This window comes from Cyprinus carpio, chromosome A24 (assembly GCF_018340385.1).
Source record: "Cyprinus carpio isolate SPL01 chromosome A24, ASM1834038v1, whole genome shotgun sequence".
Taxonomy (NCBI): Eukaryota; Metazoa; Chordata; class Actinopteri; order Cypriniformes; family Cyprinidae; genus Cyprinus; species Cyprinus carpio.
Genome location: NC_056595.1, coordinates 5,928,098 through 5,989,045, shown reverse-complemented (window position 1 = coordinate 5,989,045; position 60,948 = coordinate 5,928,098). Strand labels below are relative to the sequence as shown.

Below are 60,948 nucleotides of genomic sequence, written 5' to 3'. Positions count from 1 at the left end.
AATGACACCAGGGTTTCTGTGAACTGTGAATATGTGAAATATTATGTATGCCTCAGATATATATATATATATATATATATATACTATCTATCTATCTATCTATCTATCTATATATCTATCTATATCTATCTATCTATCTATCTATCTATCTATATATATATATAATATATATATATATATAGACAATTCTGTGAGAACTGAAATTCATTGATTTTTACTTGCATGTGAAAAAAAGCACAGGTTTTACGATTCAAAGATAATTCAGAATTAATGCTTATTTATTAATATGACAACTGTATTTTATTGAACTTGAAACATTTCCAGAATCATTTAATAATAGGCAAGTGTTATAAACCACATTTGTTAAAGTGTATATGTATTTATGATTTCAAATTGACAAAAAGTCATTTTTTAAGCAGCAAACAACCATGCTGTAGACTAGTTAAAACATTTAGCATGTTAAAATTACAGGCCCACAAGCATAGTTTTTACACCACAAGTCTTGTGGCATGTATGTGCAAAAGGGTTCAAATCCCACCCAACATGACATCATTCTAAACATGTATTTTCAAGAACATACAAACATGAGTAAAGACGGCAGGATGTGGGATCTGTATTCATTAGAGCTTCCAGCTGAACCTGAACTTACAGTACGAGTCCATGGCACAGTTTGTGTGTATTACAGACTGAAGCCCGAAACAGTGAGATGCTGGGCGGTGTTTCTCGCCTCAAAGTACGAAGTGTCAGTCTCATCATCAGGCTGAGGGATGAAGGGCATAGTCTGATGGTGAAGGTTTTCCCAGTCCACACCTTCAAAGAACCGATGACCCTTCAGCTCTACAGAAAGACACAAGAAAACATTAGTGTTGACGTTAGTACACATTTAGTACTGAGAATATTAAGTATTTTGGTCATTAACACTTATTACTTGTAAGAATGCATAAAGTGTTAGAGGCTAGCTCCGTGTGTGTGTGTGTGTGTTCACCTTTTAAGCCAGCCCGTTTGGTTGTATCCATAGTGAGAAGAATCTCTATGACATTTCTTGCATTCTGGGTTAACTCCTCATCTCCATCTGGCCACGGTATATCTGAACATATCATTCATGAAGCACATGTAGATCAGACACTACATTCTTCTCAAACAAACCAAGAAATCCATTAACATTGCATTATTAAAATTTGTATAATTTCACACATATGGTGGAAGCATTCTGAGATCATAAAGAGGAGAAAATAAACAGTTGAGATTAGTTAAGATTGTAAACACAAGAAAATTTCATTATTATATTTGCGATCAAAAAATATCTGATCAAAAAAAAAAAAAAAAAAAGTTTCATCATATGCGCCTTTTTTTTTTTTGCCTTTGACATCTGTATTATTATTGGCCATCTTACAGGTTCGTATTGTTTTGCCATGATAAAAATTTTTATAAATAAAAATTTTTATAAATCTACATTTTTTTGAAATTGAGGAATCATGATTTTGAATAGAAATATTACCAAATGTTTGAATTAGACACTTTGACAATATGCCGGTGATAAGTAAAGAGGAAATAACGATCCAACCGCATGTCAGCGATTAACCGCTCGCGTGTGACGTGCTCTGTGAAGGACCATAAATATAACGCTAGGCGTCATTCACACAGAATGCTCTTTTGTGTTGACAAAGATGAGACGCGGGCAGTACGGCTGAGCGATATATTGCATGCGATTGTCACGCGCATTTCGTCAGTAAAGCCGGTTCCCTGATTAGCGGTAAATCGCCATCACCTGCTTTCAGATGGAGCGGCATTTAATATACAGAGCCGTAGTTCACTGACAAGCTACGCAATATCGTGTTCATTATCGAAGGTAACGCGATATTGCGTAGCTTATCAGTGAACTACGGCTGTGTCTATAAAAATGCCGCTCCATTTGAAAGCAGGTGATGGAGATTTAGCGGTAATCACGGAACCAGATTTACTGACTAGATGCGCATGACCATATCGTTAGATATATCGCCCAGCACTAGCGGGCAGTGGAATAGGTAAAAAAAACAAGAAATAAAATAAATTCAACTAAATCGAACTCATTTTTATAAGAATGGCGTTTCATTCATGAGACACTGCATGTGACGCAAGCACAACAGTCAAACACATCCATGTTTACACAGAAAAAACAATGGAAAAGCAGAGCGATCTAATAAAAAAACCTGTAAAGAACTACTACTGAATGTTTGATATTTCATCTTTGCATCATGGTGACAGACTGAAAGCTGCTTTTAAATAACATTTATAGTTAATAAAAGTCAGTCATTTTGAATTTGAATTACCTTGACTTGAGATTTTCTAAAAGAAGTTTTCCTCGTATTATTTCTGAACACATAATATGTATAAGACAAGTTTGTACAATATGTAGTTGTAGTTTTTGCATATTTTCTGCAAAGATATTTAACAAGTGATTTGTTTAACATTTACATCATGTTGACAACTTCATGTGTGCTGCACTTGGAATAGAATTTTCTTTAACTAGAGGACTGATAAAGAAAAAGTAACTTGAATCATGTTGTAGTTACATTTTCAAGTTGACTAGTTAAAAAGCAAAAAAAAAAAAAAACAATTCAAGAATTGGTCAAACATTCTGGAAAAATCGAGATTCAATTTTTTTTGCTTAAATCACCCAGCACAAAATCGCCCATCTTACCTCTGTTGAGAATGTTTTGGAACACCAGCTGTGGGGTCTCGTCGTTGAACGGCGGGATTCCTGTGAGGAACTCGAACAGACAAACCCCTAACGCCCACCAATCCACCATGAAATCTGTTGGAGAGCAAAAGAAAATTAATAAAAAAACTCAAGAGTTCCACTTCTACAAACATGCACATCAGTACAAAATGTGTTAGAATGTGACCACTATTATAAAGCAGTGACAACAGTGGTCATAAGTTGATCTTGAAGGGAAAAGGAATCAGCACAACACAGTTCACACACACAAAAAAAGTGTTACGTTACAAAAATGACATCTTAGGAGTTATCAGACATAAATATCTTCAAAGCTGACCAACTTGGAGGGGGGGGGAGCCTTCAGCCTACAAAAGGTGAAGTTCTCATGCCAGTAGTGGCAAATGACTAACTGAAAAAAAGAAATCAATTAAAATGAATAACTAGGATGTGCTGGGTGGCTGCCAGGGTGTTGCTATGCAGTTACTAGGGTGTTCTGGGTGGTCAAAAAGACAATCAAGAGTACACCTTTAAGTCTCTAGATTTGGCTCAGTCCCTTCTTCGATGGTAACTGTTTGCTAGAAAAGTAATAACACACATCTTCTCAACAAGCTGCACTAAATGAGGCATTTTTTATTCCTGTAGGACAAACCTGAACTTGTTTAAACTGCTAACCTAAAAGTATACTTCAAACATACTACATTTGACAGCGTGCGCGAAACACAGGCAATCAACACATGCATACTAAAAAGAGTTGTCTTTGTCCAACATTGCTCTATTTCTTTCAAAATTTGCACCACGCACTCTGTACAGATACCCTACCTAGTGTACACATAAAACTTTACTATAATGTGGGTTAGACAAATATATGCAAGGTAGGTTTAAAAATATATCCAATTGTCGATTATTCCCTTGAAACTGTAATTGAGATTATTAATTACGATTATCACAATTTACATTGAATGATGTTTATACCATTGTGTGATGCAACTGCATGCCGTATTTTTATATGAAGAAAAAAAAACAAGCTGAAAACACTCTAACTGAAAATTTTTTAATGCTTTTCTATAGTATTAAGCCTCAAAAGTCATCGGATTGTTTTTTTTTTTCTTTAAATTAAAAAAAAAAGTAAAAATATGAATGGTATTATAATGTTATACTAAAAAAAATCCTTGAGATAACGTAGAAAGAAAGAAAAAACGCATCTTAAGCAAGCAGAATAACACAAGTGGACTTTGAACGATTAATTGCCGCTTTGAACGATTTCGTAATTGTGGCATCCATAATTATAATTGTGATTAGAAATTTGATTAATTGCGCAGCCCTAATCCGAGGTATATGTCAGATTTTATTTGTACACTAGGGTGTGTGAACAGTTTATATGGAGCAATTCTTTATTATTTTTTAGTACCAATAAGTTGGTTCAAGCAAAAGGAACAGATGAGATATAACAATAAATTATGCTACCACAATAAACGCCCGCGTTGAGAGGCACTTGTGTGTGGTCTAAATGAGTATGAAGACTTCAACACTCAGCTTCTGGAGAGAAATTGCACCAGCACTGGACAAAATATGGAACTTTCTAATGTGTCAAGCGCCTGTGTTCGCACACGCTGCAAAATGGAGTATATTACGAAAGGTTAAGCACTTAGCTTTGTATATATGTTAAGTGTTTGTGATCCCCAAACCATCCCACAGTCTTCCAGCCAAACAGGTATTCCCACCCCAAACTCACACCATTGGTTTCATCAGAAGTTGACATTTCATTCCGCTAAAAAAAAAAAAAAAAAGTGTGCAATGTCTGGAAAGCACCATAAAGTTAGCACTCACGTTTTTCAGGAAGTCAAGCCACAAATGACTTTTACTTGATTCCATAAACTAGGACACCAGAAAATATTTTTCCCTGCATTTCATTTATAACATCCCAGAATTCCCAAGAACCATCATAACATCCCAACAGAGTTCAGACAGCATTACTGAAGCATTAAGGATGATAAATCAGAAGCCGCCAATCACAAAAGCTGAAACCCATACTGGAATTAGTCAGCCACGTCCTTCACTAAAGGCCCCGATATACGAAAAAAGAAGAGCGAACAAAATGACAAAATCAGGCCAAAACAAAGTTTGTTTGACATTTGTTTCAGGATTTTAAAGCACCTTCCCAAAACAAACGTCAGCTGACTGCTAAACACCTTCAAACTACCATTGGTTCATGGCCATTACGCAATAGCTAAGTGTGATCTGTGGTTGCACCTTCTTTGAAGTGCAATTCTATTCGAAAGCAAGACTATCACATTTTATGTTTAATACTGTGACGCTGCTTGTTTTAAATCAGTCTATGGTATGAAGTGCTATAACATGACTTGAATACCAAATTGGAGAGCTGGTGCTAACATATCAACATGAAAAAGAACTTTGCTGTGAGTATATCGGGGCCTTACTGCGGTAAAGCTGCCCACACATGCACCAACATCTCCATGGCCTGGAATCTGATCTGAATACTTTTTAGCATACTTACCACAGCGTACAGACCCTGAAACTCAAACATAATATCTGTTAATGAAGGCAAAGTGCTAAATTCAGTCCAGCTTTATATTGAATGCCTTAAAGTGATATTTCACCCAAAAATTTTAATTCTGTCCTCATTCTGTTCTTTCAAACCTGTATGAGTTCCGTTCTTCAGTTGAACAAAAGATAATATTTAGCAGAATGTCTGCAACCAAACAGTTGATTTGACTTCCATATTATGGAAAAACGTAATATGGAAGTTAATGGGGAGCCTCAAACTTTTGGTTGCACATGTCTTTTGTGTTAAGCAGAAGAAAGGAATTTGTGCAGGTTTTAAACAACTACAGGGTGGAGTAAATAATGACAATTTAAATTTTGGGGTAAACCAAGTCTAAAAAATTAACTGTTAGGTTCAATGTACTTATTATGTTCCTTTTGTATTGCAAAACCATTGCTTCTACTGATGGTCACGGGCAGGTTTAATGGTATAGTTAGGTTTAAGGGTGGGTTAAGGTGTAGGGTAGGTATTATATACGTAAATACAATAATTAAATACAACTATAATTACACGCAGGTATGCAGGATTTACAGTACAATATACAATGCATTAAGTACAATGTAAAAACATCTATATACAGAGTAAGTGGACCGTATTAAATAATTTAATTTTATACAAATTTAATCACATTTAAAAACACTTAATATAAAATTAATCACAAAATTCTATAATACTAATAAAAAAAATTGGTCTAACGACCCTGTCTACTTTACTACTGTGTGTAAAGTAATGCTGTCAAATCAATTAATCGTGATTAATCGCATCCAAAATAAAAATTTGTGTTAACATTATATGTGTGTGTGCTGTATTTATTATCTATATACAAATACAAACATACAGTATGTATTAGGAAATTATTTACATGTATATTTATATTCCTATAATTTATATTATATACAGTACAGGTCAAAAGTTTGGAAACATTACTATTTTTAATGTTTTTGAAAGAAGTCTCTTCTGCTCATCAAGCCTGCATTTATTTGATCAAAAATACAGAAAAAACAGTAATATTGTGAAATATTATTACAACTTAAAATAATAGTTTTCTATTTGAATATACTTTAAAAAAATAATTTATTCCTGTGATGCAAAGCTGAATTTTCAGCACCATTACTCCAGCCTTCAGTGTCACATGTAACATCCAGTCTATCACATGATCATTTAGAAATCATTCTAATATTCTGATTTATTATGAGTGTTGGAAACAGTTCTGCTGTCTAATATATTTGATGAATAAAAGGTTAAAAAGAACTGCATTTATTCAAAAAAAAAAAAAAAAAATCTAATAATATATATTCTAATAATATATTTTCTTTACTATCACTTTTTATCAATTTAACACATCCTTGCTGAATAAAAGTATTGATTTTATTTAAAAAAAAGAAAGAAAAAAAAATTAATCACAAAAAACTAACCACCATTAGTATATATTTATAACAAAAAATATATATATTAAAAAAACATATCCTCTTTTTTTTTTTATTTACTTTTTATTCATCAAAGTATCCTAAAAAAGTATCACATGTTCTGAAAAAATATTAAGCAGCAGAACTGTTTCCAACTTTGATAATGAATCATCATATTAGAATGATTTCTAAAGGATCATGTGATAATGATCCTAAAAATTCAGCTTTGCATCACAGAAATAAATGATAATTTAAAGTATAATAAATGTAAAAACAATTATTTTAAATTGTAATAATATATCACAATATTACATTTTTTTTCTGTATTTTTGATCAAATAAATGCAGGCTTGATGAGCAGAAGAAACTTCTTTCAAAAACAAAAAATAGTAATGTTTCCAAACTTTTGACCTGTACTGTACATATAAACATAACATATTTTTCTTAAATATACACATGCAGTTATAAATAAATATAATAAATATATACGGTACTCACACATATATTATGTCGACACAAACTTTTATTTTGGATGCGATTAATCGATTTGACAGCACTAGTGTAAAGTAAAAATTATGCCAATTCAATTTTGATTTTATTTCAGCATTTTTCTGTACATCTTACATGCATTCCATTGTATTATATCATATTTCGGCATTACATGGGCCACTGGACACCCTGTTCTCTCAGCTATAGCAAAACCCATAACGGTTAACTGTTATCATTTCCTAATATTTGAGGCATAAAAGATCAACACGTATTTCTATACACTGACCACTCAAACTCTTACCATGAGGTTTGCCTAACAAAAGTTCTGGAGCCAAGTAATCAGGAGTTCCCAGGATATGAGCCCCTTCTACACGTTCTGGACCTCTACGAACACTTTTTGGTGTCCTATAGGGAGTGTGAGACATAATCATCTGCTGTGGCGTCTAGAAAAGAAAAAGAAAACATTCATTATTTTCCAATTCCAATTTAAGTTTTGTTTGAGTTCCAAAAGACCCTAAGAGGCTCCTCCTCACCTGGTAAAGTGAGCTGCTCAGACTGGGCCTTTTCTTCTGAACTGGAGTCACTGCAGACTGGGCGTTGTGGAAGGAGGCTGACGCAGACATCTCCATGGCATCCAGAGAGGCCAGGCTGAGATGCGACAAACAAGAGCGGTTTATGGAGCTGCAGTAGCTCCTAAATGCAACCACGTTCTTGGGTTTGAGGAAGCCAGGTGATTTGACCATACTGTCAGACAACCTATGAGTATGGTTAAGAAGAGAACGCTCAGATTTAACCCTATGCTGCTTTGCGCTGCTATGCTTTGGTGTAGCCAATGTGGGTCGGGCCGCCGGTGTGACTACGGAAATCTCATTTTCATCCAGCTCCTCAAAAGAGGACAACAAAGCCTCTTGTTTTAAGTCCTTCGATTTTTGTGGTGTGTTAGCAACCACTGAGATATCATGGGCCGAGCCGTCTGAATCTAAACCAAGGCTTCTTCTGATATTTCGGTCATCATCCTCACCTTGATCTTCAAGATCACAGAAGAGATTTTTGGCCACGGCTATGGGACTAGATTGCTTTGGGCCCATTCTCTCGCTCAACTGTTGACACATCGGTGCACTTTTAACATCATCAAGCCCCACAGTGGAGAAAATTCCTGTCAAGCCTGTGTGGGTCCTTGAGTTGTCCTCAGGAATGTGGAAAGACCTCTTGTACACTGCGTTGTTTTTCTTGCAATGGATCTCAGCCTGTTCTGGGCTTTTCTCTACTTCTTCAAAAGCTCTCTTTACTGAGGATTTGGTCTCTGTTGGCAGCTCTGGTTTCAGAAGACCGTTCCCAGCTGACTGATGGGGGTCAGCCTTACCCAGTGGAGTGGCACAGTGGTCGGATGCACTAAACTGAAGCTTCTTTACAGAAATATCTGGTTTAATATTTCTGCTATTGTCCGCTTGGTTACTGAGCGGAGTCAAAACAGTGCTGTGATCTTGAGCTCGTGCTGGAAACATCTTCCTCCTTTCCACATGCGTCAAGGGAAAGTTTCTTGACATTCTATTGCCTACTTCTCTTCCGTTTAACTGTGGGAGGTTCTCGCCATCTTGTAAATTCTAGAAATGCATGACATTTTCAAGTTAGTTTCTTTTATAACATACAGTAACGTTCAAAAAGAGTTTTTTAAATAAATACTTTTATTCAGTATGAGTACATTAAATTGTTAAAAATCAGTAATGATATTTATAATGTTTTAAAAGATTTCTATTTCAAATAAATGTGGTTCTTTTAAACTTTCTATTCATCTGGAACTGTTCAACTATTCAACTGTTTTCTACATCAATAACCATAAATGTTTAGTAAGCACCAAATCAGCAAGAAAAAAAAAACCTTATAGGATTCTTAATAAATGATTATTTGCCCTTTTGTAACATTTTCTCTAATCATAATTGAGAAATAGCATCATCCTTAAATATGTGTGAAAAGTGCTATAAAATTCACTATAAAAATGGAGGAATTTTAAAATACAAAAAAAGTACAGTAATACAATATGTTTGATATATAATATAAAAAGTATTAAGATACAAAAATAAATAATATATTCTAATAATTTAAACATTAAGGATTGTGGTTGATTTCAATGTCCATAACTGTCCAGTTTTGTACTTTTTGTAATAATTGTAATTTTATTTTACATAAGGATGCACAATATATTGAACAATAAATCAAGATTTTGTCATTTATCTGTATTGGTCATTGAATATATATTTGTGCTGCTCACTTCCTCTGTTTACTTTGATTACATTTTACATTATCAACTGATCAAAAAACACTAATTTCATAACATTGTGAAATGTAATCTCAACAGGGCTTAAATTTTGGCGTGGGATTACGCATAATTCTACTGACTCCCGCAGTTTCCACACTTGTAACATGGGAAATTCTTACAAATATTTCAGCGAGAAAGACGCTCGGGACAGAAAATGGAATGTATAATTTGCACATGCTCTTGATTCTTACAATTTTAAACATTCAAGTGCTCAATTAAGAACTTCTGTGAGCTCACACCCAAAGAGCGCGCAACTACAGAATTAAGTTGTGTTGCATCTTATTGTGTGTAAATGGCTAAGTACATACAAAATTATGTCAAAATGCCCATCTTGATGAGTATTCATGTAAACAATCGATTTAATACTAAACATTGTCAATATATAGGCTATTAAGTGAATGTAAACAGTTGAGAAACAAAACTAACAGTTAGATCCGTGCATGAGGTCTTAAAGAGACAGCAACATAAATAAACCTGCTGCTGTCTGTCATTAATGTTTATTTAGACATCAAAGACTAGCCAGTGTTATTTTAAAGTTAAACAGATGATTCAGTTTCTGTGGTATTTCTGTATATAAATATTACTGTTTTACTTAAAAATAATTTTAGTTGTATCTTGTTACTGTATTTGTTTGTGCCATTGCTTGTCATTTAGCAAATTCTTATTTTATTACTGACGGTTTACTTGTCTTTTTTAGTTAAAATAAATTCAATTTAGATTTTGAAATCAAAGTATCTTCATCAAAACATAAACACACTGGGTGACGAAACAATTCGGTTGAATTTAAAAATATGCCTAAAAAAATACCCTAACTCCCCTCTCAAATAAAAAAAAAATAAAAATCTCCCCATAAGAGCCACCTAAAGGAGGAATCCCCCGTTTTCCAAAACAAAATTCAGGCCCTGCTCAAAATCATTTTTCAAACCGTATGTTATAATGTTTTGTTGCTTAAATTCATTTTAAATGATTGATTATAGCTAGTGTTTAGTATGTCTCTTCTTAAGTAGACGAAGCAATATTGCTCAATGCTCTGTATGAACCAGCTCTTTCTAAAACAGTAATGCTGATACAAAACCTGCTCATCTTCCCACATCGGGCTGACACAGTCTTCAGAATCCGTAGTGGATGGTATCAGGCACGAGTGGGCACTCCCAACACTCAGCGTCTCAAATCTCTTCCTTGATTTCATCAGCCTTGGCGTCAGACTCCTAGCCAGCAGGCCCGGACTGAACACACTGTTGGATCCTGGAGGATATGACATGTTACGCTTTACATTGTTCTACTAGAGCAAAAACAATGATAGACTGTCAATGCACATTAGTCTGACGTGTACCTAGAGCTCGAGTTGTGCATACTGGTGAATTCAGGTGATCGGCCCGTCTCTTCAGCAGAGGTGAACACAGAGAGCTATTCCTCTGCTTGACTTTCCCACAGGACATGGGGCTGCCCAACACTGTGCTGCTGTGATGCTTGCCCTCTGTCACTGGAGTATTCTGCCAAATCAAGTCGAAATATGACATTATACAAGCCGTTTCAAACATGTTATGGACATGTTGATTTAATGATATAGCAGGGCTTAACAAAACAGATGATCAACTGTCAGTGTGAGAGTTTCGGGCCAGTTAACAGAGCATCACTTCACATCACTACATCTTATGTGTCGATCAGGTCCGTGCATTTTTATCCCTTGGAAAATTAGACTTTTATTTATTTATCGTGATACACTAATTATTTTCAATTAAATGATTCTGCAAATCCACTCACAAGACCAAGAGAGCTTATCAGCGACAGAACCTGACCAGGTGTTCTGAAATAATCTTTCTCAGGTTTCACCAAAGAAGGGGTGCTTAAAATGTCCATCAGGTTTAGTTCTGGAGGGTGGAGAAGGAAAAGTTTGTTAATATCACAATAAAGACAACGCATTTGAACAATTTTGGTTGTTAAAAAAATTAAATAAAAACACACCCCTGTCAAGTTTAACCTTAGAGAGCCCAAAGTCGGTGAGCTTAATGTGACCCTCGTTTGAGATGAGCATGTTGTCTGGTTTTAAGTCCCTGAATCAAATGACAAAAAAGGATATCAGTTTGACAAAGAAAAGACTACGAATGACTCATAATTCTCCTGTGAATATACCTGTGAATAATGCTGTGTCTGTGAAGGTAATCCAGAGCGAGTGCCACCTCTGAGATGTATTTTAGAGACATGTCCTCATCAAAGTACCCATAAATATGAAGAAGTGATTTTACATCTCCACCAATCAGATACTCCATCACCTTTAAATAAATAAAAAATATATATTATTATATATATATATTATATATATATATATATATATATATATATATATTAAACATGCATGCACCATTTAAAATTTCACATCTAAAAAAAGATAGATACCAAAAAATGAAAATTAGTTGAAAATGTACTCACTCCTTCCAAGATGTAGATGACATTGTTTATTCATCAGAACAGATTTTGATAAAGGTAGCATTAGATCACTTGCTCACCAGTGAAGTGAATGGGTGCCACCAGAATGAGTCCAAACATTTAAAAAAACATCACAATTATCTACAGGTAACTCACATGACTCCAGACCATCAGTTAATGCTTATAAAGTGAACAACTGCATGCCATGTTTGTAATGAAAAAAATCCATCAAGATGTTTTTAACCTTATAATATTGCCTTCACCAATAAAACACAGTTCTAAACTAACACGTCAGCGGGTATTGATGTGATAGGACAATAGGGGATGGACTTTTTACTGAAGGTAGCGTTATTATGATTTATGCTATTTTGGTGGCAGTTAAAAAAATATAAAACCACAATATATATTATTCTAAATTTCACAAAATCTGTTCTGTAACATTGTGATGTTTTTATCAACTGTTTGGACTCTCATTCTGACGGCACCCATTCACCGCAGAGGATCCATTGGTGAGCAAGTGATGTAGTGCTACATTTCTCCAAATCTGTTCTGATAAAGAAACAAACTCATCTACGTGGCCTGAGGGTCAGTACATTTTCATTTTTGGGTGAACAATTCTTTTAAATATTTTCCACCTGAGGTGTTTTTGAAATGTGACCTGTACATGTTTTCATACCAAATAGACTTTAGTTGCAGTTTGAAGAGAGTAAAAGAGGTGCACGATAAAAGGACTTTTACTGAGAGCGAGAGCATCTCTCTCAGCTTTCATCTGATCTGTCATGTTCTTATCCACCATGTCTGCTTTCTTCACCACCTGTCACACACACACACACACACACACACACAACATCATTTCTTTATCAATGCTTATAATTAAAAAATGGTTAAATAGTTATGAAAAACTGATGTCCATGATAAATAACTGTAATAAAATATAGTACGCGTGTTATTAACCTGTTCAAAACATATTTAGGAATCGCTTTAAATAAATACATTAGACACGTTTTCCTTCTGATAAATAATACATAATCGAATAAAAAACTAAATTAGTTTTTATATGAACATAAATATGTTAAATACCATGGCGTGTAGATTTGAAATACAAATACGTAACATTATATACAAAGCAGAACTTAATATCCGTATACCTTGACTGCATAGAGTTTGGAGTTGCATTTCTTTCTGGCGAGGTAAACCTTCCCAAAGGCTCCTCGACTGATGGGTTTGACCAGCACGAAGTCCTCGATGGAGGGAGCTTTCACTGCGCTGCTTGAGCCTTCCGATGATATCCCACGACCTTCCATCGCTGCTGTCTCTTCAAATATTAGTTTATTCCAATTAATTCACTAGATTAGATCACTAGTCGGTCTTCTCACCGTGCAGTCAGGTGATCCTCATTCAGAGCACAAAAACTGTTTATGGTGATTCCTCTTTTGAAAATCAAATACATATCACCACACATGAGTTTACACGCTGCATGTAATCGGTTTGTATTAGTTTAAACGAGGCGTTCAGTCCACCGCGTCCATTCTCGCTGCTGTTGTTGACAGGCGCGACTCGTTTGTTTTGAAATTTGAAATGAGCGGCTTGGGTCCTGACACGCAGTGGTTTAGTCGCCTCCAACGTCTGAAATTAAATAGTCAACTGAAGAAAAAAAAAGTTGTACGTTTACTAAAGATTGTATTAGTGCTTATATTTATTTTATAAGTGATATACTTGTTGTTTTATTCTTACAATAGAAAATTACTGCTCAAATTTCTGCTAAACGAATCAGGCAAAGACGTCGGCTACTTTGCAGGGCTTTAATGGAGAAGAGCGGGGGGGGGGGGGGGGGGGGGGCGCCCTCTGCTGGCCAGTACAGAAAGGAAAAGCTCGAACTCCGCCTATAAACACATCCTCAAAATTATAATAAACAAACAAATTTCTCAAAATACAAATATCCAAACACATTTTTTAAATTATTATTATTTGGGACATTTGATTCTGAGTCCTGGTGGCCATAGACTGCACAAGCGCAATTCCGCCTATGCAAAAATAAATAAATAGATAAATAAATAATAAAAAATTATATATATATATATTGCCTCATAAATTAATAATTAATTCTGATTGGTCCATCCTCAACAGAGCTGAGAAAAATAACAGTTAATAATTTACTAGAACAATGACATTGATTAATATTAAATTACAATTTATGAGCTGTTTTTTTATTTTCAATGGTTTTTTATATTGAATTGTAGCTTTTTAAACGAGATCCTACTATCAATATTATGTCAAAAATATTAAAACCTACTATATTCAGAAGATAATATTAAGTATAAATACTCAGTATATGTTGACCCCACTAAACAACATCCTACTATTAACCTAATATTAAGTGTATTTGCTTGATATTTTATACCCTGATTCTGGTTTAGCTATGTTGTCTCCTCCTTGGAACTTTTTATTTTTCTCTCTTTTCTTTTTTCATTTTTCTGTTTCATCTTTGTAGCCTATGTAGAATGTTCAGTATCTGCATTTGAATGTTTCTGAATATGAATTTAAATGTTTATTCAATTAAAAGGTGAATAGTGGAATATTTTCAAACTTAGGCTACACATTAGGCTACATTTCTTAAATTATAAACCTTGCAACACACATGTATTGCACACCTAAATTATCTGTAAGACTGAATGAAAAATTTTAAGTTTAATCAATTGCGGAAAATTACTGAAAATTACTTATATAAAAAAGAGCCAACACATTTATGAGCAGATTTAAAGATTGATGAACTATTATAAAATCTAACTAGTGATATATTGAAAGATTTGAATAGACAAACGTAATTAAAGTGAATAATAAATTATGTAATTGCACAATTAAAACCACGAGGTGGCGCGTATAGTTAAAGCAAATAATGTATATTGTACAGTGAAATTAAACAAAAAAATATACATAAAAAAAATGAAACAAAATCATTAAAAAAATAGTACACAATTTTTATTTGCTTTTATTTAAAAATTTACTTTTACTTTAACCATATGTAGGCCTACTTGATTTTTATTTTATTTTATTTTTTTTACGGTTATTGTCTTTTTAATTAATAAAGATAAGGTAAATGAACCTGATCGCAGGTTTCAGCTGTCGTGTTGCTCCTCCTACAGAGCAGAACAGACGCTATATTGATCTGCTTCTGATCTGAAACTCTTCAGGACAGACGGAGCCCGATGATATCATTAATGCAGCTGGACGCAGACACGCGCACTGTCTGATCTGAACCACTGTCAGTTCTCACAATGATCTGCGGTGTCCCGATGGCCTGGGCTCTGCTGCTCGCGCTGCATGTGCGAGCTCAGACTCCAGACAGGTAAGTTTCTTCAGTCATGATGCACGCGCACTGAAAGCTCGTGTGTGACTGAGAAGAATGAATGCTGCATGGATGCAGGGGTTTATTTGTATTTCTTTCTCTTGTCTAGACAGACCTTCACTTGTGGTGGGAATATCACAGGAGAGTCGGGTGTTATTGGTAGTCAGGGTTATCCGGGCGTCTATCCGCCGAATTCCAGATGTGTGTGGAGAGTTACAGTAAGAGACACAAACTTATTTATCATGCATTCAGGTAGAACAGCCTAAATGTCGCCTGTAAATTACGTTTTGGGTCTAATAGATAAAACCATATTTAAATTTTCGGAAAGAAAATCAGTGCCTGGTAAAGAACTGTGAATTAGTTTTAGACTTAAATTTAAAAATTGAATACTGCAGCAAGAATAAAACAGGATGTGTTGTTGTCATGTAACACCAATCAGAAATCATCATGGCAGAGTTAACCAATCATCATGCAAATCTAATGACATTATATATGTAAAATTATACAAAAAGAAACATTAAACAATTTTAAAACAACCACAATGAATACAAACAAAAACACATGAGCATGTCATACTAGGTACCAGATTTTTACCAGCTGAATAGAAACTATCAAATCTAACATTTGTGAACATTGATTTGTTTTTATTCCACCATGTGGGTGTACTGTTTCTGTGGGTTGTTATTTAGTGCACTGGTAGAGCTGGGTAGAACTGATTACATGTGATCTGGATTACAATCAGATTCCAAACATGAAGTAATTGTAATTAGATTAAATTCCATTTTAAAATTCTCATAATCAGAACATAGTTACTTTTTTATTGTTTGCATTATTATATATTATTCAGATAATAGCAGTAAATTATTAATAATTCCATCTTTTAAATGTTCTAAAATACAAACCCGATTCCAAAAAAGTTGGGACACTGTACAAATTGTGAGTAAAAAAAAAGGAATGGAATAATTTACAAATCTCATAAACTTATATTTTATTCACAATAGAATATAGATAACATATCAAATGTTGAAAGTGAGAAATTTTGAAATGTCATGCCAAATATTGTCTCATTTTGGATTTCATGAGAGCTACACATTCCAAAAAAGTTGGGACAGGTAGCAATAAGAGGCTTGAAAAGTTAAATGTACATATAAGGAAACAGCTGGAGAACCAATTTGCAACTTATTAGGTCAACTGGCAACATGATTGGGTATAAAAAGAGCCTCTCAGAGTGGCAGTGTCTCGCAGAAGTCAAGATGGGCAGAGGATCACCAATTCCCCAAATGCTGCGGCGAAAAAATAGTGGAGCAATACCAGAAAGAAGTTTATCAGAGAAAAACTGCAAAGAGTTTGAAGTTATCATCATCTACAGTGCATAATATCATCCAAAGATTCAGAGAATCTGGAACAATCTCTGTGCGTACGGGTCAAGGCCGGAAAACCATACTAAATATCACCCAGTATGTTACTGATTTACAAAAATCAGTTCAGGTTTAAGAAGTCTTTCAACAACTGATGAACGCATTCAATTTTGATTTGAATTATCACTGAGTAGGTTACTGAACCATGTATTAGTATGTCTTCGGAAGGCCTTTGTCTTTCAACACACATTAAAATGCAAAATTTCACATTATTTCTAATTTACATGTAATGCAGAAATTCCCAATTATTTATTTTTATTTTTATTTTTTGACATTTGAACCTTATTCACCTAATAAGTACCCCTGAGATTTTAAAATAAATATTTTAATAATTAAGTATCACATTTGCTTTTTCATTGTTCTCTGACATTGGTTCATGATAATATAACATTCAGGTAAAAAAAAAAAAACAAAAAAAAAAATCTCTCTCTCTATCTCTCTCTCTCTCTCTCTCTCCTATATATATATATATATATATATAGATATTAGTATATATATATATCATATTTAGTATTTTACAATTTTATTTTAAAATGATTTATTTAAATTTTTAATTTGTATGGTTTAATTAATCATTAGCTTTTCAATAAAGTCACAAACCCCAGTTTGGTAAACCATGGTCCAAGTCAGGTATGGAAAAAAGAAAGCAGAGTATGGGAAAATATTTGCATTTCCGGACTTTTGCCCCACTTTTTTTTTTTTTTTTTTTTTTTTTTTTTATGATAGAAATTGAATAATTTAATGAAAATAAGTTTATCATACAAGAAGTGGCAGCTGTTTAGTGATTCTATATTCACTTTCAAAAACGACCACTTCACCATTATCAATTTTCACTTTCTTCATAATACATTCTTAGCACCATACTACAATATACTACATATATACCCAATACATATATTCTCAATTACCATAAAAAAAAAAAAAAAAAACCTCACTTTTATGTGCGCACGAGAAACCATTACACTTAGCATGTAGCAATGCATACTGAGCCACCTATTGTGCCATCAGCCCATTTCGCGGTGGGGTTTTTTGGCCGCCACAGAATATGCGTTAAAGAGACCTAAGGCCTTGAAATATGCCATACTGACACAATTTGTCTTTTTTTTTATGGACCCTTGAACTTGGTAAATAGGACAATGCACACAGCCATATTATGCCATCAGCCCATTTCATGTCATGGTTTTTCCGCCGCCGCAGAGGTTAAATTGGACATTAGGCCTTGGTATTAGAGGTACTACTATAAATTTTGAGCAAGTAGATCTCTATCAATTCATTTGCATCCATGTTCTTGCTTTATTTATAGCAAGATGGCAATGATGCACAAAGGAAATGGGTTATATAAAACTAGAAATTGTGTAAGCATGAAATTTAAATTAAAAAAACAAAAAAACAAATAGAACAAAATATATATAACTTGAATTAAGAAACTAAACAAGGTAACTGTGTAGGGCAAGCAAGCTACTGCCAAACCAACAGGGGCAGGTTTATGCAGGAAAGCCCCGCTTTTTCAAATGTGAACATCTAAAATGAATAAATAATAATAATGAATAATATTTTTTCACAGATTCTGTGTTGTGTATTTTCTGGTAATCAAATAAACATGCAGAACATGAGGATTCATATTTAAAATAGTTGTTTGCAGTTTAATATTCACAGACACTAGTCTATATCGCAATTTGATTTAAGTGTAAAAAAAATAAGACAAATTCCATGAAATTCCGCATTATACAGTAAATTCAGTTTTTATGAATGGATTCTGCGATTCCGTCTGCCACATCCACAAAACAAAAATCACAAACCCATACTAAAAACGAGTATGATAAGCTCACTGTGAGAGTAAAAGACGGGGACATTGTTTCATAACTTTATAGCATTGAGTCTTACCAACTAGGTGACAACGTAGTGTTAAATCCCCATTCAACAATCTCAAGCCACCACTGCACTGCCGTTTATTGGACTGCAGAGAGATACTAACTTTTCAATCCGCTACGTTACTGACTGTACTGACAAACTATGCTGACACACCATGTCTACACTGGACACGACAAAGCGACCATTGAAAATCATTTGTACTTTGTGTCAGTATGTCATAAATAGAACGAGGCATCAGTTTACTGTCAGGATTTGTCGTGTCGCATCGTGTCGACAGCATCACTGATTATAATGGGTTCTATTGTATTATGTCGCACCGCTCACGTTCTGTGTAGACACTCAGTTAGGAAATGTGATGTGACCGATGTGATAAGCATGAGTTCTGGGCCACGGCATGGCCAGTATAAACACAAGCACTGACTGAGTGGCCGTGATCAGCTCCGGTGGCCGTTTAGCTGTATGCACTGCAGAAGTGTGGTGTGATACGCAGATCAGCAGTAACGCCAATGAATCTGCTGTTTAAAATGTACCATCCATTCATCATATCATCATGCAAAACTAAGAATTAGAATCATCATAATGTCACGATCAAAAGTAGGTGCGGTGGATGGCGGGGGGATAATTTATTTGAAGTAGCGGACTCGATGTAGTTTGAGCTCATCTGCGCATCTCTACACTGACCTGAGTTGCCAGTAGCAAACAATGGCACTCTGCTGGACAAACTAAGTAATTACACCATTTAGAAGCATTTCATCTGCGTTATGTGTTCTGTAAAAAAAAGAAAAAATCATATTAGCAGCATATTCACCAATACCGGTATATCTCATATCGGCAAAACGATATGTTGGTGGGTCTCTACAAAAATCTACTGAGAGGTTTGGAAATTTGAGTCTGGAAAAGTATGGAATTTTAAAATGGAAAATGTGTAGGAACCCTGTAATTACAATGAATAGAATATATTTTCTTACTCTTTGTATTTTTATATCAGAATGGTACAAGATTGTCCTATTTAAATCAATGTGATAAACAGATTAGGTCAAAAGTAATCTAAAAGTAATCAAAAATAGTCTGATTATATTAGCTAAAATGTGTAATGTAATGGATTACATTTCTAACTACAACTGTCATGTAATTTGGAATTGGTAACAGACTACAATTTGTAACTAATCTACCCAGCACTGTCCACGGGTTGGATCGATAGTGTGAGGGAAAAAACCATAGAAAAAAACGTGATTGGGCTAGTTTTGATAAGCAGTTGAGATGGTTTTGTTTTGTAGACCTGGCAACCCTGAATCCATCAGCAGTACACTCTCGGAAAAAAAGGTACAAAACCTGTCACTGGGGCAGTACCCTTTCAAAAGGTACCAAATGTGTGATTTCAGTACTGATATACATGGTAGTGTCTACCTTTAAGGTACCAATATGTGCCCTTTAGGGGTAAATAAGGTAAAAAGTTTTACCTTTTATAAAAAGGTACTGCATCAATGACAGCTTTTGTACCTTTTTTTTCTTTCTTAAAGTGATATATGTCCAGGAATGTATCCATACACACCTGCATTCATAAATAGCATGCTTTATCTACAGATCTTCTTCACTGAATAAAGTACATACTGCAAAAATTTGTCAATGAAACTTTAATCTTAAAAAGTTTGTAAACAACAAAAACAGATAACACAGGCTGAATTTCTCAGTTGTTAAAGTTTGAATGTGTCTGTATGTCAAGTGTTGAAATGGGTAAAGTAAAATGTATTATTTAAAAACTGTGTGATTCACATGTACTGCAATGATGATGCAATAGAAAGTCATGGCAAGACTCAGTATGTGTGTGCTTTTGTTCTGTGTTTGGTTTGGCTGCTGGCCATTACATCCTTGTGGCAACTCCTGACTCATTCTACCATTTTATTGCATTGCTATCATTGCAAATAAGAACCTCAGTTTGTGACTTGTCTGACTAAGAGGGGTTTTCCACTTTCCACTATTTTAGTAATCTTAATTATGTCGCATAATGTTTTCCATGTTGCCACTGCAAAATATATACTATTATGTATTGGAATAGGAAGTATTTTTCAGTTTTCTTAGCCATGAACTATAAACCATCCAGCTCTGATATGAATCACAACATTGCAAACATAGTAATTTGAAAAATACAAAGAAATTGAAAAAAAAAAAAATTAAAAAAAAAATTGTCATGATTTATGCTGCAGTAACACTAGACATTACATTTTTACAGACATCACAAAGGTCATAATAGGACATCAGACTCTGCTATGTCATTAAAAACATAATTCAACATAATCAAAAATGTAAAAATATGTAGTCTACTCCTCTTGCTACAATCCTACAGATTTAAAAATTCTGTACTGTCATCTAGGTGGTCACACCTTGACATATCTTTATCATTTCCTGTCTCCTGTCTGGGAATTATGTAATCAAAACAGAAATTTCAGAACAATATACAGTAAATGGATGACTATAAAGTCTGCCAGATGTTTGTTAGCAGAAGTGCATTCTGATCTAGTTGTGTCTCAATATGACGTCTGCTTCTTTCAGGTTCCAGAGGGCAAAGTGGTGGTCCTCTCATTTCGTTTACTAGACTTAGAAAGTGACAACCTGTGCCGGTATGATTATGTGGATGTTTATAGCGGCCATGCCAATGGACAGCGTCTCGGCCGCTTCTGTGGGACATTCAGGCCAGGAGACCTTGTTTCTACAAATAACAAAATGCTCATACAGATGGTATCGGATGCCAATACTGCTGGCAGTGGTTTCTTGGCCGTGTACTCTGCTGCCAACCCAAATGAACGAGGTAAGATCATCATAAAAATGGACCATAAAATTGGCAGCTAATATGATTGACTTGCTGTGTTCAACTCTGCAGAGCCAAAAGGAGATTAGTAGATGTTTTAAGATTCAATTTATAAACAGTTTACCATCATACTTCCCTTGTATACTTGCATCCAAAATGATCCATGTTTCCATCCATAAATTCAGATGTTTTTAGGCATGGATTGTTTTTAAGAGGGCAAAGGTCAACTTTAAAGAGCATTTAAGAGCTATCTGACAGTTCCTAAAGAAGTCAGAGGTCAATATACACTCACTGGACACTTTATTAGGTACACCTTGCTAGTACTTTTGCCTTCAGAACTGCCTTAATTCTTCGTGGCATAGATTCAACAAGGTGTTGGAATCATTCCTCAGAGATTTTGGTCCATATTGATGTGATAGCATCACGCAGTTGCTGAAGATTTGTCGGCTGCACATCCATGATGCGAATCTCCTGTTTCACCACATCCTAAAGCTGCTCTATTGGGTTGAGATCTGGTGACTGTGGAGGCTTCTGAGTAAAGTGAACTCATTGTCATGTTCAAGAAAACAGTCTGAGATGATTTGAGCTTTGTGACATGGTGCATTACCCTGCTGGAAGCAGCCATCAGAAGATGGGTACACTGTAGACATAAAGGGATGGACATGGTCAGTAACAGTTGGCTCAATTGGTACTAAGGGGCCCGAAGTCTGCCAAGAAAATATCCCCCACACTATTACACCACCACCAGCAGCCTGAACCTCTGAGACAAGGCATGATGGATCCATGCTTTCATGTTCTTTATGCCAAATTCTGACCCTACCATCTGAATGCCGCAGCAGAAATCGAGACTCATCAGACCAGGCAACATTTTTCCAATCTTCTATTGTCCAGTTTTGGTGAGCCTGTGTGAATTGTAGCCTCCGTTTCCTGTTCTTAGCTGACAGGAGCGTCACCTGGTGTGGTCTTCTGCTGCTGTAGCTCATCTGCTTCAGGGTTCAACGTGTTGTGCATTCAGAAATGGTATTCTGCATACCTTGGTTGTATTTGAGTTACTTTTCCCTTTCTATCATCTCTAACCAGTCTTCCCATTCTCCTCTGACATCAACAAGGCATTTTCGTCCACTCAACTGCCGCTCACTGGAGATTTTTTCTTTTTTGGACCATTCTCTGTAAACCCTAGAGATGGTTGTGCGTGAAGATCCCAGTAGATCAGCAGTTTTTGAAATACTCAGACCAGCCCATCGGGCACCAACAACCATTCCACGTTCAAAGTCACTTAAATCCCCTTTCGTCCCCATTCTGATGCTCGGTTTGAACAAGTCGTCTTCACCACATCTTCACCACTAGATGCCTAAATGCTGCCATGTGATTGGCTGATTAGCAATTTATGTTACCAAGCAACTTAACAGGTGTACCTAATAAAGTGGCCGGTGAGTGTAATGCTTGAGAAGGAAAATGGATCTTTAAGATAAACAGTTTCCGTATAGTAAATCACTAAAAGTTCTTGTCAATTCACACAAAAAGGAAGAATCGGGTTTTAATTTCACTAGTGAAACGTAAAGGGGTTTTGTCTGCAGGGTCTGACAGTTGATTTAGACCACTCTGGAGGAGCTAAACGCTGGAGAACATTACTCTGTATTTCATGGCTTGATGTGGAATTTCTCACAGATAGTTTTCCAGTTATTCAGTGATTGGTCAGACCCCCAGAGGCCATCTTGCTCACTTAGTAACTGTATAAGCAACGAGAGATCTACTTGGCCAGAGCAGGGCAGCTGGAATTGTAATGATTTAGAGTGTGTCTCTGTTTTTTGTCCATCACAAGTTAATGGACAGCTGTTGTGTGTTGGTAACAATGGAAGCTTGCAGTCACAAAATCATGATCACAGATGTTATCAGGTTTTGGTTTTGTGGAAAAGCTGCATCAGTGCTTACTAGTTTGGTTACCCGTTATTATTTTCACATTAATTTCATGACAATTAAAGGATAGTTTGGCGATTTTCAACCAGATTTGCATTGTTAAGAATGTCGCTACTTGGTAGTATGTGTAAATGATGTGTATTCATTCTCTGTGTTCCCTGCATCCAGATATCCCTGTTTATTTGTCAACAAAAATGCATAATTTTGCATCATCAGGTGGACTTTTGACAGCCCCAGGGCTTTTGTTAAAGGGGTCATATGATGAGATTTCAAGTTTTCCTTTCTCTTTGGACTGTTACAAGCTGTTCGTGAATAGACAAGATCCCTAAAGTTGCAAAGATTAAAGTCTGGCGAAGAGATGTTCTTAATAAAAGTTTAGACTCATTCACGGCCTCCTAAAATGCCTCTTTTAAACACGCCCCCACAAGTCTACGTCATGATGTGGGAAGATTTGCATAACGCCGTCCAAATGGTCACAGAAAGAAGGCGTAACTTTGATTCGTGCTGTTGCCGCCAGTGCCATGTTGTGGAGATCCTGTTTCATTGTGAAAGTGAAAATACTTTGTTTGGTCTTTCAAAAGAGGACAAAACTAGAAATCAGTAGTTAAGTTGTATTTACAACACTGTTCCAGAGCAGTTCAACCCAAATATTCAGATGTGTGCTGCGCATTTTATGGAGGACTGTTTCCTGATCCTGGGAGAGAAGACTACAATGCCGGCGCTTCTGACTCACAGTCTATAAGTACGTTTACATATGTAAAGGATTTGCCGCTGATGATTCAAACGTGAGTTTAGAACAGTGTAGAGTAGCGCTTGTTGTTTGTCGTTTCTCCGATCACAAATGCAGACATGGTTTTATGTTTACATGGCACGATGCAACGCAACGTGTAAAAAGACAGTATAAGTCATTATAATCAGTAATTATGTCCCCACTGGATGCAACAAATGCCTAGATTGTAATGGGTTTTATTATATTTGTCTTGTCACGCCAGTGTTCGGGACGCACATCACATGTTAAGGGGCATAGCATTTCCATCACACGCTTGAGGCATTTGGCCAATCGCAATGCTCTGGATAGCTGGCCAATCAGAGCACACTGCGCTTTTCAGACTGATGAGCTTTGCACAAATCAATGCACAGTGCTTTTGAATCCCACATTCAGTGCTAGAAGCAGCATCTGGGAAGAGTCTCAGACGTGTGGAAAGATTAAGGCTGGAACGGTACATGAACTTCCTTCGTACTGCACATTTAAAAGCACCACGCTCATGACAAGACTGTAGGGAAATACGTTTTAAAGCCCAGTGTATATGATTCTGTGCAATTATCTCATGCATTCCTATTAATTAGGGGTAATCAACCTCACGCTGGATGCTCGGTGTATATTTAGTGTTCCTCTTATGGAATTTAAAAGAGGAAACATTTTGTAAACTCCTGTCTGAATGGATGTTTACAGGAGATCAGTACTGTGGTGGGAGATTAATGAAGCGGTCAGGAACCTTCAAGACCCCTAACTGGCCAGAGAAAGACTATCCTGCTGGAGTCACATGTTCTTGGCATATGGTAGCACCGAAGAACCAGGTGGACTCATTTATTCACTCCATATTACAATTTCAATTGTTTTTAGTGGATTATTTATCCTTAACTTGTCTACATAAAGGAATGATACCTCAAAATGTCCTGAGCAATTATTTTTCAAAGCTTTTAACTTGATGTGTGAAGAAGTCCCAGCTTTGCAAATACCGCTGATTTAAAGTGTGATGTGATCATTATTGCAGATATTCCTTCTGTGTGATCTGCATATAGCTAAAATAGTTGTTCTTTTTTACAGATTATAGAGGTGAAGTTTGAGAAGTTTGATGTGGAGAGGGACTACTACTGCCGTTATGATCACGTAGCAATTTTTAATGGTGGAGAAATCAATGATGCTAAAAGAATTGGGAAATACTGTGGTGATAGCCCACCAGCGTATGTATCATATATGTTATATCCATCATATTAATTCAGTCATTTGCTCTATATTCATCAGTAGATAAGCCTGTAGATGTTAGCAGTACTTCTTTAGTTGGATTTTACATTCTGTGTATCTCTCTGCTTTAGACCCGTGTTCTCAGAGGGGAATCAGCTCTTCATTCAGTTCCTCTCAGATCTCAGTTTAACAGCGGATGGCTTTATTGCTCATTACAGATTTAGACCCAAGAAGTTTCCCTCCACAACCGTTCCACCAACCACGACAGCACCACCCACCACCACCACCAGACCTATACGTAAGTACATTCACAAAACCTGCTGCTGAGGGCTATTCTCCCTAATCATACTGTATGTAGTTGGTGAGTTTAATGTTAGCCTACATTACAGGGGTTGCCTTTTGGTTAAAAGTCCATGACTACTCACTCATTAAACATCACTATTGAAAAGGCCAACTTCAACGTCCCCAACTTGAATTTAAATGCTACCATGTTTAATGTAATTTTTCCTTTTTTTCTTCTTTTTTTTTCATGTTTAAATTTTTTTGGATTCCTCTTTTTCTCTTTGAATTGTTATGAATTCTGTTTTTAATGGTTAAATTAAATTTTAGTAATTAAAAAGTGTGTCTAATAAATTTAAATAATGGAACTTACACTACAATTTAACAACGTTTTAAAATCTTAACAGACATTTAATTGTTATAAATTAAATGTTTTATAAAATATATTTATTTATAAAATGTAATGTTTTTTTTCCCTCAAATCCTAATCATTTTCCCCAAATTCTGTTTTGTTTCTTTGTCTTTTTTCCATTTTAATGGTTTATTTAAAGTTTAATAATGAAAAAGCATGTCTAATCAATTAATTTCATAAAACTTTAACTATTTATTCAATTATTAATTATTATTATTATTATTATTATTTTACCATAATTAGGCCCTGTGAAATGTTTTATTGTCCAATCAACCTATTAAAATGACTTAAAAGACTGGAATGAGTATGCTGAAAATAAGAATTAATTACAATTTGAAATATATTGAAATAGAAAACTGTTTTTTAAAACAGTATTACATTTCACAATATTAAAATTTTAATGTACTTTTGATAATATAAATGCAGCCTTGGGGAGCAAAAGAGACGTCTTTCAGAAACATTTAAAAATCTTACAGACCCCACGCTTTGTAAGCTGAATACAGTATATGTTTCCAGAAATTACCACCTGGACAAAATAAAAAATGATTTCTAAATAGTGTTAAATGGAGCTTGAAGTACAACACTGCTACAGTATGAATGGATTTAATTTGACAAATGATTTAATGAGTAAGTTTCTTGCCCATGCATGAAAACCTAAGCAGAGAAGAATTTGGAATATGTACTGGTATTATTAGGTGAGAATTATTTGGTCCATATTATTATTTATTTTTTATCATATAGAGGAATTCCAGCCAATTTTACATCCATTTCTTCTTTGATATCATCTTTATCCAATTTCTGAAGCTTGCATTTAATCCAGACTTTATCACTTTTTGCATGTAACTACTAAAAGACAATCTCTGCTGGCTCAGAGTCAGTAAGCTACAGTAAAACTATTTTTTGAAGGTTATTTATTTTTTATTTTTTTTGCTATCTCTGTTCTCCTCTCCAGCTTTGAAGTATTCTGCTGCGCTGTGTCAACAGAAATGCAAACGGAAGGGAACCCCTGAGAGCCACTACTGTTCCAGCAACTTTGGTAAGAGAAGCACTCTGCGGTTGATACTAACTTTTTTGCTGACACATGAAGACACACACACACACACACACACAAACACAGGTGCAAAGTGAGGTGGGACCTTGTAGGTGGGGGGCATCAGAGTAAATGGAAACAAGCACCAATTGTTCACATTTTGTCTATAATCTAAAAGTGGTATGCTTGCCTGCTAGTTCGTGTCAGTGTGTTTCAAAGATTTCTTGAGCATTTTTGCCATCAGCACAGTGGATCTGTGTGTGGGATACAGTGCTCTAGTGTAAATAGACTGCAGTGGACTGTGGGTAAACGGTTGGTAAATACTTTTGTTCAAATAGTAGACATAAGCCATATTTAACATTTTCCAAATATACTAGTTTGATTCTGCTGCTTCTACTTCTTGGAAGGAGTTTAGTTTAGTCCATTTCCACCACTCAATAAAAAATAAAACAATGTAATTGCGACTTTTTATCTCACAATTCTGACCTTTTTTCTCACATGATATAAACTTGCATTTGTGATTTATAAAGTCAGAAATGCTTTATAGAAACTCACATTCTGAGAAGTAAAGTCGAGATTTAAACTCGCAATGGTAAGGAAAAAAAGTCAAAAATAGGGGGAAAATTACTGACTTTGTAACTCAAAATTCCAAAATTCCCACATTCCCAAAAAAAAAAAAAAAAAAAATTTCAAGGTGTAAACAAGCAATAAATTAGAAATTCTGACTTTATAACTCGCAATTTCAAATTTAAATCTCGCAATTCAGAGAAAAAAAAAAAACTGAATTGTGGGAAAAAAAAGTTGTGTAAAAGTTGCAATTACGTTTTATTTTTTATTCAGTGGCGGAAACAGGCTTCCATAGTTTAGTTTATTTGAAGTAAAAAGTATTGAAATTAAGAAAAGCTCCCTAATAAAGACAAAACTTTTGTCAAAGCCGGAATTTTGGTATAGATCTGAGCAATTCAAGTAATTAAAATTAGTCTCTAAAGCTTTTTTTTTTTTTTTTACCTATTAGTGATCACTGGAACCGTCATCTCCGCTGTAATGCGGGGAGGTAGCATGTACGCCACCATCTCCATAATTAATGTCTACAAGGAAGGTAACCTTGCTATCCAGCAGGCTGGCAAAACCATGAGCACAAAGATTGTCATCCTTTGCAAGAAGTGTCCCTACATCAGACGGGGTGAGTGCCTTCCTCAGCTTTGGTAAATGGTAACACTAACATGGTGGACAGTTTTATCTGCCTCGCAGAGCTGCTGAAGCACATCATTGTAACCTCTCATACTGAATGCATAATTGTGTTCCTGTTAGTAATGCTTGTTTGTTTTTCAGTGTGTAAAAATAAGGAAATATTTCAGGTTATTTTCCACTTCATTTCTGAGAACAGCATCTGTAACATGATGTCAGTTACCACAGACTGAAATAGCTTCCAACAGGTTTTCTGTGAACTCAACTGTGAGCTATGTTTGAGTAAGATTACAAAAACAAATGTTCCACAAATGTTTGCTAAACAAAGATTGCCTTGCTATATTTTGGTTATGAAAAAAACTTACAAAATCTTCCCAATTCAAGCAGCTAGTTGCTCTTAAAGGTGCAATCAGTAGTATGGTGTTAATTTAACTCTTTCCCCCCCTTTGAAGGAATTTTTAGGCTTCCCGTGTTTTCACTGTTATACGGTAGGGGGCGCTATTACACATCTTCTGAAAGGGTACAAAATCTCTGGATCAAAACACAGGTGAATAAGAAGAAGAAGAAACAATTGATTGCATATTTAAGCAGATGCATATGTAAAATAATGTGATCGTCAAACATCAAACAGCATACAAATCAAAAGTGCATAACGTTACTGAACTAAATATCAACCCAGGAAGTGGTGTAAGACTGTACAAGCTTTGGAGGTGTTGATGGAAACTATCTGCTAATGTTCCGATCATCGTTCTGAATCTGATCTGGAGGTAGTTTTTGACAAAAACACAATTTTCTCAGCTTTTTTTGTTCAAAAAATGCTGGTGGGGCTAGCAACTTAAAACAATTAAAATAACACTGCCAGTAAAAGAGTTAAAAAGTTGTACAACATGAGACTGAGTACGGTAAATAATGGTAAAATGTTCATTTTTGGGTCAACGGTTCCATTTAATTTGTTCCATTAGGTTAGTTGTGCATTAAGCAGCCCATTAAATAGTGCTTGGTAACAGTGAAGTTAGCAGCCTGACCCACTGTCAAAGTGTGTTTTTATGAAAAAACCGTGTGTTTATACGGTATATAAACATATGGAGTGGATAGTGCGAGTGAAGCCCCAAGAGCCCTTTCTGAATATCTCTGCCGTTCCGTCACTGCGTTCAGGTTTTTTCTGTGTGGTGTCGCTAGGTTTGAACTACATCTTCATGGGCCAGGCAGATGTTGTTCTGTAAATGGTTTCACAGAGAGGGCCAGGCAGATGAGGAGGGTCGTGGAATGATCGCGCCCCATCATTTCATCATGGCTTTCAAGGCTAAGAACCAGAGGGCCTTCAACATGCTGAAGAACAAACACTGCTGAGCTCTTACAGACAATCTTTGGTCTCAAAATCCACACATGGATTTTCAGATTTTCCCTGCATGTCCCAATTTCCTCCATTGCCCTCTCCGGAGGAGGCAGAGGACTGTTGAAGTACAAGGAACACGCCTGGTTGGGCTGTCTTGGTTGCTACTTCTCTTCTGACTGTTGTGATTAGCATGAAAATGGCAGTAAGAGCAAAAGTAGTAAGACATGACAGGTGAAGAAAGTATATAAAGATCAAGATGATAGTGTTTTGAATGGCACAGTTTACAAGATATTTCTAGATTTATGATCAATTAAAAAGTTAGAGAAGCTTTGTTGCTGATGTCTTAAAGGCAATAAACTAGTAGCACACCTTTGAAATCATGCTGGATATGTTACATTTTGTCTGTAAAATATTTTCACAGAAATGGATTACTAGTGGTGAATGTTTAGTTATAAATGATTTGTTTTATGAAAGAAAAATAAAGGTCATTATCAGTTAAGTCTTCATATTTTATTTGGTATTTGTGTTTTTGGAAATGCATTGCATTTTTGTCTCCAGAATCAAATTTTAGCTGATTACAATGAAGATTTAAAGTAGGTTTTCAGAGTTCAAAATATGCAGGTGGTTCACATGGTCATGTCAGGACATCTGTTTCTAAAATTGCCTAAGGCTCAGAGTGCTTGACTATGAAGGGCACTATTAACATTTAACTCCTTAGTAAACTCTTAAAAGGTCCATATTCTACAATCATTTTCAGGTTTATGTTTTAAGTGTTTCTTTTCAGCATCAAAATACCACAAAAAATCCTATTATTTATTCTCTACATCAGAAGTCTTCAACCTTGCTCCTGGGCTCAGTGGGTCTTTCCTGCAGAACTTAGGTCCAACCCTAATCAAACACACTTAAACCAGTCGATCGAAGTCTTCATGATCACTTGACATGATCAAAATTACAAGCAGGTTAGTAATAAACGTTGCAGGACAGTTGGTCTTCAGGAGCAGGGTTGAAGACTGTTGCTTTACAATACAGCTAATCCCATCTAATCAAGGTCTAACCAGGCACATTTAATACATTAAATGTGAATTAGTCTTAAAATACATATTCAAATACTGCAAGTTACTAAGAACTTATGCAAGTTCAATATAAAACATTTAATCATAAATGTTATTTATTTGAAAAGAATGACACTTTTAGAAAACAAGTAGGATGCAAGAATATTACATATGTTATGGTTCTGCAGGCTTTGGTGTAGAATAAACAGAGCTTAATAACTATTCCAGTAGAGTCCCAGGACTTTTTCATCTTCCAAAGAAAAAGAAGAGCATTGCTGAGCATGCTGGGTCACTTTTATTAAATGCACATGGCTTAGCTTCTGGGGTAAAACATGGCATATTTGGAAGTGCGGAAGCCCAAAAGGTCCCTCATTTCATTGCGAAACTTGGAGAGGTCTTGCCGCAGATCATTGAGGTTCTCTACCGTGGCCTGGTCCGTGCTCTGCATCTTCTGCCTTGTGGAGGTCAGGTAACGGTGAACAAGACAGCACATAATCTTCTGGTAGTTCTCATCTCTTTTCTGCTTCAGGTTTCTCCATTCCTGGAAGCATAGAGTTAGAGGATCACTGGTAAGTTGACAATAAGGCATAATATATCTAGAGCTTGCCTCTTTTTCAATAACAGTTCCGAAGTTACCGCATTTCCACCAAAATGGTAGTGTGGTACCAGACACAGTTCTTGGCCAATGCTCAGGAAAACCGATTGCAAAGTGGCCTGATTTTTTCCACAGAATTGAAAAATGAACTGTAACATAGCTTCACGTTGATTATGCTACTACGCAAACAGCCCAAAAATAACACGGCACCAGAAGTGACCAGTCCTGCTCTTTGAGGGCCAACATCCTGCTCAGTTTAGCTCCAACTGCCTGGAAGTTTTAAGCACTACTAAAGACCTTGACTACCTGTTTCAGTTGAAGTTAAAGCCTACCGAGAGCAGGTTTGGCAACCCTGGCATGTATGCAGTTCTGTGTTATGCTGTTCATAGTACTGAAAGTGAATCTTGCTCCAACTTCAATTAAACACACCGGAATCAGGTAATCAAGTCTATACAGGCATACTAAAAAACTTCCAGGCAGGTGTGCTGAGGCAAGTTGGAGCTAGGGGTGTCCCATCCTGCTGTCCCATCCAGAGTTTAGCTCCAACACATCTACCTGTAAGTTTCTAGTAATCCTGAAGATCTTGATTAGATGGGTCATGTGTGTTTAATTGGGATTGGAGCTAAGCTGTGCAGGAAGGTGGCCCTCCTGGAACAGGAATGGACAACCCTGTCATAAACTCTGTGCTCTATGTTGTTATATTTTTCTTGTCTTTATTTTGCACATGGACAGACGAATGTACGGACTCCCTTTGTTTCTCCAGAGCAGTATGTTTCATCCTCTCACTCTCATAGACAAAGAAAAACTCCCTAGTAACAGACCATGCACCTGCTCTGGCACCATGCTGAAAGGACAGGATGTTTTTAGGAGCAAGAGTTTGTTCTTGATTGTCAAATTGATCAATTATACATGTATAACTAAATGCAAACTATGAATACACAGTGCAGTCGGTAGATTTTCCCAGGTCTAAGTTCAAATACATCTTACATACCTTGAGGCTATTCTGTCTCTTGACCTTGCCTGTAGAAGTGTGGGAACAGATCCATTTGCTCAGGCTGATGACCAGGTAGCACACGGTCTTGGGCGAGGGGAGGATGTTGAAAGGTGGAGGCAGTGTGCACTTATCATCAAAGTAGCTGAGCCACAGCTTGGCCCTGGCAAACTTCCACTCCTTATCTTCGTGGTTCTGCAAGCAGATAAAACCATTAAGATACAACAATGATGTTTGCACATGTAACTACATGTATATGTACTCATACACGTCTTCTTGATATAAAGAGTAATATATCTGAAGATTGCTATCCATTAGTATTCCCATTTATCTTAGTCATGAATGACTGATCACATGGCATTTGATGGCTCAAGTGCTTTTGTCCAGAACTGAGTGTCCATAAGCCAAGATGGCTTCTAGTATATGTGCCAGCTCAAAGGTTGTTGAGATAAACGGGAATACTAATGGATAGACCTCCTCAAAACAACCAATTCGAACACATTAGGGCCTTTCGCACCGCAATACCTTTTCATAGTACCAGAACTAATTGTGGAACTACTCACTTTTGGGGTTTTTAGTACCGGACTGCCTTTTACAAGAACCAAATTAGCTCCTACTCCAGAGCAGGGTCTAACCAGCACAACTGGTACTACCCGTGACATAGGTAGACATTGATTGGGCAAATGTGTTCGAAAACGCCCTCACCCACCATTATTTGAAACGCTGTGTAACATACTGTAAACACTGTCAACATATTTCGCAAATATGACGAACAGCGATAAGTATACGGACGCTGAAGTGCAGGCCCTTATAGCAAATGTAGCACTGCCAGTTATCGTTGGAGACTCTTAGTCTTATACGTCGATATTACATGTCCATTTTGAAACCCATGAGACACAACAAAAACACAGCTTCGATCACAGCGTCCTCCATCCTCTTGTTGTTAATGTTCTTCTTCTTTGTTAACATTGTTGAACGCCATGTACAAATGACATCGCTGTTGACTGGCTTATATCACATCCTAGTACACACTCTCTGTGCGAATGCAACCCTTTAAATGGTACTGGGAAACAGTTCCCACAAAATCGTCCCAGTACTTTAGTACTGTACATTTAGTTCTGGAACTAAAGCGGTGGTGCGAAAGGCCCTATTAACCTTTCTGCTGCACCCATCATGATTGGAGAACCCATAATATTTATGTGATGTTAACACTGGTAAATGTAATCTACTTATCAGAAACACACAATTATGGTATAATCATGTGTCATCTTGAGAAAGCACCTATAGTTTTTGGAATCAAATCATCTCAAGGGTCACTCACAGCAATCTGTCTGAAGCTCTTATGCAGCATGGCCACCAGGAGTTTAGTGAGAACAATGACCACAACAATGTTGTAGGTACCGACGATGAGAGCACCAACAAACGACCGCAGCTCCTCTGTGTAGCTGATCCTTGTAACAAACAGAGCCACATGTGCCAGGGAAAAAATGTACCAGAAGAGGGCGTAACATGTCCCCATAAACCTGGAGAAAGTTGAAAATAAGTGATTAAGGTAAAAGATTTTATCAACAGGTCTTTCATATTTTTTCATAGTTAACGTGGAACCTTGCATCTTTAGAACAATGATTTACGGCCCTGTCCCAAATCACACCATAAACCATCACGGTCTTCCACACACACTTTCATGACGTAATGCTGCTTTGACTGTCAGGCAGAAGGCAGTCCACTCGGTGCGGGCTTAGCAGAAGTGCACATCCAGGATGCACAGCAGCCGCAAAGGGGGCACTCATGAGCACCTTTCTGAAAGCTAAAATGACAATTGGGACACCCTAAGGTCTCATGGACTTAACTGACACGTGCACGCGGTGGCCATTGCAAGTCCACAAGTGCACATGAAGTGAGCCATTTAGGACAGGACCTGTCACAGAAACCTAAAAACTGCTTTTTCTGTCAAATACTTTTCAAATGAGTCATACCATTAGGAAGAACTCAGAACTCAAAACTTCCTCCCTAATCCAAGAAAAAACAAAAAACTCATTTTGAAAGAAAAATGCATGATATGACCCCTTTAACTTTTATTTTTTGCAGCTTTTAGGAAATACAAAATAAAAAAACAACAACAACCTGACTTTAAATTCTCTGATTAGTGTAAATGAGATGAAATACAAAGTACGTGTGAAAGGTGTCGTTGCTCTGCTCTCGACAGAAGATGCCCTCGCAGTTCTTGGTTATATTTTTGGAGCTGGAGAGGTCCTCGTCTTTTCCATACAGTTGTGTCAGGCCAATGGTGAAAGAGATGAGTACGAGCAGGAATAAGCCAAGAAACTTCCCAAACTCTTGTAGCATCTGGCCCATGGAGATCTGCAATGAAAAATACACCAGCCCTTCCAAGTTACATATAGAGATACCATAGAGATCTGTAGAAAGGTTCCTAACAAGAAATATTTCAAGTTAAATACAACTTAAGATCCACTGTCACCATGCTGCATTCTGGTGATTACCACAGAAAATCATTTTGACTCATTCCTGTTTGGAGAAGAGAGAGATTAAAAAAAAGCTGGCAGCACTGAATTTTTATTTTTTTTTTTATTCCACAAGTGTGGGCTGAGGTAAGGGACGAGATGAATTCCTTGAGTCAAGTCTGACCGGTGAACCACAATGTTCTGTAGTGTGTGTTTGCTCTGAAACATTGCCAGGATTTTTTTTTTTTTAAACGCCCATTAATTTAATTTATTTTCTTGTCACTCTTAATCATTTTCCACATCTAATATCTTTCAACCTTTTTTCGAACCATTGTAGTTGCAGTAGCAATTTCAAACTTATGTCTCTGACAAAAACAACCAAAAACAAACACTAAGTTAAATTGCTTACAATTTCTTAGAGAATTCTATTTAAAACCCTATTAAAAACCTTATAATAAATAAAATAATTTAAAGTCAGTTTCAGTTCACATCTGACTGATTTAAGAGTGCTGATATTTTATATAACAGTACTGGAATGTTTCACTGTTTATAAAGTTAATGAATTGGGTTATGTAAGTTTCATCTTTTATAATAAAAATAAAAAAAATAATTATTATACAACAACAAAACATATTTTAAATATATATATATTTTTTTGTTATTATCACATTTAAGTATTGTTTATTTCTGACTGGCATCTTGGCAAATTTAAAAGTCCAGGCTAATGCTAAACATGAATTCAGTAAGATTGTCATTTACGTCGGCACTAATGAAAAAAATAACATTAAAGAAATGTGTGAACTTGCAACTACGTTGTCAGACACTGTAATACTGTATGCTCTGGTCCCCACCCCTGGGGTCATCCCTCCAGGGGTGGTGCCACTCTTCTTTCTAGAGATATGACACATAGTCTTAGAGTTTGTACTTGACTAACTATGGCCCAGGTCAGGAAGCAGACAGACTGGCTAAACCGACCATCTGCTAGCCGCCTCACATCACAGAAGTCCGTTAATTCTCGGGACATAAAAGTTTTTTTCACCTAGATATCATACTATAGAGACTGTATCTGTTCCCCGAATTAGCAAATACAAAAAAAAATGTCCAAACCAATTTAATAACAATTTAATTGATGCTAAAAAACAAACAAACAAACAAACGAAGAAAAAAAAATAAAAAAACGAAAAAGAAGCATTGGGATTTATAGACATTCTCAAGACTATTGGGGTCAGACACCACGTGTCAGGGCCTACTCATCGTTGTATTCATACTTTAGAGTTAATACTGTCACATGGAATTGATGTTAATGGCATTGATATTCTGCAGCAGAGTGATGATATCTCGGATCATTATCTAGTCTTGTGTATACTCCATATATCTAAAGCTGCAAACTCAAGTCCTTGTTAGAAATATGGTAGAAACATCACTTCTATAACAAAAGACTGCTTTGTAAATAAACATGCTGACTTGTCTCAATTTCTCAGCAAATCCAATAGCTCAGAAATACTTAATGTTGGAACAGAAACTATGGACATTGACTCTCTCTTTTCTAGCACTTTAGATACGTTGGCTCCTTTAAGCTTAAAGAAGATTAAGGAAAACAGTCAGACACCGTGGTATAATGAGCACACTTGCGCCCCAAAAGAGAGCAGCCCAGAAAATGGAGCACAGCTGGAAGGAAAAAAAAAAACTAGAGGTATTTTGTATCGCATGGAGGGAAAGAACTTCTACTTATGAAAAGCTCTAAAAACTGCTAGATCTGCTTACTTTCGTCTCTTTTAGAAGGAAACACACAATCCCAGGCATTTATTCAATACAGTTGCTAAATTAACAAAAAATAAAGCATCAACAGGCACAAACATTTCCCAACAGCACAGCAGTAATGACTTTATGAACATCTTTACTTCCTAGATTGATACTATTAGAGATAAAATTATAACCATTCAGCCATCAGCTACAGTATCGCATCAGATGGTGCACTGATCCCCTGAGGAACAATTCCACTCATTCTCTGCTATAGGAGAGGAAGAATTGTATAAACTTGTCAAATATTCGAAATATCATTAGGAAACATGCGGTTAGCTTTCCCTGTTGTGCTGATGATACTCAGCTCTATATTTCTTTGTGGCCCGACAAACATACCAATTCGCAAAACTACCAGAATGCATAGCTTATACTGGGTGACTAGTAATTTCCTGAAAAAAGGTGTAAATTATTGGACCAAAAACCTCTGTATGTAATAATCTAGAACACTGTCTATCACTTGAAGGCTGTGCTGTCAGTTCTTCGTCATTAGTTAGGAACCTAGGTGTGCTATTTGATAGCAATATTTCCTTTCAAAGTCATGTTTCTAGCATTTGTAAAAATTTGTTTTTTTTTAATCTTAAAAATACAGTATATCTAAATTATGACCTTTGATCTCAGTGTCAAATGCAGAAACATTAATTCATGCACTCATGACTTCAAGGTTAGATTACTGAGTTCTTACTAGAACCAGGTAGTATGGCCATATTAGCCCGGTTCTGTCAGCACTGCACTGGCTCTCTATTAAATATTGTATACATTTTAAAATCTTGCTAATTACTTACAACTGGATGATGATAACACTGAATCATCAATGAACTGACTTTATCTGAAAAATTTACTTTGTTATTGTCCTCTTGTATTACTGACAAACTATTTTCCTGTTTGACACTGTAAAGCTGCTTTAACACAACCAGTACTGTATAAAGCGCTATATAAATAAAAGTAACTTGACTGTATTTATCTACACTACCATTTGGGCCTCACCTACATTTATTTGACAAAAAATTCAGTAAACACAGCAATATTGGAAATTGCAATTTAAAATATCCATTTTCTATTTTAATATACATATTATTATTATTATTATTATTATTATTATTATTATTATTATTATTATTATTATTATTCCTGTGATGGCAAAGCTTGAATTTTCATAGCTAGTACAGTACTCCTGTCTTCAGTGTCACTTTCTATTTTAATATACATATTATTATTAAAAAAATCATTAACACAATTAATAATAATAATAACAACAATAATAATAATAAGATAACAGTGATGGTAAAGCTTGAATTTTCGTAGCTAGTACAGTACTCCAGTCTTCAGTGTCACATGATCCTTCAGCAATTATTCTAATATGATTTGCTGCTATGATTTGTGGAAACCATAATACATTATATCACACAGACCCCAAACATTTAAACAGTAGCATACGGTATGTGATCAACTCCAATAGGTAATATCAGCACAGAAAATGGGAAAAACCCACACATTCCATCTGAGCCTGCTAATGACTCCTTTTATGTCCAAGCAAGCAAGACAGGGTTGGGCAAGACACCAGACCATCACATATTGCACAGCAGGCATGTAAATGATAAGGGTTACTCAATAACCCTAATTCAGGCAGTTACTGTAGTTATTCAAAAACCATATTACTCCTTGAATTAAAATGTAAGCATTCAGTTTGACATCTCAACTCCTGCCCTCACAAAGAAAAAAAATATCCTCAGACATTTATCTAGAGGTGAGTAAGTGTTTTCCACTTGCTATCTTTACTTGGGGAGATTTACCAAACACCCTAATATTTGTTCCCAAGCCTCCCAAAAAAATCTTACTACTATTTGTTCCTCTGGCTTCCCAGCAAAAAGTCTGCTGTGTTTCTTGTCATTCTTGTATCTGCACATAATATGTTTGTGTGTTAGGAGGAGTAAAAGAGAAAGCATTAAAGCATGTGGGTCGTTCAAAGCATTTACATAAAAACCTGTAATACAAGGCACTTTCCTCTAAATAACTTAAGTGGGGAGTGTGTTAATGAGTCAATCCCATACAGCTGAGTGCATATGTGTGTGGCATTTGCATCATTCCGACCACGCTTCTTGAGATAATTTATTTTTCCATACTGCAGCACCAGACACTGATGTCAGTCTAAGAGCATGTGCAGGAAAGCAAAGAGCTACACACACATATGCTCAGGACTGACATGGTATTACTCATGCCAAATACTGGAGAAAAGCATGGCTGTATTATGCAACGTCTCTGAAACTACTGCAGAAAGATTCCTGCTAAAGACAGAGAGCTGCTGAAGTCGATTACACAGGATGAATCTCACAAAATTATTTAGATATCATCCTGTAGCTCAACTAGAAGTGCATGGCATTAGCATCGCCAAAGTCACGGGTTCAAACAAGGCAGAGCTATACTGAACATCTGAACAAACAGACAGCTTATTTTTCATCGTTCTTCAAGATACAATAAAATGTTACTTTAATAAGTGTGTGAGTGCTAAATAAAAGAATTAACAAAGGCCAATCCAAGACATGCTTCAGGTCACCCACCACAGTGGCTGGAGGCAAAATTAGGGTTCTTTATTTGCATCTATGCTTCCATGAAGAAACTTCAACATCCACAGGACCTTTCCATTAGAGAAAATATACTTTATGTTGAAAAAGGGATCTTTAGATCATATAACTGTCCTTCACACTGAGAAAAAAAATGGTTCTTTTAAGAACTGATCAACGAAAGGTTATTTGGGGAACCCCAAATGGCCCTTTTTAATAGCATCATTGCGAGAAAAAAAAAGAAGAAAAAAACCTTCTGGAAACTTTATTTTTAAGAGTCTACTAAGAAGAAAGTACCTGCATTTGGCAGGTGGTGGGTGTGACTTTATAAGATTCACTCCCACACTATAAATGGAATATTTCCAGCAAAAAATCCCTATACATGAGAAATAAAACCCCGGTGACAAACATCCAAGAACTGATCCAAAAACACAGAATTGTAAAAGAAAAACAACTTAGAGAAATGAAAACAGACATTTGCAGCACTGATGAGATATAAATGAGAGAACTCTCTGGCATTCAGTGTTATCGGTACGACCGCTGGGCATTGTGCAACAGAAGAAAAAGCTTCAGTGCAAACACTCCATTGGTTATGGCAGTGAATGGATAAGAACGGCAGACAAAGGATGTTGTGATTACCTGTAAAGGCCCCAAGATGGAGCTGGTGGTGTACATGAAGAAGAGACGGAGATAGCTCAAAACATTGGCGAACGCAAAAAGGCCTTCAGCAACCAAGAGTGGATGGAATGCATCCCAGTTTTTCCTTGCCTCTTCCCCAACGTTCTTAAACTGAAGCAGAGGACAAAGGAAATGCTAAATGATGTAATTTCTGCGTACATACATGAACAAGAATTTTCATTCTTGAGTAAACTAGTCCTTTCAAATTACTTGGTAAAGTGCTCAGAATGAAATTCTGGACAGGGGTTATACCTTGCTGTGAGCCACCACTTTTAGGGCAAAAGTGGCCAAATAAAGCGAGTTCATGACAAAACTCAGCTGGTTCCGTGACTCTTCCAGGAAGTCCTCCAATCCTTCATACCATAGACGCTTCACATCAGACCACACCATGCCTGCAGAGAGAGGAATTTGCCATCAGCGCAAAGAATCATTGAAGCAGCAAATCAGAAATTCCTTACCACTGGCAGTTTTCAATCACCTGCAGGAGGAATTTTACTCAAAGAAGCCATGCCTGGCAATACAAATTTATGAATGCTATTTACATTAAGTAGCAAAAAAGAAAAAAAATACTAAGTGGAATTTACAGTAGATGCTATACTAAGTCCAAATAGTGATTCCAGATACCATTTGCACTTAAACATATTTAAGTACATAATAAAACTGCATGCAGTGATAATAGCATATTCAATGTACTGTATATGATTTTATATTTATTAAAATAATAAATAGTTGTTGCATTATTATACCTTACTTGTCCCTATCCCTAAAGCTTAACAATATTGCACCTGCTGATCAGTATACTGTAGGTGTCCTTGACGGTCCAGGAATGGTGTCATGGTTTTGAGCGTGGTAATAATATGACTGTCACAGTCAATATGTCAGTCCTGTATGAACAAAACAAGGACACCACATCCAATGTGACCCTGGACCACAAAAGCAGTCTTAAGTCGCTGGGGTATATTTGTAGCAATAGCCAAAAATACATTGTATGGGGCAAAATTATTGATTTTTCTTTTATGCCAAAAATCATTAAGACATTAAGTAAAGATCATGTTCCATTAAGATATTTTGCAAATTTCCTTCTGTTAATATATAAAAACGTAATTTTTGATAAGTAATATGCATTGCTAAGAACTTCATTTGGACAACTTTAAAGGTGATTTTCTCAATATTATGATTTTTTTTTTTGCACCCTCAGATTCCAGATTTTCAAATAGTTGTATCTCGGCCAAATATTGTCCTATCCTAACAAACCACAGGCAGTTATGACACCAAAACTTTAGATAATAGCAATAAATGAATGAATAAATAAATAAATAAATCACAATCCTTGATTCCAGTTTCTATCCTAAAACTATAGCTTAACCAATATAAATTTAATATACATTTTTAAAGACTAGTAAATAGTTGTAAAATAAACATTAATCAAATTACAAGCAATAGCACAAAATAGCCTACTATACAACAAAGAAACAAATGGAAAGGGTGCATTTCAGGCAGGTAACAGTGATTTTCAGATCACAGAAATGTAATAAATTATGTTAATCAAATAACACTGTGACTATAGTCTTTATAATTTTTTTTTTTTTTTAATTCAAGAGCAGTGAGTTATTGTATTTTTCTTTGTCCTGTTTTCTTTGATTAACATTAAAAACGCAGACAACAGCAGGATTATTGGAATTCTGTGTCCATCACAACATTACCACCGTGTCTACATCGCAGCAGCTTGAAGTTGTCAACACTAGATGCGACAAAGCGGCAGTTGCTTGGACTATTTCAGAAATAGAATGGGGAATCCGTTTACTTTCGGCAATTTGACGTGTCGCACCGCGTACTGTGTAGACTATTATTGATTATAATGGGTTCTATTGTATAGATTTATTTTCATAATTCGTATAGATTTATTTTCATAATTTTCACAATTTACACATGCATGTGATGTCTCCAGTGCAGCAGGCAAGCTTGGAATATGGAAAAGCTTACATTCAGCAGATAGAAATATTGCATTATATTGTTTTTTTTTTCAGGAAAAAAAGATGATCTGAACACTGTTGTTTAAGTTGTGGCTTTACTTTACTCTGGCATTACATCCCACCCACATCCCTCTGATCAGCTTGTGGTACATTGTATTACTATAATTCAAATCTTTTTGGAAAATTAAACAGTTTCTTACAAACTTATGTGATTTGATAAATTACATAATGAAATATAATTGTATATGGGTAATGGAGAAATTACAATTAGCTTCAAGCTACACGTGACAATTAATGAGATTAAAGGGTTAGTTCACCCAAAAATGAAAATTAGCCCATAAATTACTCACCCTCAAGTCATCCTAGGTGTATGTTCATGTTCACTTAAGAACCTACTACTTTGCTAAGATACTCACTGAGATGGGCATTTTTTACATAATTTTGTGCAAATTTGTTCGTTCAATCAAATTTTGTTTAAAATCCCCCACCGCGGCCCAACCCCCAGCACCCCCCCAGATGAAATGTTCCCTGATGAAAAAAAACAACAAAAACTGTGTAGTGTAACTAACAATGTTTTATCCTTTAAATAATTGTGTAAGTAGTAAAACAGCACAAACGGGGCAAAAAATTTGTTTTAAGTTTAGAAACATTTTGAGTCTCCCCCTCCCTTGCCTCACAGTGCTTTGGTCCAAATGCCTGCTTTCCTCTTTGACATCACCTACACACACACACACCCGAGTCCCGTGAGAGAGAACAAAGTTAATAGTTGTGGAACTCCAAGGCTGTCAAGGCTATTTTATTCACTTAAACATCAGATGAAGTGATTATTTTCTCTTTAATACAGATGGTGCCGATGTATTTTTTGATGAGTCGCTATGTTAGCAATAATAACGTTACCTGCTTGACGGAAAGGGTTGCCAGGTTTTTTTTTTACAACAAAACCCTCTCAATTGCTACCCTAAAACTATCCCAAACTAACCGCGTTTCGAGGGTTTCCCTTGGTAAAAATTGCATTCCGGGGGCTAAAATACACATTATTGGGATCGCTTCAACCCGCGGCAACAGTGAAAATTCCACGGGAAAACCGCAGACTTGGCAACACTGTGACGGATACAACGGACACGAGCGCTGTCGTGGCACTACCACAGCAGCTTGAAGTTGTCTACTTTGGCACGGTCTCCCTGCTGCACTAATAGTAGTAAGGCTTTCCTCTGTGTATACATATCCTTTCAAGCACCTACAATTTTAGCTGTATTATTTGTGTCCCCTTTAAATATTGTTCTTGAGAAATTTTATGTTTATTGTCCCCCTCAACTGTTAGACAAAAATTACGCCCCTATGTATATGTAATGTATCAATCCCTTTTAACCACACTTCTGTCAATTTTTTTCCTGCACCTAATTTGGATCGACCAGCAGGTATCCCTAGCGTGCATTCAAAGCCTTGAGAATTGAACAACTTTTCAACACATCTGGCTGGAAAGCATCAAAGCTTCATGAAGCTTCATCTCGCCACCACTACCTGTCACTGTCCGCGCCATTCACGAGAGTACCACGACACATGCGTGAGCATTCCTCTGTTTGTAAACAAGGCGCAGCGCATATGTGTTATACGTCAGCAATCTCGTGAATTGCGGCGAACAGTGACAGGGAAGAGAATAACTGTTGAATAAAGTCATTATTTTTCTTTTCTTTGCACACAAGAAGTATTCCCGTAGCTATTCCCGACTATTTTAACAATGTTATAACTACCTTTCTGGGCCTTGACCTTGGTAGTTCCCTTGCTGTCTATGCAGGGTCAGAAAGCTCTCAGATTTCATCAAAAATATCTTACGGGTCTGGAACAACATGAGGTAGAGTAATTATCAACAGAATTGTCATTTTTGGGTGAACAATCCTTTTAATATAATTGCATCTCCAAGCTGATTTGCAATAGGAATAGGGATAAGAATGGAATTGGAAAAAGGCTTTATCCACTATGCTTACTCTCATTTATATTGTCAGTATCAGAGAGTAAAACTGCTTTACATTCCTTACATTTGAGAGTGATAAAGAACCATGTAATGTACTCAAAAATGAAAATTCTGTCATAATTTCTTTTGAAGATTGTTTGTGTCTAAGCAACAGTTGACCCCACTGACTTTTGCTGCATGAACAAACAACACTTTTTCAAAATATCTTGTTTTGTGTTCATTAGTTTGGGATGACATGAGAGTGAGTAAATGATGAGAGAATTTTAATTTTTGGGTGGAATGGCTTTGAATGGGGATCAATTGTGTATTGTGATTTACAACTGACACCTTCTCATGCACTTGTATATTTTCATGTACTCGCTTCAGAGACACCCGTGACACTTTCACGCACACTCATTAGTCATTGTGCAGGAGGAAGATAAACGTGTGACAATAAACCTGTGACCTGTGGCAGCTGTGACAATAAACCCATCCATGGACATACCACAAAATAACACAGAACTCACAGAACTAGTTTTTAAGACAGAAAAATGATTATGATATATTTTTTTAAAGAAAACTGGAGGGCATGACTGTATTATGGAACATTATGAATATTAACATGAATATTACTTTTATTATAGAATCCTCATTCACATTCTACTCTCATCATTAATGAGGTGACTAGTAAATTCTGGGTGTGTTAGTAAAAGCAGCAAACAACACCATATTAAGCTGGAACGGAAGGTGATGTGATCATAACACACTGGACTTCTAACTAAATATTATTGTAAGTGTTACGAACTGTGATGTATATTCTTAAATTTGTAGTTTAAGAGAATCCTCTTCCTCCCTTTAGTGGTCTTCACACAGTCTTAATTTTCTTCAAACCTGAACATATGACATTCTTATATTTTTGAGACCATAAATCATAATATACATTTCATTTTATTCCTGAAGGTTAAGTCTTTATAGCAGGAATTCTGAGAAAAACAACTGCCATTAGCAACAAACTACGCAGTGGTATCATGCTAATGCACTCTAGAGAGATGCTAACCGCTAGCTGTGTTTATTACTTCCGCATCAAGGAACATTATCTATGTAATTTATCAGTCATACTAATGGTGTTGTAGAATTATGAAGAATAAATAGACAAACTGAATGTTTATACTGCAAGTAAGTCCAAGGCTGGTGGGTCATTTAAGTTATTCAAACATTTACATGTTTAACATTCATATGAATTTATATGAACTTCTGCTTAACAGTCTATGTAGCATTACATCACCAAATTGTGGACTCAGGAGGAGGACCACAAGGCCTTAGGGATGAATTTAGGGCACTTTATGATTAGTTGAAGTAATTGATTTTATCTTTTTCTTCCTGTTGAAACAGCAATCACAGCACAACATTTTTTGTTTGGTTCTTATTTGTCAGATAGAAAGTGCATGCCAAGAAAATAATAGATACAAAGTGTTCATGTACATATACATATGCCATCTATCCTCACCTATGATCCAGAGAATGAGAAGGTAGTCTATCAACTCCAAAGGGGGGCCCATGGTGTTCTTCTTACCCTCATTGTAGACCAGTGAGTAGAGGTTTAGAAGGAGCAGGAAGGTGAAGTAAGAGGCACTATGGATGATGAACTTGACAAAAGGTGTGTGGATGACCTGGCCCACTCGAGAACGGGGGCCCAGCAGGTAACAGATGGACAGCAGAGGCCACATCAGCGTCACACTCAAAACATACAGGATCTTTAAGCATGTGTGCTTGCGGCGGTAGCTTGCCATCTCGCCGAACCACACCGTATTCAGGAACTGCTGACAATTGGACTGGGCAACAAACTGTACAGATTGGAATACGAGAAAGCACATTAGAAAAATTATATATGGGTCAGGTAATTAACTGGTTAAAGGGATAGTTTACACAAAAAGGAAAATTCTGTCTCAAATTATTCCAAACCTGTCTGAGTTTCTTTCTTCTGTTGAGGAGGTATTTTGAAGAATGTTGGAAACCAAACAGTAGCCACTGACTTCCTTTTTTTTATTTTCCATACTATGGAAGTCAGTGGCTACCGTCAACTTTTTGGTTACCAACATTCTCCAAAATATCTTCTTTTGTGCTCAACTAACATTCTTCAGAAGATGAAAGAAACTCATACAGTTTAGAACAACTCGATGGTGACATAATTACATAATTTTCATTTATGGAAAAACTTTATCTTTAAGATTGTTAACCAAGGAGTGCATTTCCCAAAAGCATCTTTGGCAGGTTTTGTTGTTATCAATATAGTTCCATGAGTTGTTGTTACCTAAAACTATTTCCAAATAGCATTGCAAAGTTGTGTGGATGGACCTACAGCTCTCGAAGTACTGTATAGTTTCATGTTTGCATGACATCTGGACTTAAATAGATCTTGCTCTTGAGCAAAATAAGCAAGCTAATGTGCATGCTAACATCTTTCATCCCATATACTGTAAACAAATTTCAGTCTCTCCGTTCAAGAAAATGAAAGCACTGGATGTGCATTTACAGATGTATTCTAGTAACCCTGTAGGTAGTCCATCATAATAGGGAACCTGTGATTATATTAAACATCTGTAAATAAAACAAAATATTAGAACAAAAATAGTGAAGATACAGTGTTTGTTTTGTAATGTTTGCAATAATGACATTAATTCGATCACAAAACGATCAATTAGCATCATTAACAATGGTTCTCTATTGTTGAAGCAACGTGGTTCGAACAACAAATGTGCTGCAATGTTATTACTGTTTCGGGAAACAGACATGACTATTTACTTCATTTTTCCAATGATGCATCGTGCAAGTTATGTCATTGTATGGGAAATGTGCCCCCAGGCTGGTGAGGATACATGCACAGTTTTGTTAAAAATCCTCATATTAACCTCCTTTTGGTTGTATCTTATGGCCAGTTTGAGGCGACTGAGGTTCATGCGTTCCTCCAGCAGGCCTCTCTTGTCTATGTGGTCCTCACTGGACGTGTGGTTCAGTATGACCTCCAGCTCACGAGAGTTGCGGGCCTGAGCCAGAAGGTCCTTGGCAAACATCTTGCACTGCTTGGCAAGTTCTTCATAATCATTCCTATGATATAATGATAATGAGATCCAGAATGAGCAGTAGAAGCTGAACTTTTCTCTCTTCTAGATCTTTCTTTAAAGCAAACCTGAAGTCACATTGTGAAGTTGTTTAAATTTAGCAGCTGATTTGGAATTTAAAAGGCAAATGACCTTGAGCAAATGACCTGGGGCCGGATTCACAAAACATTCTTAAGAAGAAATTTCTTCTTAACTGCCGTTTTCTTCTTATTTTTTAACTTTAGAAAAAAGTTAAGAATATTTTGTATTCCCAAAAATCCATCTTAAGAATATTCTTATCTTTTTTCTTAAGATTGTTCTTAAGACAAAACCAAAGAATAATTCAAATTCTTGAAAAGGATCTTCTTAAAAATCATCGTAAATAACTTCCTAAATTTAGGACAGCCCCAGACTGGTCTTAAATACCGAACAGTAAGAATTATTTAATTATATTATTTCAAATCAAATTAAATGATATAATCAATCACAACAACAACAACTACTAATAATACATAGTAGGACTAGGGATGTGCACGAGTTTTCTGAAGTGATCGATGACCGTTAATGTAAACATGATCGGTCATGATGATTAGCCTCCCTGATAGCACACGTACATCTTGGAGACGTCTATCTAATGTCTGCATTTAAATCTGCAAGACGTATTTTTTAGAGTGTTTGCTCATCTGCAATACGTCTTTAGGACGTTTCCTTTTAGATGTCAAATAGATGTCTATTAGATGTCTTTAAGATGTTTATGATTCAGAATATATGTAAAACTGACATCTGAAAAAACGTCTGTCAGATTTTTGTAGACAGCAGATGCTTTCCAGATCAAGAGATCTTTAACAGACATCTTGTAGAAGTACAGTATGTGTGCTATCTGGGATGTGTGACGCTGCTTTTTGCTGAAAAAAGAAATTTCTTAATTTATTTCTTAAGAAGATTTTCGTGAATCCGGCCCCTGGTTCTTTTGCCAACCTCTGTCCCAAGTAAATTAACTGCTATGTAAATGCATGCATGTAAAATTGTCAAAGCAATGAGGGTATTTGCTCTTTCCATTTAGCAGTGATCCCTATGAGACCTCTTCCTCTAATTACTCTTCCATTACCGAAACTCCACTTCCACCAGGCTCAGCTCTTTCAGATCAGTGCTGAGCTCGAATGCTCTCAGAATGGGGTCTTCTTCAGTAAGCATGATCAAGGATGGGCTGGCGAGGCACCGGTAGATATCTAGACGGAACCTGCAAGTGACACAGATGGAGGATGAAGAAGAAAACTTGTTAACTCGTGCAGTCAAACTTGTTAAACTATTTCTCACATGCTCTTGAATAAAGATCTCACTACGGCCTTGATAAACCTTCAGTGGTAGCCTGGTATTTTTCTTTTATTTAATTAATTATTTTTTTCTTTGAACTTATAATCTGAATTATTATTTTTTTTCCTATACAAAAGTAAAATTGCATAAATAAATGAAATGAATTGAAAAATGTTTGGATTGGGAAAACAGGGAAATTTAAATATATATATATATATATATATATACAAATATATAAATATATAGAAATAATATATATATATATATATATATATATAAAATAAAAATTATATATTCCAGTGAACAGTAAAGATCCCCTAATTGAAGAATCACCCATATGCAATCAATGTCAATAACACTTTCTAGCTGTATAAAATGGATTTTGAGATTTCATTTCATGGTTTGATTAGATAAACATGATTGCCTTGAGTGACGGAGACTGTCCTTCTTGTTCTTGGCATTACAGAGGGTGCACTCGCACCCTACAGCATGGGGTCGGGGCAGAGAGATGTCTTGCTTTAATAGCATTGTCAAAATCTCATAATTTGTTCCGGTGGGGCAGCAGAATGACTGGAGCAACATCCATGGTGGTGGGGAATACCCTCCCTGGGTTTTGAATGCGCTGCATCAATTTCTAAAAAAAAAAAAAAAAAAAAAAAAAAAGATACACAAGGATCTGATCATGCAAAAGTTTTTAGGACAACTAATTAGTTATGATTTTAAATAATGAATATATATGAATATGTTTATTGATAGTAAAATACTAATATTTAGTTAAATATTTCAAAAACATATTATGGATTAAAAAAAGAAATGAATAATCACAAAAGACACTAACCGCAATAGAAGGCTTGGAGGAACGCCTGGGCCGATGGTTTAGCAGGATGTCAACTGCTCCTACCACTTCTGAATCAATAGCCACTAATAATGCATCTGTGGCCTGTGTGCGCGTGCACACACACACACACACACACACACACAAAAAAAAAAAAAAAAAAAAAAAAAAAAACAACACAAAAATAACACACAAATTAACAAACTTATTTAATCATGTTATGTATGATCTGAGAACATGGGTGTGTTCTCACCTGACAGCCATGATCCAAGAGCAACTGCAATATATCTAGATTCTCATTTTCGATTGAAATGGTGACAGCATCTCTCCCAAGTACATCTACACAGTTAATGTTTAATTCACCATGTCGTTTCTCCTCCAGAAGTCTCTTCACCATGTAGTAGTCTCCTAAAATGTAGTTAGGTAACAATAAATTAGTTCAATGGTTTATACAATGGCACCTAAATGTGTTATCAGAAAGAGAGGACAGCAGTTTGTGATGGAAACTAATGTAGCCCTTAAAGGAGAGATATCCATGCTGGAACCATTTTAGGATTTCTTTATATGGTAAAAGAATAGCAACTGACTCTTGTCTGCACAATGTAACCAGAGGAAATTCATTAGTTTTCCAAGCTGTTTCTGGAATGCTTGGAAATAAACTATGCACTTCTGTTAAACAAAACACTAAATAAAACAAACACTACCAAACAATAATATGTCATGTAAAATAAATATGGGAAATTATTATAGTCAGTTATTTTAATTTTAATTCTAAAGCTACTAATGCAATTACTCTTAAACCGGGTATGTTATTTAAATTTTAACCAAAAAAAATTAATTATGTTCCCCAGTATTAATCTAAAAAAACAAAAAAAAGAAACAAACAAAAAAAAACACAAAAAAAAAAATTAGAAATACAATCTCTACTGCTAAACCGTTATTTCACAAAGCTACTAATGCAATTACTCTTAAACCGTTAGAAATACAATCTCTACTGCTAAACCGTTATTTCACTCTCACATCTTCATCTCAGCTCTAAGCAATTTCGAAACATTCTATTTTGGCACATGTTATATTACTGAATCATTAAAATTAAACATTTATTTTTAATATTATTATTATTAAAATTACCTCAATAAATATACAAACAAAAAATATACAAACTGAAAATGTAGCTGTCTATATATCTATAAGTATGTCCCACTACTTGACGCTACACCAAATGTTATGTTGTTGTGAAAGTCAAAACCTTTTTTTCTTCTTAAAAATAATGTCTTCAACAAATAAATTACTGAGCTCTTAATATATGTAAAATATCAAATCTAACGCTACCAATATACAGCAGGCTATACCATTTTATCAGAACAAAACATTTAGTATTGAGCATAATTATTTTTACAACAATAATATAAATTAATGTTATTTAAACCCCAAAACAAAATACATTGTAATATAAAAGCTGCTAAAATATAACCTAATCATCATAATTATTAACACTGTTTATACAATATATTTAAGGAACACGTCCTGTAGAGTGGTAAATGAACTTACCCTTCTCGCAGGCCAGCAGAAAGAGCTTCTCGTCCAGAGTGGTCTCCTCCTTCACCTCTCTGACGTCTTTTAACGCCAGATATTTATCCGGAGAAGACGAGTCCGTGCCCTGATATAGAGCAGCCATTATAACGGAGAGAGAGTACGGCAAAGCACTGATGTGCATCCCACTGAGCAGAACCTTACACCTTTATACACATGAAACCACCCAAATTAAAATAAGAGCCCTGGTCAATCTTGATGTAAACGATGTTACGCGCTCTGATGAGGCCCACACTGAATATGAGAGATTAATTCCTGTCAGAGCTCTTTATATAACATCCGCGTCTCGGCTTATGTGTATGGTACGATGTATAAAAAAATCCACCAGCATGTATAAGGATCATCTAAAGGTTTTCATAACCAAATCTTCCCCAAACGATAGTAAACACAAGAAGAGGCTGGAGCATCGCGATGTTATGTTGCGCTGGTGCTGATGGTGCTGTAAATGCGCATGCGCGCTCAGTCACTGCATTTGGAGCATCAATAGTTACATAAGAGATGAATGTCTGCAAGAACCTTTTGACACTGCGAAAGCTACACTAGGCTATTTATAATTGCGTATGTAACAACATAACATGATTTTTTAATTGCATAAATTGAAATATTTATATCACATTTGTGTATGTGTTTATATGATCATAATCCAATGTAAATTTGACACGCGCTGTGGGCTACCTTTGTCAACCCAGTGTTTCCAGACTTAATGACGACGGTTCATGCTTCAGTAGTAGCCTACTGCAATAAGAACAGATAACAGCAAACGTTGACCGCTTTGTAGCATAACTACGGTGCCCGGGTACGGTGCCCGTAAGGTGACATGTTCGGTTCACTTAGTTTTGTCGTGTCCACGACATAATAACTCGTGGGAACGTGATAATATGTCGTGGCCAAGAGATCTTTTTGTCGAGGTAAAGACATGCCCCCAGATGCTATATTGAGGGAATGACATCCATTTCTCGTGGCCACGACTTCTTATGTTGAGGGAATTATATGTTTTTCTTGTGGCCATGAGTTTAATGCTAAACAAACCTGATTAACATTAAAATTTAATTTAATAATCTTTTATTGTTATTATTATTATTATTATTATTATTATTAAATTAACTTATTAGAGCTATATTTTTATATTTATTGTAATTAACTTATTTATAGCTAAATAACTTTTTATATTTATTGTTATATTGTTATATGCTTATTTCCCCTTTCAATTTGTGTATTGCTTTACCTAGTTCCGTTTTGTATAATTATGCTAGTATGTGCTATCCTACCATATATTTTGCAAATAAAGGCATGACAACTTTCAAAAAAAAAAAAACACTTGTCCCTTTTAGACTTGCACTCTATTCATTTGCTGCTTGTTTTCTTTAAAAAATAGCTTTCTAATCTTTTGCATTCTATCTTTTTTCTTTTCAAATTATTATATAATTAACAATAGCAAAAAGACCTCTAACACTATAGCTTGCTCTATTCTTTTTCTATTCTATCTGTTTTCTTTTTATTTATTATATTTTTTTAAAGCCCTTGCTACATGTACTGGTTAAGCTAACTGAGACTTGTTATAGCACTTATATTTCATTGCTCTTTTGTTGATTTGTTCTGAAGGCACAAATCGAGCACAAATGAATTAGAACGATTTAGACTCACTGTAAAAAAAAAAAAAAACACGGTCTCACTGTTTCAACTTAATGCTGCCTTGAAATGTAAGCTTATTCAACTTGAAATATGAAGTTAGTGAAAACTTGTAGCTGAATAAACTTAAAATTTTAGGGCAGCACAAACACTTTTTGTTGTTGTTGTTGTTGTTATTTTTAAGAAGAGGAAATATATTTGACGTTTATTTCAACAGCACAAACCGGCACAAATATATATACTACATAAAGACTTAACTCGCTTAGATAAGGGAATTAAATTAATAAAAGGCATAGTCAGAGGTTTATTACGGAGCATTTATGGAAAACAGAAGTCACTCATTAAATGGCTTCAGAAACACAGACTTTGGCTTAGAAAAAGTAAGTGTCCAGTATGCCAAAAAAGGATCGAAAGAGTTTTCAAAAAAGCTATAATACATATATTCATATATTATATAATTAATACTATAAATATACATATAGCTATAATATATATGTCATATATATATATATATATATAATATATATGTATATATATATCTTCTATATATATAATATATTTTTTTTTTTTTGCAAGACATGAAAATAAATAGCTTTTTATAATGGGTTTAAATTTAAATTTTACATTTCTAACTGAGACAAGGAGAGGGACCCAACACCTTTTGTAAGCTTCTGATGTCTAATATCATCATTGCAGGATGTGTAGGAGAAATCAGCACAAAGATGTGCATGCGTGATGGCTCTATTTTTAGAAGTTACCCTTGACTCCTATATGAAGTTCATTCACAGGTAAATAATCATAGTTCATATTTTAAGTATGTAATCCATGATGTAAACGGCCCTTATGCATAAATTCAGTTAAGTGTACCATGAACAATATTAAATCTCTGTTCTCAGTCTAAAATTATGTAAAACATGTCTAAAGTGCAATAAGATTCCATTTTTAAAAATCTTATTGTCTTATTATTGTGTTATAGGCTAATTCATTTTATTGCATTTGTTCCTATGTACTGTACGTCTGCACAAGGTAACTTAGCAACCATAAACAAGTGCATGATAAAGTGCAGGACGAGTCTTCTATTTCATTTATGTTTTTATTTATTTACATATTTGTTTGTTTAATTTATTTGCCATAAAAAATTTTAAAAAATTGTGAAAAAAATAAAAACAATAATACACTCACTGGCCACTTTATTAGGTACACCTGGCTAGTACCGGGTTGGACCCCCTTTTGCCTTCAGAACTGCCTTAATTCTTCATGGCATAGATTCAACAAGGTGTTGGAAACATTCCTCTGAGATTTTGGTCCATATTGACGTGATAGCATCACGCAGTTGCTGCAGATTTGTCGGCTGCACATCCATGATGCGAATCTCCTGTTCCACCACATCCCAAAGCTGCTCTACTGGATTGAGATCTGGGGTCTGTGGACTGATGCGCTTTTATTGCAAAGCCATATACAAAAACAACAAAATACAAATGCACTAAATAAAATAATTGAATAAATTCATATTTAAAATTTAAGCACTTAACTAAAATAAGTAGGTTATTAATAAAATAAATTACTACAGAAAGCTGACTATAATCAGCTTGCTTCCCCTGGGGTAGACGCACATTCACGACCCTGGCGCCGGCGCCGGGTCTGGTGGATAGGGTGGCCTGGCCTGGATGAGTGTGATATTTCCCGGCCTAAAATTGTGTCAATACATCACTACCCATATCTAGCTTATTTTGATGAACCAAATGTGCCTGTGCATCCATCAATGGAATGTCAAATTTCTACATCTAAAAGTAATATGCATGGTGTTTTGGTGATTTTATTTTAATTCTGAGTTTCAGTAGACTATTATAAACTCAAAACAGTGTCAGAGTGAGTCCGACCTGCTTTCACAAAAGGTAAGTATTCACTTAAATATTAAATTTTCATGATGAACCGAACTAAGATGTACTAATTTTAATTGTTTGAAGTTCCTATTTGTTTCTTAGAATGTAATACTGTAATGTAGTGTTAAAGAAAAAAGGCTTGATGGGGCCACTAGATGGCGCCCATAGGACGTTTCTTTTCGGTCTAGTCTATTTTTTTCACCTTTGTCCCTGGAACCCGAGCATTTGTACAGAAGAACAAGCAGTGTTTGAACGTAAATTACACGCACCCATACCCAAAACACAAATTTTGAATCAGGTATGTTAATTTTTATGTTCAACTACATAAGAATGTTTGGGCTGTGAGTGTGTGCAGTTCACATTGCAGAACAAAACATAAAAGTATTGTCAGGTTATGTTTACCACAGGCTTTATTTTACTCATAAATTCCCATTATAAAAACCCCATAGGATAATCTCGAAGGAACTCTTCCAGATTCTGATTTCATAATTCCCCACTCTATATAAGCAGTTTCTAGACTAACAAAACAAAAAATTTACCACCTCTTATATGTCAAAAGTCTCAGTTCATGGCCCCTTTAAGTAAAACTTGTATTAGATTAATTGTTTTACTAATTTATCAAATAGCTTCACAGAGTTGATTTTGCTTATTGCACACAGCAGGCCAAAAGCTAATATGGGCACCTAAGGCACAATAAAATTCAGAGAATGAAAATTCTTCAGTCATCATTTACACACCTTCATCTTGTTCCAAAACAGTATGACTGCCTTTCTTCTGCATAAAACTACTGCTTATAAGTAGCAATGATTTATGTCTGACTGCACCAGTTGCATTAGATGCAAACAAATGCTGCACAAGCTTTTCTCACTTCACTTTTATGAACCATTTTTGGAATGAGGAAAAATTACTGTGTGATTTTAAAGCTCGAAGTCTTTAAAGTGCTTTTTGAGAATATTTTGCCAATTGTTTTGATATGTTTGATAGTTTATTATATGCCAAGACATTCATTCAAGTTGTTAAGTGTCCAAATACACTTTTTTGGGCCTCTGTATGTTCATTCATCATTTCATAAATTGTAATATAAATTTCAATAAAAAAAAAAATAAAAAAAAAACAAAAAAAAAAAACATACTATACATACATACATCCCTCATTTTTTTTGAATAATTTCACACTTTCAACAAGATTTAATGTGTTTTCCAAACCTCCCACTGTGTTATGAACCAGTTTGTCACAGGAACGTTTCTTCGGTCTCTCACACTGCCACACTGTCCCCATTTTTATATCCTCATACTCACAGCAGCAGATGCCTTTCCTCCATCCTCCATCTCCACTCCACTTAAGATTACTGTACATTCTGCTACTTCACTGATCCTGGTTTTATTGGGTCCTGATCCTTCAAAAGTGGCCATTATAGTGGCTGTGATAATGAATAACCCCATTATTAATAATAATCACAACAACACCACAGTACACAGCACAACAACAAAAAAAAATTTCCTCATAAGAACAACAAAATAATAATCATCATGAATATCAAACAATAATAATCACTCGCCTTCAAGAAGAATGGAAAAGGTTAAAGGGATAGTTCACCCAAAAATGAAAATTAGCCCATAATTTAGTCACCCTCAGGACATCTTATAGGTGTATCTGACATTCCTCTTTCAGACGAACACAATCACAGTTATATTTAAAAATGCCCTGGCTCTTTCTAAGTTGTTTAATGGCAGTGAATGGTGCCCCTGTTTTTGAAGCTGAAAAAAAGTGCATCCATCCATCATAAAACTACTTCATACATAAAACTACTCCACATACCTCATGAACCAGAGAGGTGATTATCCAAAGACATAGCACCAAAAAGCAAATGAGCAAAAATTAAGCAAATCTTATGAACTAAGACACTGTAATAAATGAAAATGTGCAGATGTGATCGACTTTTTTTATTTTATTTGGCCATTAAAAAGTCTTCTCTTAGTGTCGGTTTGTAGGTTTGAGTAAGTCCTATTAAAACACACACACACACACACACACACACACACACACACACACACACACACACACACACACACACTATGTATTACATTTAAAAGTAAGTAAATAAATAAAACCTGTTAGTCGGTTTTGATTTATATTCTAATCATATTCAAAATAATCTCCCCATAAGCTACCATTTACCTGAAAAATCAGCTGTGGGTGCTGTGTATATGGTCACATCTTATGTGTTCCTACTTTTTAAGATACATTAACAAGTATCATGTGGAGTGTTTCCAGAAAGCCAGTCCTGCTGCTGTGTGTGTACATTCAGAATTACATTTTATGTTTTTAAGAAATAAATGTTAAATTCTATTAATTTATTTCACAGATAAAGTGTTAGTACAAAACTCTGTACCTTTGTAACACAGCTAGTCATTAATTACAGTGATACATATTTTCTTTCCACATAATCAGTTTCAAAACACAATATTATTGTAACATGTAATGAGAATATTTTAGTTATAGTTTAATCACCAGAAAAACGAAAAAGAAAAAAAAAAGCAATAGTAACATGTTTCAAATCACCTTTGTTACTGAATGTTATGGTAAATAAATGCTTACTGTAATGTAAAATGGCTGTATTTGATACAATAGTTATTTTCATATTTCTAATGAAGAAATATATCATCAATACCCCTCCCACAAATAAAAAGGAAAAATAAACACAAAACACATACAACACTTCACACATGAATTAAAATTAATGTCACTGCCACTAAAACTACGATAACTATTCACATTTTACTTTTGTTTCACACAGAAAAAATACACAGTTCCTAAGGGGGGCGTTTCCCCAACTCTACCCTTCTTTTCTTTGGGTTAAAAATTATTACAAAAAATAAAAACAAAAAAAAATCCCATTCACCTTCATTAAGAATGACTTGAAAGAAAGAATAAACAAACTAATGCCTATTTCCTGTATTTTAACTTAACAGATGTTTTTCAATGACTTATAATTCATGCTTATTTAAGCGACACCATTGTGCCGTATTATTTCACACTTGCTGTGTTCAGTCATCTCGACTGTTTTGTTGTTCACTGACATAATGTGGTGGGGGGAGTTTGAAGCGGAGAAGGCTGGCTGTGGGGAAGGGGAGGGTCTTTATTACCCCCAGACCGAGACTGAATCAGTTTAGTACAGTTGAAGCCGGAGACGGACGCGCACAACGACACGCGACTGGAAACCAAGACGCCGGCGGATGCTTGCAGAGTATTGAATGCATCCTGACCGCATTCACAACGTTTATAATGTATTCGTGATGTCTATTCCGTTTCTGTAGTGGTTATGAGCCACATTACAGACAATCGCTGCTAAAAGGATTTCTCCAACGGTCCCTATTGATGGACGTGCAAACGGATATGATATTGTACGTGAACGTTCGCGATATTTTTTCTGAGGACCGTGGGGAGATTCTGCGCACTGCAGTAAGGCTGCATTCAGCAATGCACGCGATTGGACCGTGGATGTGATGGATATTGAATGTTTGTCGGCAAACGAGGAGATCGCATTTGGGTTTTTATTAAAAACAAAGTTTGCTTGCATGAAAACACCAATTGAGTTGATATCGTGCGTGCAGCTGCTCATCCAGTGTGACTGAGTGGTTCAAAGCCACCGTATCCTTCAACAGATGAGAAGCAACCAACTTCAGTTGCCTGCACTAGGGGAAAAGAATGGTGTTTATGGCAGAAATCTCAAAACATATCGGAATCATCCCACAAAAATAATCACCCAGTCTGGAATCGTAATGAAAGTGTTGCGGAGAAAAAGAATGGTACTGTTTATAGCGTATTTTCTGCTGTTAATTCTCACCATGCTGAACTTGGCTAACTACAGGTGGACTAAAGAACCTCAACAGTGTAACCTCCAGATGAGAAGCACCCCATATCAGGGCAGGTCAGACATTCGGTTCCTTTATGGACCATCTCTTGCTAAGAAGAGACAGCTTGTTTTAGTAGATGTTTTGCCCACATGGAGGTCTGGCTCATCCTTTTTCGGAGAGCTATTTAATCAACACCCAGAGGTTTTCTTTTTGTATGAACCGATGTGGCACATCTGGCAAAAGCTGTACCCGGGTGATGCTGTGTCCTTACAGGGAGCAGCAAGGGACATGCTAAGCTCACTGTACCGCTGTGATCTTTCAGTGTTTCAGCTGTACAACAGTCCTGGGGGCAAGAACTTCACCTCCCTTGGACTTTTTGGGGCCACACTTAATAAAGTCATCTGCTCGTATCCTCTTTGCTCCGCTTATAGGAAAGAAGTGGTTGGGATGGTGGATGACAAAGTGTGCAAAAAATGTCCTCCACAAAGCCTCAGGCTCTTAGAGGAAGAATGCCTTAAGTACAACACTATAGTCATAAAAGGGGTCCGGGTTCTGGATGTCAATGTTTTGGCACCCCTTATGGAAGATCCATCTCTGGATCTCAAGGTGATTCACCTTGTGCGAGATCCCAGAGCCGTGGCCAACTCCAGGATCAAATCAAGGCACGGATTAATTCGTGAGAACTTGCAGGTGGTCAGAAGCAGGGATCCCAAACTCCGACGGGTACCCTTTGTGGATCCTGGCCACAAAATGAGCAAAAAGGACGGCGCAGATTACCATTCTGTTGGGGCTATGGAGGTGATATGTGATCGGACGTACAGGAGCCTGAGGACTGCCTTAAATCCGCCTAGCTGGCTGAAAGGGAAATACCTGGCGGTGCGCTATGAGGATCTGGTGGAAAACCCTGTCAAAACGCTGCGGAATGTTTATCAGTTTGCTAATCTCAGTGCCAGTCTTGACATTGAGTCTTTTGCGCTTAACATGACCAATGGCACAAGCTCTTCCTCAAAGCCATTTATTGTGTCTGCCAGGAATGCCACACAGGCAGCCAGTGCATGGAGAACAGTGTTGAGTATTCAACAGATAAAACAAGTGGAGGAGTACTGCCATCATGCAATGGCCATCCTGGGTTATGAACGTGTGAGAACAGCTGGAGAAGCAAAAGACTTGAGTAAATCTTTATTGACTGCTTCCAAACTGTGACAGAGTTCCCTTCCCAGAGATAGCTTTTAAATGTCCACCTGAAACGGAGCACCGACTCAGTAACTGTGGATTTGTTTATTCAAATCAAAGTGCTTTTGAAGGATTTCACAATCTCTTTATGGAGTGTCATAGCTTTTTGTGGTCATTCAATAGCACCGTTACTTTTCTAAATGGACCTGTAGATGGCTGATACAGCTGCATCTGTGAACCACAACTGAACAATTTATATTGTACGAACCAAATGTTGCATTGCCATTTTTTCCCCCAAAATGGATACTTAAAGTTGTTTGGAATGTTCTAGGTCTGTTTTTGTGTTTCAGTTTATTTGCTGAATGTAAAATTGAGAAATGAAAATGGATAATGAGCAACAAAATACTGATCAAAACTGTTATGCAGAGTGCAGGTAATGCTGTTTTTTTTTAGACTCAATTTAAAGACAATCATTAAATTTCACAATCTTTACATACTTTATGAATGCCAGTGTTATGTTATGTAAGGCATACTTCTCATTTTATCAAATAAAAACTTAAAGTAATATGTTGCAAAAATCTCAAAGGCTTTAATTTTACTGCTTAGTGCCTGCTTTATTTTTTCAATAAAGCATATGAGTCCACTCTAAGTCTGCTTTCATCATAAATATAGAAACATTATAGCTGCAATTATTGCATTTTAATGAAGTAAAACAAGAAGAAAAAAAATCACTGCAAAAATAGTTTAGAAAAGTAAAGGTACAGTAGTTCTGAGAAAAGATCCAGCTACATTTGTTGGCTGATTTTGTAACTTAATAATAATAATAATAATAATAATAATATGTACAGTACAGCAATGACATTCATAAAATTTGTCAAGTATAATCCATGTGTTTCAGCATAGCTAAGATGTTGGTTCTTTTAGCTCAAGTGCATTCTGTGGGACCTCTGCTTACAACCTCTGTGCCTTAAATATAATATTGATCTGCTTTTGCTATTCAGAGATGTGAATGGGAGTGAGAGAACACCGAAGGTATCAAACATGGATTCACCATTGATTGGTAAATTGTTATACCATGACATTAGTTTACTATTGAGTAAATTTGCTGATAAAATAACTACTGTATGAAGGGCTGACCTAGGAACTGTAGTTACTAAGAGAACATCAACCCTAATTGTTTGATTTCAATGGTCGCAATCTGCAAAATTGCTTTTGATGGTAAAAATCCAAACAACAAGTAAACAATTAACAAGAATGAGACAACTGTCTTTCCACTTTGACTGTGGAATTATGTGAAGTGTCATATTTTATGCAGATTTTAATCTGTTCATGCTAATTTTTCATTTGGAGACTAAGGTGCATGCTGGGAATAAAGCAAATAAGACTAAAGCGCCAATTTTCAGCCTATTGTAAAATAAGCCCTAAAAAACCCCCACCTTAATCCAGATCAGCTGCTACAATATTTAACAACAACAACAACAACAAAATATATAACAATAATGCTAAAGATACAAATCACTATAAAGCAAAGTTCACATCTATAATGGCACAGAGGAACAATGTCATTAGAATCACTTTCTTAACTTTTTTTTCTAGCTGATGTACATTAAAAACATTGACAGTCCACTCTGAGTAGATAAATTCAGAGTTTAGCACGTGCACCATTACTATGAGAAGTCATGATCAGTGGAGCTTCGAAATTACGATTCACCATGGCAACAGCATGACAAAAAGATGTCCGCATACTTCCGAGTCAATGAGTAACTTTAATTCTTAATGACAGTTTCTAACTTAATAACTATTATGTCAGAGGTGAAAACTGTAAATTATTGAACTAATAAAAAAAATAAAATAAGAAAAAGACAGAAATAAAGAAACAAGAACAAAGAAAATAAATAAGAAAAAGAAGAAAAAAAAGAAAAGAAAGAAAACAAAAAACGACAAAAAGTATAAAAACACAATTCAATCAAGGTAACGCTAAAAGCATAAAAGGTTCATGACATGGCAGCAGCTAAAAAATTAAGTATAAAAACA

The 60,948-nt window shown here is 35.8% G+C and overlaps 4 protein-coding genes across 4 annotated transcripts; 2 read left to right on the top strand and 2 right to left on the bottom strand.

The window, feature by feature from the left end:
• Window positions 1-280: 280 nt before the first annotated feature.
• Window positions 281-13,561, bottom strand: LOC109110659 (serine/threonine-protein kinase greatwall-like). The gene is made up of 12 exons (XM_042714085.1): window positions 13,048-13,561; window positions 12,576-12,713; window positions 11,606-11,745; window positions 11,438-11,526; window positions 11,237-11,343; window positions 10,806-10,965; window positions 10,548-10,717; window positions 7,689-8,759; window positions 7,457-7,598; window positions 2,681-2,794; window positions 986-1,087; window positions 281-837 (listed from the first exon to the last, which is right to left on the bottom strand). Exons 1-12 carry the CDS (start codon window positions 13,201-13,203, stop codon window positions 680-682), a joined length of 2,547 nt encoding a protein of 848 aa, XP_042570019.1. The 5' UTR covers window positions 13,204-13,561; the 3' UTR covers window positions 281-679.
• Window positions 13,562-15,043: 1,482 nt separating this feature from the next.
• Window positions 15,044-29,950, top strand: LOC109075831 (procollagen C-endopeptidase enhancer 2-like). Its single transcript, XM_042714084.1, has 10 exons — window positions 15,044-15,245; window positions 15,355-15,463; window positions 21,086-21,341; window positions 24,712-24,836; window positions 25,087-25,223; window positions 25,356-25,522; window positions 26,868-26,951; window positions 27,961-28,128; window positions 29,313-29,338; window positions 29,379-29,950. The coding sequence occupies exons 1-10, from the start codon at window positions 15,175-15,177 to the stop codon at window positions 29,481-29,483; spliced, it is 1,248 nt and encodes a 415-aa protein (XP_042570018.1). The 5' UTR covers window positions 15,044-15,174; the 3' UTR covers window positions 29,484-29,950.
• A 669-nt stretch (window positions 29,951-30,619) lies between these two features.
• Window positions 30,620-50,825, bottom strand: LOC109082563 (short transient receptor potential channel 1-like). Its single transcript, XM_042714083.1, is given in 14 exon segments — window positions 30,620-31,062; window positions 32,108-32,302; window positions 33,429-33,630; window positions 34,281-34,468; window positions 39,570-39,719; window positions 39,861-40,000; window positions 45,040-45,376; window positions 46,442-46,637; window positions 47,739-47,870; window positions 48,369-48,490; window positions 48,492-48,578; window positions 48,783-48,884; window positions 49,033-49,187; window positions 50,331-50,825. Coding segments are annotated over 14 exon segments (2,400 nt in total). The 5' UTR covers window positions 50,497-50,825; the 3' UTR covers window positions 30,620-30,834.
• Window positions 50,826-57,032: 6,207 nt separating this feature from the next.
• On the top strand, window positions 57,033-59,555 carry LOC109080327 (carbohydrate sulfotransferase 2-like). The gene has a single exon (XM_019095400.2). The coding sequence runs from the start codon at window positions 57,550-57,552 to the stop codon at window positions 58,942-58,944; it is 1,395 nt and encodes a 464-aa protein (XP_018950945.2). The 5' UTR covers window positions 57,033-57,549; the 3' UTR covers window positions 58,945-59,555.
• Window positions 59,556-60,948: the final 1,393 nt, after the last annotated feature.

What these genes read in the sequence shown, in the direction of transcription:
- LOC109110659 (XM_042714085.1), bottom strand. Translation starts at nt 13,203, where the DNA reads ATGGAAGGTCGTGGGATATCATCGGAAGGCTCAAGCAGCGCAGTGAAA. An exon ending in CTGCAACTAAAGTCTATTTG is followed by an intron (nt 11,746 to 12,575) that starts GTATGAAAACAT and finishes ATTTATTTAAAG; the next exon opens with GTGATGGAGTATCTGATTGG. An exon ending in TTTGTTAGGCAAACCTCATG is followed by an intron (nt 2,795 to 7,456) that starts GTAAGAGTTTGA and finishes GCTCTCCAACAG; the next exon opens with ATTTCATGGTGGATTGGTGG.
- LOC109075831 (XM_042714084.1), top strand. Translation starts at nt 15,175, where the DNA reads ATGATCTGCGGTGTCCCGATGGCCTGGGCTCTGCTGCTCGCGCTGCAT. An exon ending in CGAGCTCAGACTCCAGACAG is followed by an intron (nt 15,246 to 15,354) that starts GTAAGTTTCTTC and finishes TCTCTTGTCTAG; the next exon opens with ACAGACCTTCACTTGTGGTG. An exon ending in TGTGGTGATAGCCCACCAGC is followed by an intron (nt 25,224 to 25,355) that starts GTATGTATCATA and finishes TCTCTGCTTTAG; the next exon opens with ACCCGTGTTCTCAGAGGGGA.
- LOC109080327 (XM_019095400.2), top strand. Translation starts at nt 57,550, where the DNA reads ATGAGAAGCAACCAACTTCAGTTGCCTGCACTAGGGGAAAAGAATGGT.